At 39.8% G+C, this 72089-nt stretch overlaps 1 protein-coding gene and 1 pseudogene across 2 annotated transcripts; both read right to left on the bottom strand.

Moving 5' to 3' along the window:
• Positions 1-32365: 32365 nt before the first annotated feature.
• Positions 32366-32459, bottom strand: LOC114109747 (U6 spliceosomal RNA; annotated as a pseudogene).
• A 2402-nt stretch (positions 32460-34861) lies between these two features.
• RHAG (Rh associated glycoprotein) lies at positions 34862-59243 on the bottom strand. Of its 2 annotated transcripts, none has more exons than XM_042236958.2 (10): positions 59054-59243; positions 48117-48300; positions 47367-47508; positions 45589-45736; positions 45227-45393; positions 43292-43429; positions 42623-42744; positions 37037-37110; positions 36753-36826; positions 34862-36020 (listed from the first exon to the last, which is right to left on the bottom strand). In XM_042236958.2, exons 1-10 carry the CDS (start codon positions 59238-59240, stop codon positions 35946-35948), a joined length of 1311 nt encoding a protein of 436 aa, XP_042092892.1. In that variant the 5' UTR covers positions 59241-59243; the 3' UTR covers positions 34862-35945. The 2 variants fall into 2 exon arrangements, with proteins under 2 accessions (XP_042092892.1, XP_004018928.4); XM_004018879.6 differs by having other exon boundaries at positions 47358-47508.
• Positions 59244-72089: the final 12846 nt, after the last annotated feature.

Below are 72089 nucleotides of genomic sequence, written 5' to 3' on the forward strand. Positions count from 1 at the left end.
AAAAATCTGAAAAAATGGTGTGGACAAAGAGGGAAACCATCCGTGTGTGATTTCTTCTCCTTCAGAATGTGTGAGTCAGTCAACGCCTTGTGAGTTTTATAGGCTCTGTCTCCTAGTTGAAGCACTGGAAATAGAAAATTAATTGGGCTCCCCTGAAGGAGACAATTTTAAGGTTATAATGTGAAACATGTTGTGACAGGTAAAACCAAGTACGTGATGAGAACCCATAGGAAAGTGAGCTAATGAAATCTTTGTATCTAAGTTCTGGTACACACAGAGAGAAGTGAGCCAGGCACACAGGGAAGATGAGTCAGGTGTGGTGATGCATTGGAGGGTGGGAAGAAACAGGACTCTGACTAGAACTCCAAGCATGAGGTCACGAGTCTCAGACCTGAGACTGCATGTATGACTAGTAACCAGATCATGCTGAAGCACTTGAAGAAGAGTATTTGGCTAGTACTATTTTTAAAATATGAATTATTGGGGGAAATGTCAAGATGTTTAAAAACTGGAATAAGTTCGTAGAGCAGTATAGCACAACAAACTATACTCAAATGTTGTGATGACCTATAAGGGAAAAGTATCTGAAAAAAAATAGATATATGTATATACTTAACTGAATCATAGTTCTGTACACTTAAAACTAACACAACATTGTAAATCAACTATCCTGCAAAAAAAAAAAAAAGAAGAAGAAATTCTAAAAGAAACACTGGTATTTGCACAATTGAAGCAAGGCTTTTTATAGATGGAGCAAAGTGGATTTGCCCATAGTCACCCTGCTCAACTTTCTTTTCAAATTTCCAAGGCTCTGCCCTAGCCTTAGCCACAAGGAATCTTCCAGGATTCCTTAAGAAAATGTCATTCCAATGCCCAATGTCCTATAGCCAATTGAAAGCTGGGGGAGAACTCTTCCATATTTCTGAAGTTTAGTGCCACATGGCAAATTATAGACCCTTAGCCCTGGCCTTGAGCCAAATCTCTCCAGATTTTTTGAATCACCTTTCTAAAGTAAAGTAAGATGCCTTACCCACTGAAAAGGGAATGAAAGCTTCCTTCTTGATAAGCTTCCCAGTAGAGTCAAGGAAATGCTCAGGGTTAAAGGTGTCTGGTTTTCCCACTGTGTTTGATCTCAAAGTACAGAGGTCAACAAAAGGACGACCTCAGTGCCCTAGAGATAAAAGTGTTATTAGTGACAGAGATGAAATTCCTTCCTAAAAAGGTGGCTCTTAGAGACATACGATGACCTCGGTTGGCAATTTTAGAGAAGCAGTGTATTCTAGACGGAATAGGAAGTAGAGAAGGGGGAGATGGCACTTGAGACTGAGTGCAGGGTATTCATATACTCTTGACAAATTTTCATCTTGTACCTGCTGAAAAACACAAACCTTGGATTCAGAACTAGGAACAAATTCTGACTTGGCCATGTATCTGCGGTATGATAACAGCATGTTATTTAACTTTCGATAAATTCATGTGATGGGAGTTTAAAAGTCCTCATTTGGTGACTGTGAGCCTTCCTGGTGGGTTTGAGGGCACCAAAAGGCTTGATCTTTTATCTCCAGAGACTGGGACAGCAGACAAACTAAATTTAACAAGCCCATCAAAATAAATCCTCAAAAATAAGTCACCCCAACTTCCTCAGCTATGACATAACAATTAATAATACATTATAAAGTCACACTGAGCAAATATTATCTACTGTGTATGTAGACATTCCGTTACCTCTGGTTGAATGGCTGGGGTGAGGGGAGATCAGGAGGGAGGGAAGAAGAAGTTAGGATGGAGGGACCAGAGGGAGGGCAGAGATGGCCTGACAGTTCATCTCAGTGCTTCTGTGATTTTGAGCAGCATTCCGATGTTCTTTCCCTCTCCCCTTATCCCCCTTCTTAAACCCTTACGTTTGCAATATAGTTGTTTTTAAATATAGTATTTGTGGTGGTTGCTTGGGGTAAGCCTGCGGGCAAGATATCAGCAAATCTCTGCACTTCGTGAATGACAGCATCAGTGTACGGCATTTGAGTTCAGTATGCCATTCAAGGCTGGGTGGACCCCATGACTTTGGCGATCTCATCATGGACCTTTTCTGGATAACAGAGAGAAAGGTTAGGGTCCGTGGTGGGAGAGGTTGTTGGAACAGTCTCTCCACTTTCTTTAAATATGAAAGTCAAACCCAAGTACTCCGAGTTCTGACTCATCTTTACCCCACATTGCTTCCACCCCTAGTCCTCTATTCCTAGACTCCTTTGGGGACCCTTCAGATCATCTCAGGATGTTTAGAGAGCAAATCTGCTTTCACAAGGAGACTAACGGTACAAACTCTCCTCAAGGGTACAAATTAAAGGTATCAAGGATGGCTCTAGAATTCTGCATTGTCCAATCCAACAGATTTCTGCTTCCTCTCCTTCAGGCAACACCCTGAAACTTAGGAGACTTACTCTGGATTTCAGGATATCGTGACATGAATAGAATCCCCCAGCGCAGAGTGGAAACCGTGCTCTCTGTACCTGCTGCAAACAGATTATTAACAAGTACCACCAAAGTATCATCACTGAAATAATCAGATGTGTCTTTCTCCTGAAGGAAGAAAAGGAATAATTTATGATGAAATAATTTTACCTGGATAATCATCACAACCTCGTGAATTTAAACAATAAAACCTTGCATTCTTCCCTTGATTGAATGGAATTTTTTTTGAGACTGTTGTGCAGAATTTTAGTATAAATCACCTCCCAGATACTAATAAAAAATAAGTAATTCTAAAAACTTGGAAAGTTTGTTTCTCATTTAGGACGATTGGGAATAAGTTTTTAACTGAGTGATTAGAATATTCCTGGCACTGTTTTTAAAACAAGATTAAATGATCTCTCGAGTTTGTCAACTGAAACATATTTTTCGAGATTGCAAAGAAAAAAGAATATTAATTCCACAAGATAATATACCTGAGGTCTTCCATATATATCTTGTTTTCTTCAGAGAGTGATATGAAAAGAAGTGGAAAATATTTGAGAATGTAAAATGTAATAAGTAATGTTTTTTGTAGTGTAAAAATCTATTATTACTAACTTGAGTCCAGTTATCTTTCTTCTCTGAAAGAAATATTTTTTCCTCAAGATGCTGTTAACTAAATCAAATAATAAATAATATGCCAAAGTGACCCCTGAAGAAAATGCCATTACCTCCTGCTGTCTGACCAAAAAAGCATCAGTTAAACTTCTTGAATCCTTTCTGTCAAGTTTATGATGGTGATGGAGGAAAGCCATCCTTATAAAGGAAAATAACTCATCTTTATTCCTGAGTATATTCTTATAAGTTTTTAGGAGGAACCCCAAAACAGGAACCATACTGAAAAGCTCAGAGAGTAAAAAACAACAAAGTATATTAAATATACATATGTAATGCTTGGGATAATGGGAATGACACCATTATTTCTACAAGTGTTATCGAAATAGCATCTCTTATAGACTTCAATTTTATCTCAATTAACAGTGGCAGATTGGACTAGACAACAGGATTTCATTAATCAGAATTCGGTTAACATATAATAAATATTGATATGACTTACAATAAATTCTGTGTACCCAAAATATTTTGCATGTTATACTTCTGGTCATAGATGTATGTACTTAGAGTTTAGATAAGACATAAAAATAATATTGACTTTATGGTCAGAGTTATAAATCTAAGTGTTTTGCTTGCAAAATCCCAGGTGATTCCAAGTCAAACTATTCTGGTTCAATGTAGTATACTAAGGTCTGTCTAGTCAAAGCTATGCCTTTTCCAGTAGTCATGTACAGATGTGAGAATTGGACCATAAAAAAGGCTGAGTACTAAAGAATTGATGCTTTCAAATTGTGGTGCTGGAGAAGACTCTTGAGAGTCTCTTGGACTGCAAGGAGATCAAACCAGTCAATCCTAAAGGAAACCAGTCCTGAATATTCATTGGAAAGACTGATGCTGAAGCAGAAACTCTGATACTTTGGCCACCAGATGTTCTAACAGTTGACTCATTGGAAAAGAGCCTGTTGCTGGGAAGGATTGAGGGCAGGAGAAGAAAGGGACAACAGAGGATAAGATAGATCGCATCACCGACTCAACGGATATGAGTTTGAGCAAACTCTGGGATAGAGAATAACAAGGAAGCCAGGCACGCTGCAGCCCATGGGGTCAAAAAGAGTCGGACACGTCTTAGTAATTGAACAACAACAACACATTTATGACTATCGTTCCCTTGAAGGATCAGAATAATTCTTTTTAAAATTTGCACCAGGATGACTGTCCCCAGGTCTCAGAGAAGTATCACTTAAGTCCAATATTCCCTGACCCTTAAAAAGTTCACTGTTTGTTAAATTTAGTGTTTATCAGTGTATTCATTTTCTGAGAGACACACTTTATATATTTGGTCAGTCCTCATTGTGGTCCAACCCAGTGTTCTCTAGCACTTGTGTTCAGAGCAAATCTGCATTTTTATGTTGAGTATAAATTTCAAAGTGAAATAATATGGTCGATTGTCCGTGGCTCAGACGGTAAAGCGTCTGTCTACAATGCGGGAGACCCGGGTTCGATCCCTGAGTCAGGAAGATCCGCTGCAGAAGGAAATGGCAATCCACTCCAGTACTATTGCCTGGAAAATCCCATGGACAGAGGAGCCTGGTAGGCTACAGTCCATGGGGCCGCAAAGAGTCGGACACGACTGAGCGGTGTTCCTGTTCCTGTTCCTGTCCGTGGTATTATTGAAAAGGAGAATGAATGGAGAAGGCTCTTTTTTCATATTTTCTACAAGACATAAATGTAAATGTAAAAACTGGGATTGCAGAATTATTGTGCATTGACATGGCTCAGAATAAATGTTAAGGTTTTATTTAGTGCTTTATAATTTTTGTGATAACTGACAGTCCTCTCCTGTTAAAATTCACTTTCCTGAGTGGATTCCACTGAGTGCTCCTTGCTCATTAATGGCTTATCCACATTCCATGCATAACTAGTAGGACAGATTGAAGATGGTCAAGATGGTAAGAATCTACTAAAGCCATATAATAAACTGTTTATTAGTATAATTCACAATCCCTACATCATAGGATACTTGATGCAGTAATCTGTGATGGGAAACTGATCAGATCTCTTAACCATGCGGGTTAATACTCAATGTTTCAGAAAGGGTATATTTTTGAAATGGTGATTCTCTAATAAGTACTTTTTCATGGTCTCTTGAACAGTCAGGGGCACCTTAGAGGAAGTAAAAGTGAATAAGAAGGATACAGGTACTGCAGTTGGACGACTGACAATGAGTCTCAAACTTTGATCTATCAAGGTTAAGAGTCTTAGGAATGGGGTGTTTTGGTAGTCAAACCCTTTTCCAAGCAACACAGACACGTTGATGTTAGCCACAGAAGCGTTCGTTAGTGTTTTGACCTCAAGGGGCTTTCCTGCAAGAGAATTCATTAATCAGATTGGGAATACAGGTGGCCGATTCTGAAAAGTTTGCTTTACGCCACTTCACTTTCACAAAAGATCCACATTAGTATTTGTTTTGTAAACCAAAAGGAATCTGAAGATGATTTTTGCTTTTACAAAAAAGCGCAAAAATCCTTAAGTGGGGTTTCTGTTGTTTTGCTGATTTTGTTTTTTTGCAGCAAACCCTTGAAAAGGCAGCAGGAACATGCATTGAGTGGCGCCACCAAGCGTCTTCCTGAGGAACTACACTCAGCATCAAGCCGCCATAGCTTTGAACTGTGTGAGCATCTGTGCTTTATCTCGGTATGTTCTGTGCATCCCTTATCAAGATGAATCTCAAGGTATTTGCTTCTTCATTTTATGCCATTCTAGCTTATGAAAGACTTAGTAGGAACGGTCTACTTTTGGGTGGTAGGAGAAAACTGTATTCACACACAGAGTATTAAACCAATTCCAGACTGATTGGGATAGACTGTCTAATGAAGGATTTCATAAAGAACAGGGATTATTGGTGACCATGCCCTACAAGGAGAGATGAGACTACACTGGACCTTGAAAAATACCCAGAATTTGGTTAAAAGACTGCCTCAAGGAAAACAAAATGTATGTCAAAGGAAAGCTGCTTTGACTCAAAGAAGTTAGAATGGGCCAGGTGAGGGGCATTTGAGTGTGGGTGTGCACGTGTGTGTAGGAATTTTAATGCATAATATCTGGGGGAATATTTCAACCTTCTAGGCTGCATTCAATTTTAAAAGTTTAAAATAGGGTATTGAGATGGTTGAAATGATCATATTTTAAAGAACTTCATCCAGAGCAATTCCTTGTTTTAGCCTCTTCTGCAACTGGGTTCTATTTTTGTCAGTATCACTGAAAACTGTTCAGAATATTAAACATGTACCAGCAGATGTGTATTTATTTTCAAGTGAAGCGCATTCTAGTGGCTAAGATTCAGTTTTAACATCAGCACCTACCTTAAATGTAAAGCTGAAGGGGAAATTCTTATAGAGAATATGTTTTTTTCTTCATATACAAACAGAAGGGCTTATGGGCTGCTGTGTATACATAGCGCTGAGAAATTAATGTCTGTTAGGAACCTAGCACTAGAGAAGGAATAGTGGTTTTTCTGAATGTACTTTCTCCAAACTCCCAAGAGCTTCTGTTAAATGCACAGGGACTGCTAATTTAGCATGTGGGTCCCCAAGCCTTCTGATTCTCCTCTGCATTCATCTCAGGGTCATCTACCTTTGATAACTTCTCTCCATATTCATGTTGGCAATAGTGATGATAATATTCAAATGGACTCATTTTTAATAAGGAATGAGCTCAGTTTACTAAGGAAATGACCAAACGCTTGACATGAAGATGAGCTTTTGGATTATTTATCCCCTCATATTGATAAAAGTAACCTGGAATTACCTTTACATTGTTTAAAGGGATCAGAAACATACCTGTAACTGAGAGACTGTTCCAGATTAAAGAAGGCAGAAGACATAATGACTGAATGCCATGTGTGAGCCAGGATTTGTTTAGAACATGAGTGATGAAATCTGAAAAAATTCTTCAGATTAATTAATGATTCCATGTTAATGTTAATTTTATGATTTTGAAAAACGAGACTTTGGAAATAGATGGGAATGTCTGCTTATTTTGAGAAAATACATGAATATATTTAAGAATAAAGGGACAGCATTTCTGCAGAATATCTCAAACAATTCAAAAAAGAAGGAGAGAAAAAAATAACTAATGTAACAGGATGGCATTAAGGAATTTTGGAGAAGACTAGAAGGATATTGTTAATTATTTGTATATTCTTGGAATTTTTTTTTACAAGTCTGAAATTGTGTCAAAATAAATAATTAAAAGTATACCTTTTGTTGACTTCTTTCTCATAAAAAAGAAGATTTTTTTTTTTTTTTTTATCCTACACAACTTTGTGAGACTCAAAGTTCCTTATGAGATGCTGGCTTTCCTCTATAATTTTGTCTTCTAGGGCCTTCTTGCCCATTCCAAAGTTCCGTAAAGAGGTCAAGGTGAATCTTACAATTTTCAAAGTGTCACCATGAGAGAAGAAAATTCCTTGTAATAAGGAAAATGTTCTTGAGTTATTTCCTCAAAGAGTTTAAAATCTAATTTCCAAGGATAAATAAAAACTAAAAAGAATTAAATTCTCTCTATTGAAAGTAAGGGCAGAAGTTTCTCTTTCTTTTGGAGTATTTACTTTAGGAAACTTTGTAAGTACTTTCTCCTCTCTTTGAATTGTATATTCAGCATTTTGAAAACTACATAGGTCTTTTAGTCAGCTTTATGACCTAGGAATGTCTTCTCAGTGACCTGGGAGCCATTTCTTTGGAACATAAACATCAGTATCTCTGAAAGAAGAGGAAACTCACTTTGGCGACTGGCTAGACTCTAAGCTGCAAAACTACTTCCTGTGAAAAAGATATGAGAAATTTATTTTTCCTGTGTCTAAAGCCAGCTAATACAGATGGTCACCCCAATTACCCAGTGAATCTAAGATGAACTCTGCATGTTGCTAAAAGCAAGACAACAGGCCAAAAATGGAGTCGGTTATGCTAAGCCTCAAGTCACCAAATGCTGAGTTAATTATAGTTCACTTGCTCTGTAAGTGGAACAGTAAAACCAGTTAATCAGGAATTACCTGATCACGCTAGTTAGGTTATCTGCCTGATAGACCCCTACCATCCCCTAAAGGAAAATAACTTTAAAATAACAACCCTATTTTTTTGCCCAGTATAATTTCCTTGTTCCTTCTCCCTTCTGACTATAAAAGTCTTTCACTTTGTACAGCTTCTTGTTGTTCCTTCCTTGTTGCTAGAATGGATGCTGGAAGATTCAAGTTGATTTTTGCTTCAATAAACTCAAAAGGTTTAGTATGCTTCAGTTTATCCTTTAATAGTGACAAATGGTAATATGCCTCAGTTTATCTTTTAACAGTGGCCGTCAAATCCTCTTACTTGAGGACTAATCCTTTTAACAGTGCTGTCAAATCCTCTTACTTGAGGACTAATTCTCTTTTATCTTAATAACAATTTTGTAATGGGTTGTATCTGCTTGGTTATATAAAATGGTGAGTTTTCTTTCTGTTTTTGCAATTTCTTAGCAGATTATGTGATGCACACCATGTTCTGGTTTCATTCAGTTCAGTAATAAATTTGTTTTCTTTCTCTATTACCTGTATGGAGAGAAGGATTTCTGGATTTGGAGATTTTTAAAAAATTCTATTTCTCCAACAAATAATTCTATAAGCAATTATCGAGTATGTACACTATGCTTGCATCATGCTAGATGTGATTAAGAGATTGTTGCTACTGCTAAGTCACTTCAGTCGTGTCCGACTCTGTGCGACTCCATAGACGGCAGCCCACTGAGCTCCCCCGTCCCTGGGATTCTCCAGGCAAGAACACTGGAGTGGATTGCCATTTCCTTCTCCAATGCATGAAAGTGAAAAGTGAAAGTGAAGTCGCTCAGTCATGTCCGACTCTTAGCGACCCCATGGACTGCAGCCCACCAGGCTCCTCTGTCCATGGGATTTTCCAGGCAAGAGTACTGGAGTGGGGTGTCATTGCCTTCTCCGTTAAGTCACCCTAAGTGTTAGCAACGGGGTAGAACCAACTTTGCTATTCTCAATACAAAGTCTAAAAGAAAAAGATAAATATTTGCAGAGTTGCTTTGCTATCTCATGACAGGGTATGCCTTCCTTTGAAAGACCTTGGGTGAAGGTTCGATTCTGTTCACATTCAGTTCTTACATTAATAAAATGTTAATCTGTCTATGGATATTTTACTACATAAAACTCAACAAATATGACTCTTTAAACTATCTCACCTGTATATTTAAGTGTTCACATTTTAGAATACAGTATGGCTATGAAGTTACTTTGGCCACCTCATACGAAGAGTTGACTCATTGGAAAAGACTGATAACTGGGAGGGATTGGGGGCAGGAGGAGAAGGGGACGACCGAGGATGAGATGGCTGGATGGCATCACTGACTTGATGGATGTGAGTCTGAGTGAACTCCGGGAGTTGGTGAGGGACAGGGAGGCCTGGCCTGCTTCGATTCATGGGGTCGCAAAGAGCCGGACATGACTGAGCGACTGAACTGAACTGAACTGATGAGGTTACTGCTATTCGCTAAAAGATAGAGGGACTTCTGTGGTCCTTTAATACTCTAATGCTGGAAGGTATCTGGATTTAATAAGACATTTAGCAAAGAGCCACATGAGCAAGGTATAGCTTTATCGGGGTGAAAATATGAAGAACATAAATTTAGCACCATGAGTAATTGACCTTCTTTTAAATACTAGTCCCAAAGTCCTAAATATATTTAAGATGAAGAAATAAACACTCTAAAATGGTTCAATGGTAACAAAAATATTAAAGTTTTCTTTTGCTTAGTCAAAATTGGTATAAGATTGCATAGACCCATTTCAATAGTCTTGGATTACTAGACTGGTGGAAAGTAGTCATTTTCCTCTTTGAATAATGTTTTCTATGACCAGTTAGGTCACTTAAAAAAAACAAAAACTCTGCTTGATTCTGAGAATAAATGATTTGTTTGAGAAAAAAGAATACTAGCTCTTTTTTGACTTAAAACAACAGCAATATGTTCTCTCACAGTTGTAGAAGCCAGAAGCCCAAAACAAAGTGTTGGCAGGGCCAGGCTCCCTCTGTGATTTGTCAGGAACCCTATTTTAACTCTCCTGAGTGCTCGTGTGGCTTTACTAGCTTTAATATTGATAAAAATTAAAACAATTTTATATATAACCATGAAGTCAGCCAACACTATTGTAGAAAAGAGCAGAGATCCCAGAAGCAAGAGACAGGAAGCTGTTCTAAATTTCCAGAAGGAAAATGAGAAGGTGAATCCTGGAATCTACAGACTAAGAATCTTGAATGCTTCCCAATGCTGATTTTATGAGACATTCATGAGAATTCCAAGAATAAGAAATGCCACAAGGGCTTATAAGTGAGGGAAAATGTCATTAAATAAAATTAAACAGGCTTTGGTGTTTTTCTCAGAAGCTTTAATTTGCTAATAAATAGACAAACCCATGCGTCCCGAAGAGGATTCAATCTCTAACATGTAGGATTTTTCAAATTCCATGATGCTGCCTTTTCACATAGAATATCTACTAACATCCCATGAAATCAGTGTTTTGAGGACAAGAATGTGGAAATACTTTTTAAAAAGATCATTGCATTAAAATGGCTCAGTGGTATTTACTCGGAGCCAATATTAGTTTATTAAAAACAGTGGTCAAAGTAACATCATTTCCACTTTTAAAAAGTTATTAAGTTGGTGTTAATGAGTTAAAGTGTTAAACAGCTCATCTAATAATTGAGTTATTCTTGTTTAGTTGATAAATCGTGTCTGACTCTTGTGACCCTATGGACTGTAGCCCGCCAGGCCTGTCTGTCCATGAGATTTTCCAGGCAAGAATACTGGAGTGGGTTGCCATTTTCTTCTCCAAGGGAATTTCCTGACCCAAGGATCGAATCTGCGTCTCCTGCATTGGCAGGCAGATTCCTTACCACGGAGCCACCAGGGAAGCAAGAGGGTCATTAGATTAATGAAATTCCATAAAAGTGGAATATCTGGATTTTATCAAGGCATTTAAGAAAGATTCACATGAGTAAGACGCAACCACTTTATCCAGGTAAAAATATGTTTCAGTATATTTACAACACTAAGTGTATTGTTTAATGGTTCTATGCAGTCATTAGATTGTGACCTCTTTAAATGGGTGGTCTCTGTTCTCTATCATTGCATTTCCCTGGTATTGTATTTTTCAGCAAGTAGCTAGCTACTAATTAGCTCATCTACTAAAATTAGTTATTATATTAAATAAGAATAAAACCATAAATCATAAATTTTCTCTAAAGTAAATTCTATTTGTGTAATGTATATATGCTGATGAAGGAAAAATTACATCATGAAAGAAATTATGCAAGAGAATACAGGGCAGCTCATTTGATAGTTTTAACCACAAGGATATATTTTAAGTTTAGAGTTTATTACCTTTTCCTTCACAAAGTCTTTCAAATATAGGCATATGAAACTGTTCCCCAAACTGATTAGTGTGATTAACCAGGGCATCTTTCACTGTTTCGTATCCAGAGTACCACCACCTTCCTTGGCCCCATTTGGATGCTGTAAATGGAGCCATATTTCTGGGAGAGCTTAGATGTTTAAGAAAAAGAAAAGCAACTAAAGCCTTGTGCTATAGTAACAAGTGAACTGGTTTTCAATATTCGGTAATTTAACTTCAACAAACTAACCAGTTTTATGACCTTATTAAATGAGACTACTGTACTAGTTTATAAAGATACTCCTGTGGTTACTTATCCCTGCTTAAGCCTTATTTACAGTATTATCAGTCTTCTATGGACCATCCTTATGCTCCATTTTGTTTGAGCTTTCATAATAACAGTGCCCTAATATTGTGAAATTGATGTATAGCTTCTCCCTAATATATATAAATTGGTAGTGTAAATTATTTTTAAAATTATTTTATTTTTAAAATTTATTTGGCTGCACAAGGTCTTAGATGTGACACACGAGATTTTTGATATTCATTTTGGCATGAGGAATCTTTCCTTGTAGCATTCAAACTCTTCACTGGGGCTTGTAAGATCTAGTTCCCTGACCTGAGATCCAACCTGGACCCCCTGCTTTAGGAGCATGAAGACTTACCCCTGGACCACCAGGAAAGTCCTGCTCCCTAATATATTTTGTTAGGTCTCAGAAAATGCCCATCCAGGGTTCTAGAGAGGTAAAACATTTCCTGACTACCACGATGACCTGACTACCTGACAACCATACTCATGCCCTGTCTTCTGTGGGATGCTATGACCACAGAAAAACAAATTAGTTCTTCATTTTCCATCTAACACTTCTTACTCAAAAAATTCCATTTTCTTTGATAATGAAAAATAGTAAGAACCAACATTTGTTGCCTCTTTAACTTTATTCCCAGTACCATTATTTACTTCTATGCATATTACCAACCTGAGAAGTAGATCTTATCATCATCTTTGCTGTATAGGCAAGATATTGTGGCCAAGAAGTCACACAGCTAGTAAGGAACAAAGCTCAGCAGACAATATATGTTTGTACTTGCTAGGACAGAACCTGTGGTCCTAACTGGACTAAGGTTCAAGTAGGAAATGAGATGGGGACTGCTAATGTTCTTTAAGACACTTGATTTTAGAAAACAACTTTAGGATTGCGACAGGAATTGCAGGAGGGCTCTACAATTTAGGAAGATAATGTAAATTAAGATCAATCTTATAAGGAAGTGAAAATTAAAATAAATATGAAAATTTGAGACTGTGAGGACAGAGTCCTTCAGGTAAGGACCACTGTGTATTAAGAGGATAAGAGGATATGGGGAGCCCAGCCTGGTGCTCTAATGACCTAGATGGGTGGGATGCAGGGAGAGGAGGGAGGCTCAAAAGGGAGGGAATATATACATAATGATGACTGATGAACAGAGTTGTATGGCAGAAACCAACTCAGCATTGTAAAACAATTATCCAGCAGTTAAAAGAAAAAGAAAAAAGAGGATATGGCATGTTTCCAGCAAAGAACAAAACTTAGGTAAATTTTAAGGAAGAAAAATGGTAGCCAGCATAGGGAGATGTGGGGAGAAGACATTTCATAGGTGAAATGAGCACAAAGCAGTAGTACAGCAGTGGGAATGAGAAAAAAAATGGAAGACTAAGTAGTACAGAAATTAGGCTGGTTAATATGTAAGCAAAGACAGGGATATTGAGGAAGCAAGTAAATGTGATTGGGGTATATGTGATTAGATGAAGAACTTTATTGAAAGAAATTGTTCTGAGGAATTGTTCATAACCTTTGTGTTATGTGACCTTTGAATGTAGGAGAAAAAGCCCTAAAGTAGTTTTAGAAGATTTAAAAATTCAAGTCCTCATTCTTTAGTTAGTAAATAAAGTCAATTATTTTGAGTTCAGGTCAGTTCAGTTCAGTCACTCAGTCGTGTCTGACTTTGCAACCCCATGGACTGCTGCACGCCAGGCCTCCCTGTCCGTCACCAACTCCCGGAGTTTACTCAGACTCATGTCCTTTGAGTCGGTGATGCCATCCAAATACCCCATCCTCTGTCATCCCCTTCTCCTCTCACCTCCAATCTTTCTCAGCATCAGGATCTTTTCAAATGAGACAGTTCTTTGCATCAGATGGCCAAAGTATTGGAGCTTCAACTTCAGCATCAATCCTTCCAATGAACATTCAGGACTGATTTTCTTTAGGATGGACTGGTTGGATCTCCTTGTAGTCCAAGGGACTCTCAAGAGTCTTCTCCAATACCACAGTGCAAAAGCATCAATTCTTCAGCACTCAGCTTTCTTCACAGTCCAACTCGCACATCCATACATGACTACTGGAAAAACCATAGCCTTGACTAGACAGACCTTTGTTGGCAAAGTAATGTCTGCTTTTGAATATGCTATCTAGGTTGGTCATAGTTTTCCTTCCAAGGAGTAAGCGTCTTTTAATTTCACGGCTACAATCACCAACTGCAGTAATTTTGGAGCCCAAAATAATAAAGTCTGACACTGTTTCCACTGTTTCCCCATCTATTTCCCATGGAGTGATGGGACCAGATGCCATGATCTTAGTTTTCTGAATGTTGAGCTTTAAGCCAACTTTTTCACACTCCTCTTTCACTTTCATCAAGCTGTTTTGAGTTCAGTTCATTTCAGTTGCTCAGTCATGTCTGACTCTTTGCGACCCCATGAATTGCAGCATGCCAGGCCCCCCTGTCCATCACCAACTCCCGGAGTTCACTCAGACTCAGGTCCATCAAGTTGGTGATGCCATCCAGCCATCTCATCTTCTGTCATCCCCTTCTCCTCCTGCCTCCAATCCCTCCCAGCATCAGAGTCTTTTCCAATGAGTCAGTTCTTCGCATGAGGTGGCCAAAGTACTGGAGTTTCAGCTTCAGCATCATTCCCTCCAAAGAAATCCCAGGGCTGATCTCCTTTAGGATGGACTGGTTGGATCTCCTTGTACTCCAAGGGACTCTCAAGAGTCTTCTCCAACACCACACTTCAAAAGCATCAATTCTTTGGTGCTCTGCTTTCTTCACAGTCTAACTCTCACATCCATACATGACCACTGGAAAAACCATAGCCTTGACTAGATGGACCTTTGTTGGCAAAGTAATGTCTCTGCTTTTTGAATATGCTATCTAGGTTGCTCATAACTTTTCTTCCAAGGAGTAAGTGTCTTTTAATTTCATGGCTGCAGTAAATTGAGATAAAAATAACTCCCTATTTTCCTCCTAGAGTGGTTGTACAAAGAGAGTGGAATCCTTGCAGTCATTTGTAAAATAAAAACTACAACACAAACTGGTATTATTATTAAGCTGCCCATTGAGGTAAAGCACTGTTCTTCTCTTCAATATATATTGTGTGAGGATTTTCAAGCTAGGAAGTCATAGAATATAGCAGAACTCAATTTCGATTATCTGACCTTTCAACTTTTAAGTTGAAATTGACAGACAAACGCCAAGTATAAATTTCCTCCCTCCTTCTTTCTTTCCTTCCATCTTACCCCACAGTCAAGAACTATAAAATCTGTGAAGTGAAAATTGGAGAAAATTGTCCAAGCATTTGATCTAGTCCTGTAATTTTAAAGATGAGGAAACAGAGGCCAACTTCTTACATAAATTTGCACAGCTAATTAATGCAAGCTCAAAACTAAATCCCAAGTCTCAGTTTCTGGAGCCTTGCAAGCTCTTGGTTGTATCTTTTGTGCATACTGTTTTGAGTAGTTAACTGAAAGTCTCTATGACCACAGATCAGTTCCTTCATAGTAGGGTGTATATGAAATATGTAGATTGAAATAGTTGAGATAAAAATCCTGTGTCATAAATATTTTAGGATAAAAATGTCACCTTAAGTAATAGGAATGTATTGACTAATATTTTTACATATACAAATTTAAAAGAAACTAAAAACTAAAGCAGCTCTATTAATTTTGAATCTTATCTAATTACCTTATTATACATTCTATGAAGCAGTAGATCCACAAAGGTAAAATGATTGAGGAAATTATAAACATGAAATGAAAACTTATTTTTTTCTTTCCCTCCAGCATGGTTTGATAATTCCTCTGCAGATTAAGGATGTGTAGATTTCCAATAATTGATAAAGGTCAGAAGGGGACAACAGAGGATGAGATGGCTGGATGGCATCACTGACTATATGGACATGAGTCTGAGTGAACTCCGGGAGTTGGTGATGGACAGGGAGGCCTGGTGTTCTGCGATTCATGGGGTCACAAAGAGTTGGACACGACTGAGCGACTGAACTGACTGAACTGAACTGAACTGAACTGGGTCCTGGAGGAAGATGTTGCTTGGAAGCTTCGGTCATGACGATTTTAATATTTAAGGTAAAAATAAGAATCAGGCTGAGAATTAGAAGTATGAAAGGATTCAAATCCACTCACCATCTTTAAGAAGATGGTATTATTTTAAAAAATGGAAATTTTTATGATTGCAACTAGACAGAATCAGCAGTAGTTCTCAGTGCAAGTCACAAATATAAGGTTGCTGTAAAAAAAAAAAAAAATTTTTTTTTTAAGTGTTTATGTGTCCCGGAAGAGGTCATTTTGAATCCATGCTATGACTTTAACCCTTGTTTTTCTCGTTCATTATTATAATCATACATAGGAGAACTCTGCTACCTTTGTCTGACTCAAACTAAAGTGTCTTTTTTTAGCTCACAGGGAGACAATGGGACTCTGCCCACCTGTGAATGACAATAAGGAAAAGAAACTAACACATCCTGCTGCCTGTGGCTTGCCATTTATTTGCAAGAATTAAATGGTCTTTTTACTTTGTTTCCTCACCTCTCTTCATCCTGATCCATAAAAGAACCTGACATCCAGGTCCTGACAAAATGGTTATTTTGAGACTTTAATCTGCCATCTTCTTGATCAACTGGCTCTCTGAATAAAATCATATTCCTTTCTCAACACCTTGTCTCTCAGATTCATTGGCTTATCATGCGGCAAGCAGAGTGAGCTTGACTCTGTAACAAATTTGGCTTAGCCAGCCAGGAGCCTTGCTGTTTGTGGGTAACGGGCTCCAGACCTAGGAGCTAAGCAGCTGGTGGGACCATTTTTGTGCTATGGATCTTTCCTTCAAGATTCCCTGAAGTGACACTGGCTTTCCAATGCTTGGCAGTTGAGACAAGGAACCAAAAAAACTATGAGTCAACAAACTTGATTTTGTTCACAGGGTAAGCCTACCCAATTCAATAGCTGGTTCAGATGGTTCATTTGTGCCTTTGTGTGTCCTTTTGTGTTGTGAGTTGACAGACTTAATTTTGTAGGGTAAGTTGGTCTGGTGGCACACCGGGAACATATTTTCCCCACAATTTGGGCTTTTCCTTTATGGGACAAGCCAGTTTGTTAGACAAGCCTCCTTGTTGGAGGGGGAGGAGTTGCTGAACTCTACCTGAATGGGAACCAGTTCTCTGGGGAACTAGTTCTTGTGGGGTGAGGTACCTAGTTGGAATGAGTTCATTTGTTTTGTAGGGTGAATTTATTTACCTGAGTTGGGAGCCAGTTCATTGGTGCATTGATGCAATGTGTTTGTGCCATTTTTATTGAAATTTGCCAATGTCTTTTGTGTTTTGGTGTTATCAAACTTATAAAAATGGGAAATATTTCATCTATCCTGAAGGAAAGCTTTTTGAGGCCCATATTAATTATGTTAAGATCAGAAGAGCAATGGCCCTTGAATGACTCACAGTTTTACAGTCTTGCTTTTAGAAATCCTTTGCAAAGGAGAGGAACACTCTGATAAAGAATAGGCTTTAGGGGCTCCCTTGAACTTTAGACATCCAGTCATAATTTCCTCTATAGGAGCCCTGGATAACTTTGACCATGGAGAACTTTAGCTCCAGTTTGGGGATCTCTCCCAAGGAAGGAAAACTGCAACCTTTTGGAGAAATGTCACAGGCTTAGGTGGGATTCAGAGTTCTGTTTGAGACATTCTTGCCATTTGGTTTTTGGATTTCTGGGCATCTCTTAGCCATTTACTTCTTTTTCTTGTGACTTCCTGCTAGCGTGGTTCTGTTTGGTTTGTTTACTTTTTGGTGACAGACAGACCTCTTGTACTTACTGCTCCATCTAAAATGAGAAGTACTTTCTGTAAGTTTTCTACTGGCTACTACCTTATTAGTAGGAGGCCTTCTCCCCTAGGCTAGAGAAGGAGGGGTGAAGCTTTCCAACAGGGGTGGATGGGTGTGTCAGTCCTTAGGTTTCATTGGGGTGGCCACCCAATTCTTTGAGGGAGAAAGGAGGAAAACAAAGTCATCCTAGGAAGATCTTGCTTATATCTTTGAGATACAAAAGTCCTATCTGGTCTATCTCTGCTACCTTTTGGAATGCAAATTTTAAAATGGGAAAAATAAAAATTGTCTTATCCAAAGCAAATAGACATCATGAATGCTTTTTCTACAAATATTTAGCTGTCTAGTCAAGAGAGCTTGATTTGTTCCAGTTGTGAGAAACCCAATTTTTAATCCAACCTCTTTTGTAAACTGATGGGTTTTATATTGCTATATCTGATTCAGGACTGAAATCTTGAAAGAACTGAGGCCTCACTGTGTATCTATACATGTCTTTGTCTTTTGATACCATTGCCGAAGTTAATCTGTATTTAATTGGCTTAAACAAAATTTAGTGCTTATAAATCAAACAATTCTAAACACGAGAGAAATTAAGCTAAATAAATTTCAGGTTCATGTGAAATGGGAAATATTCAATATTAAATTAGTACCTGGTATTAATGTTTAAGTTAACTGATCTGATAGGCATGTCTTGAGTTAACAACTTTAAATATAATATTAAGTGCAATACTTTCATTATGCCTAGGTTTTGTTGTTGTTCAGTCACTCAGTCGTGTCTGACTGTTTGTGACCCCATGGACTGCAGCACACCAGGCTTCCCTGTCCTTTACCATCTCCCGGAGCTTGCTCAAACTCATGTCCATTGTCTCAGTGATGCCATCCAACTGTCTCATTCTCTATTGTCCTCTTCTCCTCCTGTCTTCAATCTTTCCCAGCATTAGGGTATTTTTCAATGAGTCAACTCTTAGAACATCAGGTGGCCAAAGTATTGGAGCTTCAGCTTTACCATCAGTCCTTCCAATGAATATTAAGTGTTGATTTCCTTTAGGATTGATCAGTTTGATCTCCTTGCAGTCCAAGGGACTCTCAAGAGTTTTCTCCAGCACTACAGTTCAAAAGCATCAATTCTTTGATGCTCAGCCTTCTTTATGGTCCAGCTCTCATGTCCATGCCTTAGGTTTAATATGCCTAGGTTTAATATAAGCTAAATAAGCAAATTTGTCAGTAAGGAAAGTAACTCAATGTAAAGAAACATTTGAGAAAAGAAAGTACAAATGAGATTAGAGGAGTTTTTGAGTAAACCTTTGTTTACTATGAAATATATGTTTTAGGACCTCTCCAGATATTCTACAATTTAAAAGTTAAAACAAATTAAGTAATGAAAGGTTTATGGAAAATGGACCCCCAAATGGGTTTGGTATATGATCAGTCAGGGTTGACTAAGTTTAAAACAAGTTTAATTGAGTAAATGAAGCTTTAAGCTGGTACAAAACGTAAATTTGGCTCTTTTCTCCGGTAAAAGACAAGTTTTCTGAAGCTGCTAAACTGACTTTGATAACAGATTTTAAGTTTACTTACTTTTAAGTAATCTGTATTTACCTTTGAAATCTCTTGTCACTTTGGAGATGTTTCACAGGAATCTATGGTCCTGTTGTATTTTAAAATGTTTTTTGGTGTTCCTTTGACAAAGCTTCCCAAATCAAATTATAATACAGTTCCTTTGACTTCTAACTAATTTGGGGGTGTTTTAGAAGTCCCCTGAGTCACCCCAAAGGGAGATACTAAACTAACTAAGTTCACTTGGTATATGAAACTGTAAGGGAGGTGTTGTCAAATGAGTAACCAATTTTAAGTTATATTATGTGCTAAATGGCACAGATAATCTAGAGATTATATGGAGTCCTTAATAATCTGGTATTAAGATTATTAATATTAGAGAATTCTACTCCTGGTAGAATATCATCCCTCATAATTTCAGTTACTTTCTGAAAGCGTTGTATGTCACAGCAGTAACAGGATGGCTTTGTCAATTGAATTGTAATCATTGCCTATTTTAAGTCTTTTGAAGACAGTTACCATTTCACTCTAATATTGCAAAAATGTCTTCTCCTCAAGATCTATAAAAAGGACTTTGGGATAAATGCAAGTTTATGACTTTCAGACCACATGCAGAACTGAGTAAGAAACTGAAGAATTCTAATGAGAAATCTGATGACTTCATAAAGCTGTTAACAAAAAAATATGTAATTTTTATGGTTTCTGTATAAAAGGATTACTGGTTTAAACTTGTGTTTTCCAAGTGTAATGAAAACCTTCTTAAATTAATTATGACTTAATATAACTTGGTAAATTGTACCTTTTGTAAGCAAAATTAAAATATTTATCTTTTTCTCTCTGCCTGGTTGATCTTGCCGGTAACATATGCTTATCTCAAAGATTAAGCCATGCATGTCTAAAACGCACAACCAGTACAGTGAAACTGCAAATAGCTCATTCAAGCAGGTATGCCTCCTTTGGACTCTCAGTTATTGTGACTAGATGGCAACCATTAATAAGAATAAACATAGTTTATGTTTATTCTTTGTCTTCAAACCACACTTTGTGTCTCCTTGCTGCACTATGTCATTGTCAGTGTTATTGACTGCATTGCTTATATTCTGTCTAATTCATAGGATTGCTATCTCTTGCAGTAACCAATGTGTAAATCAAGCCTCCAACAAAACTTCTGTGGCTAAACGTTTTGAGGAAATAATTGTAATAGTGTGATTCTGGTATGGGAAGAAGCAACAAGGGAAAATGTCTCCTGGATTATATTAATAGTTAGACAGAATCCAGAGAATTTTCATTATTGATAGGGATTGGTCCAAAATTTAACACCTGGAGTGACATATCAAGAGTGTTTGTCTGGTCTGGGATGAACCTCCCAGTACCCTGGGACAAAAGTTGGTCATGAAATGTTTCCTAAACATTTTGGTCAAACATATTGGTCAAATGCATAACCACAAGGGGAGCCCTGAGAAACGAATCAGCAATTACAGCCCTTCAACATGAGCCAGTGAGCCCCAAGGAAGGGGAATCAGCCTGTAGTTGTTGCAGGCAGGGGGACCCCTTCCAGGGTCCAAAACTGGGCTCTTGTCTTACACTCAGAAATGAATTGTCTAAGGAGACACATGTGCTGACAAAGCAAAAGATTTTATTGGGAAAGGACACCTAGGGGAGAGCAGTATGGTAGGCAGTCTAGGGTTTTATGGTGATGGGATTAGTTTCTGGGTTGTCTTTAGCCAATCATCCTGACTCAGAGTCCTTCCTGGTGGTGCATGCCTTATTTGGACAAGATGGATGCCAGAGAGAAGGATTCTGGGAGGTGGTCGGACCTTGGTGTCTCCTTTTGACCTTTCCAGAGCTCTTCTGGTTGGTGTAGGCTTATTAGTTCCATGTTCCTTACCAGGACCTCCTGTTGTAAAACAACTTATGCAAATAGTTACTATGGTGCCTGGCCAGGATAGAAGGTTTCAATCAGTGTTCTTCCCCTAACACAGTCACTCCTAATAGTGAATCCTGAGGAAACGCTGAAAATACAGGATTATAGGTCTCAGACAGCTGAGGTACATACCAAAGAAGTCATTTTAATGAGCCCTGACTCCTGCATCTTCCCATAAGTAGAAAAGCACTAAATTTCTTAATTTAATATGCTGCCTCTTGGGTTTGAAGTTAAATATTTCTAAGTCTACAGGTGTAAAGTGGACACTTTTCAAAGAGGAACAAAAAGAAGACAAATCTCAACATTTGAAATACCGGCACCTATGGCAGACACTCCCAGAAAGATCCATTTGACTAGCAGAATGGTCATCACCTCCTTTCCCTGCAAGATTATGGGATGGATGTTGACAGTGGGGAATGGTAACCAGGAAGGGTTAAAGTTGATTCCCTGCTGTGACTTTAACTCTTGTTTTGCCTTTTGTTGTTACAACCATACATAATGGTCTGCCTCATATATATGGTCACGTATACATATAGTTATGTATATAACCATAGATAACCATACATATGGTTACGTATATAACCATAGATAACCCTGCTCCCTCTGCCTGACCCTGAAACTAAAGTGCCTTTGTTTAGCCCACAGGAAGGCAATGTGACCCTGCCCATCTCTGAATGTCTATAAGGAAAAGATACTAACACATCCCCCCTGCCTGACGCTTGTCATTCTAGGAGATAATTGCAAGAATTAAATTGTCTTTTTACTTTGTTTTCTCACCTCTCCCCCTCTTCTCTGATCCACAAAAAAACCCTGATATCAAGGTCCTGACAAGATAGTCATTTTGAAGTGTTTGCCATCTTCTCTGTCAGCTTGCTCTCTGAATAAAGTCATATTCCTTGCCTTAACCCTTTGTCTTTTGGATTCATTGGCTTGTCATGTGGTGAGCAGAGTGAGTTTGGACTTGGTAACACTGCTAATAATATTTGAGCTATACTATAGTCAACTGTCTAGTTTTATAATTACCCTGAATTAAGCCCTAAAGCCTGGAGGGATTTTGTTTTTGTATAAAACAGGGCTTCTTGGGAGAAGGAAATGGCAATCCACTCCAGTATTCTTGCCCAGAACATCCCATGGACAGAGGAGTCTGGCAGGCTACTGTCCATGGGGTTGAAAAGAGTTGGACACTAAGTTGGACAGCTAAGTTAAGTTCAGTCACTCAGGCATCTGATTCTTTGCAACCCCATGGACTATAGCACGCTAGGCTTCCCTGTCCATCACCAACTCCTGGAGCTTGCTCAAACTCATGTCCATTGAGTCAGTGATGCCATCCAACCATCTCATTCTCTGTCGTCTCCTTCTCCTCCTGCCTTCAATCATGCCCACCATCAGGGTCTTTTCCAATGAGTCAGTTCTTCCCATCAGGTGGCCAAAGGATTGGAACTTCAGCTTCAGCATCAGTCCTTCCAATGAATATTCAGGACTGATTTCCTTTAGGATTGACTGGTTTGATTTCCTTGCAGTCCAAGGGACTCGCAAGAGTTTTCTTCAACACCACAGTTCAAAAGCACCAATTCTTCAGTGTTCAGCTTTCTTTATAGTCCAACTCTCACATCCATACATGACTACTGGAAAAATATCTTTGACTAGACAGAACTTTGTTGGCAAAATAATGTCTTTGTTTTTTAATATGCTGTCTAGGTTGGTCATAGTTTTTCTTCCAAGGAGCAAGCATCTTTTAATTTCATGGCTGCAGTCACAATCTGTGGTGATTTTGGAGCGAGAGAAAATAAAGTATCTCACTATTTCTGTCACGTGAGTGTATATTTTTCGGTTCTTTGTCTCATCACAACAAAGATTTGGAGTGACGGACATTAAAGCCCCCTCGGCGTGTCACAGCTCTCAGGTCTTGGATAGATGGTGTTATAGCTCTCAGGTCTCGAATGGACCGTGTTATAGCTCTCAGGTCTCGAATGGACCATGTTATAGCTCTTAGACAAATCAGTGTTACAGCTCTATTTTATTTAGAAGATAGCAGGAAAATCCATCTTTGAGGCGTGGGGGCACGTCGATCCAAAGACACGAGGAGAAGAGTGCCCCAGCGCATGGGAGAGAGATAGAGAGCTAGTTTTGGCTCTTCTATATATATGTTTATCTCTCCCTGGGCCTGTCCTATGTAAATTGGGCCAGCCAAGAGTGTTGTTTGTTTTGCCTGAGGTCCTCACTTTGGTCTTCGGATCTTCTTTTGTTTTATTTTCGAGGGGTTTTTCCCTTCCTTGTCTTTTAGCCACCGCCATTTTGGACTCCTTTTCCCTATTTTACCTACCTAACATTTCCATTGTTTGCCCATCTATTTGCCATGAAATCATGGGACTGGATGCCATGATCTTTCTTTTTTGAATGTTGAGTTTTAAGCCAGCTTTTTCACTCTCCTCTTTCACTTTCATCAAGAGACTCTTTAGTTCTTCTTTGCTTTCTGCCATAATGGTGGTGTCATCTGCATAGCTGAGGTTATTGATATTTCTCCTGGCCATCTTGATTCCAGCTTATTCTTCACCCAGCCTGGCATTTCGCATGATGTACTCTGCATATAAGTTAAATAAGCAGAGTGACAATATACAGCTTTGACATACTCCTTTCCCAATTTGGAACCAGTCCGTTGTTCCATGTCCGGTTCTAACTGTTGCTTCTTGACCTACATACAGATTTCTCTGGAGGAGGTGAGGAGGTCTGGTATTCCCATCACTTTAAGAATTTTCCACAGTTTGTTGTGATCCACACAGTCAAAGGCTTTGGCATAGTCAACAAAGCTGAAGTAGATGTTTTTCTGGTATTCTCTTGCTTTTTTGATGACCCAGCGGATGTTGGCAATTTGATCTCTGGTTCCTCTGCCTTTTCTAAATCCAACTTGAACATCTGGAAGTTCACGGTTCATGTAATGTTGAAGCCTGGCTTGGAGAATTTTGAGCATTTCTTTGCTAGCATGTGAGATGAGTGCAATTGTGTGGTAGTTTGAGTGTTCTTTGGCATTGCCTTTTTTTGAGATTGGAATGAAAACTGACCTTTTCCAGTCCTGTGGCCACTGCCGAGTTTTCCAAGTTTGCTGGCATATTGAATGCAGCACTTTAACAGCATCATTTTTTAGGATTTGAAATAGTTCAACTGGAATTCCATCACCTCCACTTGTTTTGTTGAAAGTGATGCTTCCTAAGGCCCACTTGACTTCACGTTCCAGGATGTCTGGCTTTGGGTAAGTGACGACTAAATATGCATACAAAACAGGGATTAGTCTTAAATTTTCAGAGAAGTACAGCTTGTTTAATCCTCAGTGTGAGTTCTACACTTTATAATACAACTACTGGTATTGCTTAGTAATATACACCATGATTTGTTTCTGGTTGGTCAGATAACAATGTCACATCAAGAATTTCAAGGTTGATGGCTCAGTGGTAAAGTACCACCTGCCAGCGCAAGAGACATGGGTTCGATCCCTGGGTTGGGAAGATACCCTAGAGCAGGAAATGGCAACCCACTCCAGTATTTGCCTGAACAATCTCATGGACAGTGGAGCCTGATGGGTTATATAGTACACAGGGTTGCAAAGAGTCAGGCATAGCTAAGCAACCGAGTATGCAATGAGAAGCTCATACCTTTTCACTCTCCTAAAAGCGTTTCATGAAAAGAACACTGATTTTTAACTTAATGAGTACTGCATGCAAATCCTAACACATACCTTGAACAAGTTACTCAACCTCTTAGAGCCTTGAAGTGAAAGTGTTAGTTGCTTGGTCATGTCCAGCTCTTTGCGACCCCTCCAGGCTCCTCTGTCCATGGAATTCTTCAGGCAACAATACTGGAGTGGGAAGCCATTCCCTTCTCCAGGGGCTCTTCCCAACCCAGGGATTGAACCCAGGTCTCCCACATTGCAGGTAGATTCTTTATGTCTGAGCCATGACTGGGGCTTCTTTGTTTTAAACTGAGGAAGATTAGTAATAATACACACATGGTTGAATAGTTGTGACTGGTTAAGAAGTAACAGACACACAACTCCCGACATAACTTAAAGTTTTAAATCTGGCATTTCTCATTTCCCCCTCTTTTGTTCTCTGACAAGCATTCTCACTTGTTTATGTCTGTATCCCCTTCTGTAAGAGTTGAGGTTTTCATTTTGCTGCCACCTTTGCCAACTTTTTATGCTACTGACTTTTAACCATGCGCCTGGGATATAGCTCATTCTAACTACCTTGATCAAGAAAGAAATATCCTTCCTTTTTGTGTTAAAATGACTATATTCTTCATAGTAGACTGGATTGAACAATCTTTTAAATATTACTTTAAAAAACTTTTTTTAATTGAAGGATAATTGCTTTACAGAATTTTGCGGTTTTCTGTCATACATCAACAAGAATCAGTCACAGGTACACCCATGTTGCCTCCCTCTAAATATTTCCTTCTTGATATTAGTATTTCCTTAAATTTTTACTAGTTACCTTTAAATGATACATTTACTTTTAAGTTTATTATTCTTTTTCTCCAAGGAATTAAAAATTCTTGAAAGCGAGGACTCTTCCACATACCATTTCCTCCACCCACTAACCCCTACTATGTCTAGAACAGTTCTTGGTAACTTACTGAAATTAAATTGGTCAGTAAATGTAGGAGTAAATGAATGATTGAAGTCTTCTGAACATTTTGTTTCTAGAGTCATTTCTAGTAACATAGAATTTGGGGAAACTGAGTGACTATGTGTATCAAATTCTGTCACTGTATAGGTAATGCAATGAAGACCCAGAAAGTCAGTTTGGTTAGGGTTATGTACTTCTTCCTGATAGAGTTACAATTAGAATTTAGGTCTACTCCTGTTTCAATGATTTACACCATACAACTTCATGCGATGATACTAAAATGTTTTGTACACAACTGCTTAACTCCTTTGCTTAACATGACTTTGGCTTGCTAGAACACAATCCTAGATAATTCTGTCCAGTGGGCATTACAAAAACCTTGAGGCAAGTCTTAAACATGTGAGTTGTCTAAAAGAGAGAGCTGCAAGTACAGAACAAAGGGCAATATTTCTTTGCATAAAAAGTGACAGTTGGTTTTAGAGAATCTTTTGCATGATCTCCACACTCAACAGTGTTCCCATCTACTAAGCTCTTTCTCTAAAACAGGATAGAAGGACAGACAAAAAAAGAGTTCTGATCAGACCAAATGGGAGTTGATTCTTTCAAATTGTTGTATAATGATAGGTAATGTACTATGTAACAGCTCCTAATGATGCTATTTTTACCCAATGATTTCAAATGAGAAAACCGAGACTCTAAGAAGTTAACCCATTTGCCCAAGGTTGCATTGTTGGTATGTGAGAGAATTCAAGTTTCTCTGACTCCAGAGCTATTAATCTCTCCAGAATATTGCTGCTTCACAATGCTGATTCACGTATCTGGCTCTGATTAATATAGCACCTGGAAATGATGATAAGCTGTGTGAGTGTGTGCTAGGTACCTTCAGTTTTGTCTGACTCTTTGCAACTCTGGACTGTAGCCTGCCAGGTTCCTCTGTCCAAGGGATTCTCCAGGCAAGAATACTGGAGTTGCCATGCCCTCCTCCAGGGATCTTCCTGACCCAGGGATCAAACTCATGTCTCCTGCATCTCCTGCATTGCAGGCAGATTGTTTACCACTGAGCCACCGAGGAAGCCCCAATGATAAGTTGACCAGCAATCAAATGTTTTTTTTTATAGGCTCTACTTCTGAGTGTGTAAAGAAAATTGCTGGAAATATTCAACCTTATGTTCTGAGATTTGAATGAGAAAACTAGGGATTTTCTGTCTGTGTCTATTAACTATTCAGAGAGGGATAATTTTATTTTTTAATTATAATTGTGAATTTACCTATAATTCTTTGCAGTTGTATCCATTTTTGCTTCATGTATTTTAAAGTTTTGTTATGAGGGGCAAGCATTTAGAATGGTTATATCCTCTTGATTGTTTTCTTATTATGAAATTACCTTTTTAAATACCTGGCTGTATTTTTTTTTTAATTGAATCTACTTTGTCCAATATTAATACAACTCCCCCAGCTTTCTTATGACCAGTGTTAGTATGGAATATCTTTTTCTCATTCTTTTACTTTTAAGCCCATTCTTGTCCTTATATTTAAAGTGTGTTTCTTAAAGACAGCATATATTTGGGTTTTGTATTGTTTATTTAATCTGACAATCTCAGTCTTTTGAGTCCTTAGACCATTTATATTTGATGTGAACTATTTTTATCTTACATGTTGCTCTTTTTTCCCCGTTTTTCTCCATTCTTTTGGATTATCTCTTTTAAAAATATAAATTGATTTTATCACCTATGTTATCTTACTAACTATAATCTTATGCCTGTTGATAAAAAATTACGGTATATGTATTGCAATGGAATATTGTTGAGGCATAAAAAAGAAAGACATCTTGTAATTTGTGACAACATAGATAGAACTCAAGGGTATCATGCTAAGTGATAACAGTCAGAGAAAGATAAATAACACATAATCTCTCCTTGTGTGGAATCTAATGTATATATATATTTTAAAACTATGCTTGTAGGTATAGAGAACAGACTGATGGTTGCCAGAAGCAGGGAGTAGGGAGTAGGAGAAATAAGTGAACTATTTGGGGGGTATTTTTTGTTGTTAGTATTTTTGGTTTAGATCAACTGAAAAGAAAAAAAAGATATAAGAGTTCATCACCAGAAGTACTGCACTACAAGAAATGTTAAAGAAAATCTTTCAAGCAAAAAGAAAGTTATATCAGATGGAAATAAAATACACAGAGGAATGAAGAGCAATGGAAATGGTGACTGTTCGGGTAAATATATAAAAATTTTCTTACTATTTAAGTGCCTTAAAAGATAATTAAATTTTTAAACAAAAATAATGACCATGTACTCTGAGGTTTCTAATGTGTAAAGTAAAATGTATAAGAGCAGTAACATAAATACCAGGAGAGAAGGAATGGACATACACTGTTGTAAGTTATAGTTTTTATACTATAAAGAGTGGTGTAATGTCACTAGACAATATAGACTGATAAATTAAAGGCTCATGCTGGGGATGGGGGTGGGCTAAAGTTCAGGGCTCTGGAAGGAGAGAAACTTAACCAGTCTTTCTAACAAGTATTTTGTCCTGATTGATCAGTGAAACCAGTTTAGGAAATAATTCAGGCAGAACATAGAAATTTGTGCCTGCCCTTGTTATAGGTAAACAAAGGACTTTGTGAGTCTTATCTAAATATATGTGAAAGGCTTTTTTTTTTTTTTTTTCTTTTTCTTCTGTAAACTGTTTTGTTTTCTGGAACACAAAATGATAAGATTCCTTTAAAATTCCCTATTTCCAGCATCACAGGGTTTAGGTAAAATTCAACATGGTCAAATCTCTGTTATCTAATGTCTGGCATATTATTGAAAAACTTGCTTAAAACTCGAAAAAGAATTAGCGAATAAAGACCCATGCACATGCATTTATTCACCAACCTTTTGTTGTAAGGTCAAGGGCTTGCCTTTGTCTGCTGATCGAAATTTCCTATCTTCTTCCTGGCATAAATTACACAAAAAGTACATTGTCTAAGATGTTCAACTTCACATGCTTTAAGTAATGTAAAGTAGCTAGACAAGAGCTCTGAATGAAGAATCTTTCTAGATTTTTGTGCTGTTTACTTTCCAGTCTTTATCGTTGTCTTTATTTTATGTGTTGCTCTTGTCTGACACAAGTGCAGTTTGTTTCTTTTTTTTATTGTTGTTTTAGTGACTTGTCTTTACAGTCTTTCTAATACATCCAACCTAGAAATCACCACTTTCATTTACTGCATTTCTAAAACAAGTGAACATTGAATCAGATGCTTTTGAAAGGTGCTATATAGGCAACTTATTAAAAACACATCATTCAAGCAAGCGTTAAGTAAACTGATAACATATAATTGCTTGAGGTCTGTTATTTGCTCTGAGCTTCTGGGAGGTAAGCCCTACAGCTTGAAATGTCCTGCTTGATAAGGGTGTATTTGTTTACCTGGAAACCTTGGGCCACCTGGACAGTCTCTGGTAATAATGTGGTTTATGATGTGTTCTTGGGCGGTGTGGTAACAGCTCAGTCTCTGGAGGGTGAAGACCACGTGGGTGGTCAGTCATGTGTATGTGACCAAGCCTGAATAAAAACTCTGGAAATCAAGGCTGGGTGATCTTGTTGCCAGTACTTCATACATGTTGCCACTAGTAAGTCCAGTTCACTTGACTGCACTGGAAACAGACAACTGGAAGACTGTCTGGAACTTTCCTAGACGTCTTATGTGCTGCTTCTTTCGCCTGATTTTAATCTGTATCCTTTTGCTGTAATAAATGAGAGCCACAGGAATAATGGTTTTTCTGAATTGTGTAACTCTTTCTAACAAATTATTGAAACTGAGTGTGGTCTTAGGGACTCCCAAACTTTTCACTTTCTAATAAATTCAAAATAGAAATTTACCATAAAAATTACTGGCCACATTAAATGTATTTATGAAACATGAATAAGTTTTGAATTGGGTGTTTTAGAAAGACTCCTTATTGACAAGTTGCTAAAACTGCATTGTTCAATTACTAAGTAAACTGGTAACACTTATTTGTTCGAATAATACGATTACAGTAATAGAACAGAGAGTTTGCTCAATTCGATCAGTTGAGTAAAATGGATGTCAGTAAATAGAACTTCTATTGTAAGTTAGTTAAGAAAATGATGGGAAGACCTCTGACCTTTTTATTTTGTTCTACAAAATAACTAGCCTGTAATTTTCCAAAGTATCAAGGCCATAAAAATCAAAGGCAGAATGATGAACTGTTAGAGATTAGAAAGTGAAGTCGCTCAGTCATGTCCAACTCTTTGTGATCCCATGGACTACCAGGCTTCTCTGTCCATGGGATTTTCCAAGCAAGAGTACTGGAGTGGGTTGCCATTTCCTTCTCCAGGGGATCTTCCTGACCCAGAGATCAAACCCAGGTCTCCTGCATTGCAGGCAGACGCTTTACCCTCTGAGCCACCAGGGAAGAGATTAGAGAGAAATGACAACTAAAGGCAAAAATGTGATTTAGAACTGGATCCTTCTGCTGTATAGGGCATCCCTGGGACATTTAGTGAAACTTGAATGGTGTTTCAGAGCTTGACAGTTTCTATAGACTGAATTGTGTTTCTCAAATTCATGAAACCCTAGCCACTCCCCCAACCCTCTTCCCAATATGACTGTATTTGGAGATAGAATTTTTAGGAGACAAGGTTAAAGTGGATCATAAGGGTGGGGTCTTTATCTGACAAGATTGGTTGTTTTATACGAAGACAAAGAGTTTTCTGTTTCTTTCTGTGTGTTCATACACTTCAAAAAAGCCATGTGAACACACGAAAGCAGGTATCTACAAGCCAGGAAGAAGGTTCTCACCGGAAACCAAATTGACCAACACCTTGATCTTGGACTTCCAGCTTCCAGAGCAGTGAGAAAATAACTTTCTGCTGTTTAAGCTTCCCAGTCTCTGGTATTTTGTCATGGCAGCCTGAACTAACAATGGTCATAATTTAACCATTTTAATTTCTAGGTTTTGATGGTTTTATTCTGGTTGAGAGATTATTTGTTAATAAGAAACACATTCTAATGTATTCATGGTTTATGCAACCTAGAAACATAAAAGCTTCAGGAAAAAAACAGCTCTTTGTACTCTACTTATAACTTTTTCTGAAAGCTTGAGGTTATTTTAAAATAAAAATTTGTGTGAAGTCTAGTTATTTCAAAAAGGTATTGAGCAAAATTGCCAAAAATTCTGAAGGAGATGGGGATACCAGACCACCTGACCTGCATCTTGAGAAGTCTGTATGCAGATCAGGAAGCAACAGTTAGAACTGGACATGGAACAACAGACTGGTTCCAAATAGGAAAAGGAGTACGTCAAGGCTGTATACTATCACCCTGCTTATTTAACTTCTATGCAGAGTACATCATGAGAAACGCTGGGCTGGAGGAAGCACAAGCTGGAACCAAGATTGCCGGGAGAAATATCAATCACCTCAGATATGCAGATGACACCACCCTTATGGCAGAAAGTGAAGAACTAAAGAGCCTCTTGATGAAAGTGAAAGAGGAGAATGAAAAAGTTGGCTTAAAGCTCAACATTCAGAAAACAAAGATCATGACATCTGGTCCCATCACTTCATGGGAAATAGATGGGGAAACAGTGGAAACAGTGGCTGACTTTATTCTTTTGGGCTCCAAAATCACTGCAGATGGTGATTGCAGCCATGAAATTAAAAGACGCTTACTCCTTGGAAGGAAAGTTATGAGCAACCTAGATAGCATATTGAAAACAGAGACATTACTTTGCTGACTAAGGTCCGTCTAGTCAAGGCTATGGTTTTTCCTGTGGTCATGTATGGATGTGAGAGTTGGACTGTGAAGAAAGCTGAGCACCGAAGAATTGATGCTTTTGCACTGTGGTGTTGGAGAAGACTCTTGAGAGTCCCTTGGACTGCAAGGAGATCCAACCAGTCCATCCTGAAAGGAGATCAGTCCTGGGTATTCACTGGAAGGACTGAAGTTGAAGCTGGAACTCCACTACTTTGGCCACCTGATGTGAAGAGCTGGCTCATTTGAAAAGACTCTGATGCTGGGAAAGATTGAGGGCAGGAGGAGAAGGGAACGACAGAGGATGAGATGGTTGGATGGCATCATCGACTCAATGGACATGGGTTTGGGTGAACTCTGGGGGTTGGTGATTGATAGGTAGGTCTGGTGTGTTGTGGTTCATGGGGTCGTGAAGAGTAGGATATGACTGAGCGACTGAACTGAACTGAACTGATTGAGCAAAATATCCATTTTCTGAAAATATTTGGCCATCCTTTAATGTTGAGCAAAATATCCATTTTCTGAAAATATTTGGCCATCCTTTAATAGATTTCATCCCAGGAGAATAACAATAAAATATACAGAAAGGTGACATTTGGATTTATGCTGATTTAAAAAACCTATAAAAACATCAAGGAACAACTTTACTGAAGTATAGCTGATGCAGAGTATTACATAAGTCTATAAGTTGATGTAGAATATTATATAATCACAATATAGTGATTCATAATTGTTAAAGGTTATATTCCACTTATAGTTATTATAAAATATTGGCCACATTCTTTGTGTTATACAATATATCCTTTTAGTTTATTTTATACAGAATCATTTGTATCTTTTTTTAAAAAATATTGACTACTTCATGAAGTACATTTCATTCTTGTGCAGGGGCCATGCTAATCTCTGTATCATTTCAATTTTACTATATGTGCTGCCACTTTATTTATTTATGGCCACACCATAGGGCATGTGAGATCTTAGTTCCCCAATCAGGGCGTGAACCCTTTCCCCTGCATTGGAAGTACAGAGTCTTAACCACTGAACTTCCAGGGAAGTCCCTCAAATAGCCACTTTTGAATAAATGTTTGCGGGTTTGTTTTTTTTTTTCTTTTTTGAAACATATTGACTTGCATATCCAAATGAACTCTCTGGAAACCCTCTGGATGTTGCCTTATGATCAGCAGGAACAAGGAGGTCTTGGGACATCCTGGTGATGAAGATGATTCTTTGTGATGATCAGCAGGAGAGGGGACAGTGGGCTTTTATAAGTAAGCACATTTCAAAAAGCCCATTTGAAAGAGAAATTGAAGTAGGTTTGAAAAAAAGTCACCTATTTGTCTATAAAATATTTTAAATACAGCTTTTCCAGAGGGATAATACATTAAATAATTCACTGTTATTGTAGCTTTTCAGTTCTGAAGTCCTATTAACTATGAAAAGGCCTCCTTGATGCTTAAGCACATCCTGGCAAGAGTTCAGGACTCCTGAAACAGAAGAAAAATCTTCAGAGTTAACAGAGAGAAAAAAATTTTCATGTTATTTCTCTAGAAATAATTTTACATGACTATGTTGGTTACCTTTACCAAACTCAGTTTTTAAAAACTTATGCTATAACATGAGACATTAACTTGATTTTTTTAAAAATAGTGACTATGTAATAAGTAAACCACAGTTGTCAAGACGGTGGAGTAGAAGAACGTGCACTCAACTTCCGCAAGAACACCAAAATCGCAACCAGCTGGTGAACAGCCATCAACAGGAGAACACTGGATCCCACCAAGAAAAGATACCCCACGTCCAAGGGCAAAGGAGAAGCCCGAACAAGACTGTAGGATGGGAGAAATTGCATTTAGAATTAAACCTCATACCTGCCAGAGATGCTGGGAGGGTGCAAACAAAGCCCTTATGTGCATCAGAATCCAGGGAAAGGAACAGTGACCTCCACAAGAGACTGAGCCAGACCTGCCTTTGAGTGTTTGAGGGTCTCCTGTGGAGGCAGGGGTCAGCAGTGGCCTGCCGCAGGGACAGGGGCTCTGGCTGCAAAAGACCTGGGAGGTGTGGCGTGCAGCATAAGTCCTCTTGGAGGAGGTCACCATTAACACCACCACAGAGCCATTGAGCAGATGACCCATAAACTGCAGAACAATTATACCAAAGAAGTTCTTGCACTGTTGCAAAAGTTGTAGGGCCTACAACAGGTTTCCCAGCCTGCGGATCCAGCAAAGGGACTGAGAACTCCCAGGGAATTTAACTTTGGAGGCCAGTGGGATTTGATTACAGAACTTACGCAGGACTGGGGAAGCAGACTCTTAGATGGCACAAACCAAACCTTTTGCACATCAGGACCCAGGAGAAACAAGCAGTGACCCCACAAAAGACTGATCCAGACTTGTCTGTGAATGTCCAAGAGTCTCTTTTGAGGCATGGGATGACAGGGGCCCTGAATACTACAGTCCTGGGACCTGCGGCATGCTGGTGAAAGTACTTTTGAAGGAGGTTGCTATTAATGCCATTACCCCTATCATAGTTTGGCCTCAGGCCAAACTACAGGCAGGTAACACAGCCCCACCCATTAGGAGAACCAGAGCAAGACCCAGTTTCCCCACAGCCAGCCCCTTCTGTCCGGAAGCTTCCAAAAGCCTTCAATCCTCATCCATCAGAGGAAGACAGAATGAAAACCACAGTCACACAAAATGAACCAAACTGATCACATGGCTCACAGCCTCATCTAATTCAAAGAAACTGTGAGCCATGCCATGTAGGGCCACCTAAGACGGATGGATCATGGTGGAGAGTTCTGACAAAATGTGGTCCACTGGAGAAGGGAATGCCAAACCACTTCAGCATTCTTGCCTTGAGAACCCCATGAACAGTATGAAAAGATAAAAAGATGTGACACCAAAAGATGAACTTCCCAGGTTAGTAGGTGTCCAAAATCCTACTGGAGAAGAGTGGAGAAATAGCTTCAGAAGGAATGAAGAAGCTAGGCCAAACTGGAAACAACGCCCAGATGCAGATGTGTCTAGTGGTGAAAATAAAGTCCAATGCTGTAAAGAACAGTACTGCTTAGGAACCTGGAATGTTAGGTCCATGAATCAAGGTAAATTGGAAGTGGTCAAACAGGAGATGGCAAGACTGAACATCAACATTTTAGGAATCAGTGAAATAAAATGGACTGGAATGGGCAAATTTCATTAAGTTGTTACATAGTAACAATTTCTCTGAATTGAGTATGGACTAAATATGAAGAATGTGGGGTGTGTGTGTGTGTGTGTGTGGGCAGGTGCTTGTTACTAAAGTGAATTCTAACCACAGAAGAAAAAAGAGCCAAAAACAAACATTTTATTTTATAATGACATTTAATCCACTGGCATTTTATACAAAATAGACTTATAGATAGCATTTGAGCTCTTGTTTCAAATAGTAAACATGCAAAAGAAATGAAGTATAAGAATATTCAAACTGTAAATGAAAAATATTGCCTGCCGTATCAGAATACGAAAGCTGTTGCAGCCACTAGCCATTAACTCTGTTCCCAAGGGTGAGCCTTGAAGGCACTCAGGATAAAAACGCAGAATGCCCACCATCAAGCCCCCAGTCACTGCAGGCACCTTCAACAGTGCACCTTGAGGGGACTCAGGAAGGAAAACAACAATAATTGACCCTAGAGAGCTAAGGTGCAAATCAAATGAATGATTTCAGTGAGCTCAGACTTTTGCATCTTCCCATACTTAGAAAAGAGTTACATTCATTAACTTGAAATACCTGGTTTTCTTTAATCAGTAATTTTTTGATGTTCTGATCACCTGGTCTTTGTTGCAAAACTCCTATGTATCCTGTCTCCGCCCCCCACCTCCCCTCCTCCCACTCTTTGGAACAGTCCTCAAAGCTATTTCAGAGAATGCCTCCTGAATTTAAATCCTCAGCAAGTCTGCCAAATAAAACACAATTCTTCTAAAATAGACCATTTTTAAAATCCAGAAAGCACTGTCAAAAAAAAAAATCATATTACTGTTTACATACATACATTTCCTTCTTATTTCTTACATAAATTATTTCCATTGGCTCCAGTTATAATCTTTGGGATTGAAGATGTAGTATGTACATTAAGGAACTGACATGATTAGAAAGTGCTGGTTTCATTGTAAATCCTCCTCCATGTGGAAAAAAATACAAGAAAATACATAGAATATTCACCCTGTAACTACCCACTGGCAAGAATCCATTTGACCATCTGTTGTATGAGTCACATTTCTTCAATTAAACAATCACTGATGTGAAGAGACAGCTCCAGATTTTGTTAAAATGTTTTCACACTGGATATGTGGGGCTCAGGATCTATCCATTCCATTCCATATACTCATCGGATGCTGCCATTTTGTTTCAAGTCTAGATAATGGGAAAAGAAGCTGAGGCACAGGCTTTTAGGCTTCACGTTCTGATGGGAGGTAGTCGAGAAGTTCATGGAAACGGTTGTCATATTCTATCCTCATAGGAACCTTAAGGGAAAAAAAAAGATTAAGGCACGTTTTATAGTTTCTTTCACTGGGCTTATCAAAGGTTAGTTTCGAAACAAAGATATTTTCTGTAATTCTTATTCAAGTATAGAAAGAACTGGGAATAAAAATTGTTTGAGTTGGGAAGAAACAAAAGAACAAAAATATTTATCCCACCCATCCTGACTACATTCTCTTTCGCAAACCTGTTCTCTCTTTGAAAATCCCATTTGAATGCATCCAAGTATCTATCACTCTTAGGCTTTGCAGGAAATAATTTGGAAGAAAATGTCAATGAAATAAAGAGGTAGAAACTGGAGGATGGAAAGAAGCTAATGTTTCGTGAGTCACAGAACTTCTTGTATCCTCACCAAGATTCTTCAACCCTGCATGTCCCACCTGCTTGGTCTACTTATGTGTGATGTAAAATCTCACATGGCTGCCCAGGATTCCTATATTTTTATGAGGAGCTTTTCTTTATTTTTTTTATTGCTCTTGGAGGAGCGAAAGGGTACTTGTCAACTAAAGTCTGTTTTTCCTTCATCTAGTTTCTGCTTTGCAAGATATTATAGCTTCTGATTTTATCTTTCTGGGCACATTGTTTCAATTTCTCTCTATAAGTGGGGAGTTCAACCAATTTTGTCCTAAGGATGCCACACAGACATCTAGACATGTGGTGGGCAGAACTTTGCCTAGTATGGTCATCATATACATCCTTAGAGCACTACACAGTACCTCCCAATAAACATAATCATCGTAGCAGTCCTCATCAGGTGGTTGTGCCCAGAAAGGTATCTTTAAAATTGCACCTGTGAAAGCGGGGAGAAAATAAGTCATGTTATGAGGCTGAAAAGGAAAATCAACTTGCTTAGTAATTAAAATACTGTTATAAAGTCATTCCCTGGAGCTTACATGATTACTGTCAGAAATGTAGAAGAATTTTAAGTTTATCAATGTTTAATAAGATCTATTATGCTGAGAGCATGAGGTAGAGGGAAATGCTTATTTTTTATGCTCACCTGTGATTAGCCCTCCAACAAGTGCTGTTGCAATGGAAGAACCTAGCGCAGCTAGTTGACTGACCGCTGCAGTCCTAGGAGGCCAAAAATACAGAATTGTTTGTCCAAGATGCCAAAAAAATCCCGTGTCTCCCGAGGGTGTGCATGCTTGCCACCTTCAGGCCAGAGTGTGGCATGATATACCAGCAAACAGTTATTACAATTTTTCTTTAATCTCATATATTTTCTTTGAAACTCTTAATCAATGTTCACAAATTCTTATAAGCACATATACAAGAACCACCCTTCTCTTCAAAAATGATGAAAATATCTTCCTCAGAAAGGGTTTAGTATTTCTAAAAATGTAATTGGAGATCAGATTCAACAAATATTTATTGGGTGCTTGCTCTGTGCCAGCTTCCCTTCTAGGCAATGAGAAAGGAGCAATGAGCAAAACAAATGGAAACTGACATCTCTCCTTACCCCATCCCCCTAAAAACAATTGTGATGAAATGAAAAATCAGAAAAGCTGATTTTAGCATATAGTGTAGGGACGAGATATTAAAGTGTGTCTCTGTATCTCAGAAGGGCTTCCCAGGTGGCTCAGATGATAAAGTATCTGCCTGCAATGCGGGAGACCCGGGTTCGATCCCTGGGTTGGGAAGTTCCCCTGGAGAAGGAAATGGCAACCCACTCTAGTACCCTTGCCTGGAAAATTCTATGGACGGAGGAGCCTGGTAGGCTACAGTCCACGGGGTCGCAAAGAGTCGGACACGACTGAGCAACTTCATTTTTTCTTTCTTTCTGTATCTTAGAAGTAGTTACCTTGAAATGAAGTGAATGAAAAATTCCTTATAATTTGGGGAATAGAAGAATATGATAAAAAGCTATAGAAATGCATAAAGCTGTCAAAAGAACTAGGAGTGTGGGACTCTCCTTAGCAAATGCCTCTTAAAAGGCAGTTAACAAATAGTTGAAAGATCAAATAAGTGATTGCAGGACAGCAAACTGCTGGAAGAGGAAAGTGTGTTGCTCTTTATGCCTCATCCTTCAAGGGAAAGAATGTACTGACTCAGATTTCTTTCTCTCTCTCTCTCTCTCTCTCAATTTAAAGGGTTTAATCTCTTTCTACTGAAGGAAAAGTTGTCCAAGAAATGTATGATTATTGTAAAAATATACAAAACCCTTAAGAAAAAGAAGGGGAACAGTTTAATTTCCCTCCAATCCTATCAGTATAAACATGTAAAATATAACCAACTATTTTTATAAAAATGTAATCATATCATGATACTGGGTTTTCACATTAAATCTTAATGTTCTTTTCTGTCAGTGAATGTAGATCTGGATCATAGCTTTTATTGCTACAGAGTATGACACTATATAAATATACTGTAATTACAGTTCTATAGATTGAATATTTAGATTACAATTTATGTTTCATATTTTAAAATATGCTGTGAGAATAAATCCTCTTATGAACATGCTTATGGACTTGTCCAATAATTTCCCTAAAATAAAACTTAACTAGAAATGGGATTATTTGTAAAAGTTTATAGACTTAATTAGGCCTTTTCCAAATAGGAGCTTGTACAATTTATATCTCCATTTTGTTACTTTGTGTTAGTCGCTCAGTCATGTCCCACTCTTTGCAACCCCACTAACTGTAGCCCACCAGGCTTTTCTATCCAAGAAATTCTCCAGGCAGGAATACTGGAGTGAATTGCCATTCCCTTCTCCAAAGGAACTTCCCAACCCAGGTATCGAACCCTGGTCTCCTGCCTCGCAGGCAGATTCATTACCATTTGAGCTACAGGGAAGTCAGATGCTGTGAAAGTGCTGCACTCAATATGCCAGCAAATTTGGAAAACTCAGCAGTGGCCACAGGACTGGAAAAGGTCACTTTTCATTCCAATCCCAAAGAAAGGCAATGCCAAAGAATGCTCAAACTACCGCACAATTGCACTCATCTCACATGCTAGTAAAGTAATGCTCAAAATTCTCCAAGCCAGGCTTCAGCAATACGTGAACCGTGAACTCCCTGATGTTCAGCTGGTTTTAGAAAAGGCAGAGGAATCAGAGATCAAATTGCCAACATCTGCTGGATCATGGAAAAGCAAGAGAGTTCCAGAAAAACATCTATTTCTGCTTTATTGACTATGCCAAAGACTTTGACTGTGTGGATCACAACAAACTGTGGAAAATTCTGAAAGAGATGGGAATACCAGACCACCTGACCTGCCTCTTGAGAAATCTGTATGCAGGTCAGGAAGCGACAGTTAGAACTGGACATGGAACAACAGACTGGTTCCAAATAGGAAAAGGTGTATGTCAAGGCTGTATACTGTCACCCTGCTTATTTAACTTCTATGCAGAGTACATCATGAGAAACGCTGGGCTGGATGAAACACAGGCTGGAATCAAGATTGCCGGGAGAAATCTCAATAACCTCAGAATGCAGATGACACCACCCTTACGGCAGAAAGTGAAGAGGAGCTAAAAAGCCTCTTGATAAAAGTGAAAGAGGAGAGCGAAAAAGTTGACTTAAAGCTCAACATTCAGAAAACGAAGATCATGGCATCTGGTCCCATCACTTCATGGGAAATAGATGGGAAACAGTGGAAACAGAGGCAGACTTTATTTTTTGGGGCTCCAAAATCACTGGAGATGGTGATTTCAGCCATGAAATTAAAAGACGCTTACTCCTTGGAAGAAAAGTTATGACCAACCTAGATAGTATATTCAAAAGCAGAGACATTACTTTGCCGACTAAGGTCCGTCTAGTCAAGGCTATGGTTTTTCCATTGGTCATGTATGGATGTGAGAGTTGGACTATGAAGAAGGCTGAGCGCCGAAGACTTGATGCTTTTGAACTGTGGTGCTGGAGAAGACTCTTGAGAGTCCCTTGGACTGCAAGGAGATCCAACCAGTCCATTCTGAAGGAGATCAGCCCTTGGATTTCTTTGGAAGGAATGATACTAAAGCTGAAACTCCAGTACTTTGGACACCTCACGCGAGGAGTTGACTCATTGGAAAAGACTCTGATGCTGGGAGGGATTGGGGGCAAGAGGAGAAGGAGACAACTGAGGATGAGATGGCTGCATGTCATCACTGACTCGATGGACGTGAGTCTGAGTGAACTCAGGGAGATGGTGATGGACAGGGAGGCCTGGCGTGCTGCGATTCATGGGGTCACAAAGAGTCGGACACGACTGAGCGACTGAACTGAATTGAACTTTGTTACTTTAGCCACCATTCAGTATTATAATTTATAATATCTTTACCAATATTATATACTGAAAAATGGATAACTTGTTTTAAATTGCATTTCTTTGATTACTAGTGAGGTTGAATATTTAATATATATTTCAGTTCAGTTCAGTTCAGTTCATTTCAGTCGCTCAGTTGTGTCCAACTCTTTGCAACCCCATGAATGGCAGCATGCCAGGCCTCCCTGTCCATCACTATCTCCGGAGTTCACTCAGACTCACGTCCATCGAGTCGGTGATGACATGCAGCCATCTCATCCTCTGTCATCCCCTTCTTCTCCTGCTCCCAATCCCTCCCAGCATCAGAGTCTTTTCCAATGAATCAACTCTTCGCATGAGGTGGCCAAAGTACTGGAGTTTCAGCTTCAGCATCATTCCTTCCAAAGAACACCCAGGACTGATCTCCTTTAGAATGAACTTGTTGGATCTCCTTGCAGTCCAAGGGACTCTCAAGAGTCTTCTCCAACACCACAGTGCAAAAGCATCAATACTTTGGCACTCAGCCTTCTTCACAGTCCAACTCTCACATCCATATATGACCACTGGAAAAACTATAGCCTTGACTAGATGGACCTTTGTTGGCAAAGTAATATCTCTGCTTTTTAATATGCTGTCCAGGTTGGTCATAACTTTCCTTCCAAGGAGTAAGCGTCTTTTAACTTCACGGCTGCAATCACCATCTCCAGTGATTTTGGAGCCCAAAAAAATAAAGTCTGACACTGTTTCCACTGTTTCCCCATCTACTTGCCATGAAGTGATGGCACCAGATGTATGATCTTCGTTTTCTGAATGTTGAGCTTTAAGCCAACCTTTCACTCTCCTCTTTCGTTTTCATCAAGAGGCTTTTTAGCTCCTCTTCACTTTCTGCCATAAGGGTGGTGTCATCTGCATATCTGAGGTTATTGATATTTCTTCCGGTTATCTTGATTCCAGCTTGTGCTTCTCCCAGCCCAGCGTTTCTCATGATGTACTCTGCATTGAATTTAAATAAGCAGGGTGACAATATACAGCCTTTTCCTATTTGGAAACAGTCTGTTGTTCCATGTCCAGTTCTAACTGTTTTTTCCTGACCTGCATATAGGTTTCTCATGAGACAGGTCAGGTGGTCTGGTATTCCCATCTCTTTCAGAATTTTCCACAGTTTATTGTGATCCACACAGTCAAAGGCTTTGGCATAGTCAATAAAGCAGAAATAGATGTTTTCTGGAACTCTCTTGCTTTTTTACGATCCAACAGATGTTGGTGATTTGATCTCTAGCTCCTCTGCCTTTTGTAAAACCAGCTTGAACATCAGGGAGTTCACGGTTCACATATTGCTGAAGCCTGGCATGGAGAAGTTTGAGCATTACGTTACTAGCTTGTGAGATGAGTGCAATTATGCGGTAGTTTGAGCATTCTTTGGCATTGCCTTTCTTTGGAATTGGAATGAAAAGTGACCTTTTCCAGTCCTGTGGCCACTGCTGAGTTTTCCAAATTTGCTGGCATATTGAGTGCCGCACTTTCACAGCATCATCTTCCAGGATTTGAAACAGCTCAACTGGAATTCTACCACCTCCACTAGCTTTGTTCATAGTGATGCTTTCTAAGGCCCACTTGGCTTCACATTCCAAGATGTCTGGCTCTAGGTGAGTGATCACACTATCATGATACTCATTTGATTTTCTTCTTTTGTAAGCTGTCAGTTAATTTTATCAGAATTTACCAATATCTTTCACAAGGTATTAAAAGATGTTTCTGATGAAAAGTATTTCATGATAAAATAGACTTGGAAAATGCTGGATTAGACAAAATTAACAGCATTATTAAAGTTAGGCTGCCATGATTTGAAAAATTGTCCCCTAAGTATGTTAACTTCTCCTTGTTCTATGTTTACCAATAAACCCAATTTAGATTTTCATAATCTGAATAGACACATGTGAGTAAGTAGGCTTGACTCTAGGACAAAATATTGTATCTACTGTGTGAGATATGTGTGAATTTTGTCCACATATGTGAATGGACTTTCCAAGGTTTGCGCCCTCAACTCCTCTTGAGTAAATTAAGTTGTTGCTAAGTCTGTATACCCAAGGACTAGACTCTTAACCATGAAATCTACCCCAAATCTGGCCACTGAGCAAGAATTAAGCTTATTTACTCTCATGTGTCTATTCAGATTATTAAAATGCAAATTGGGAAATGTTTCCTTGGCCCTCAGTTATGTCTCTTTGGCTTCAGTAAGAAAAGTACTTACAAACTGTGGTCTGGATTGCTAAAGAAAAAACTCTTATCACTGGGTTTCTCCAAGAGTGAGAGGAAACAGCACTTGACCTTGGGGAACAGGAAAACATATTCTTTCACTCACGAGTCAGATTTCTCCAAGGCTACGGTGATGATGCCAGCAAGGCCTCCTATCACACCAGGTAAGCCATGTAGGTTATGGACCCCACATGTGTCATGGATCCTCAGTTTAGTAGTGAAAAATGGCTGAAATGGTAAAAAGAGGAAGCCTTATTATTTTGTTAGCTATAGAGAGCCCTGTGACTAAAGTAAATGAACATGCAGGAAAATTTTTATGTCCAGGCCAGTTTCCCATCTACATCTGAAACCCACTTACATCAAAGAATATGAATACACTGGTGGCAAAACTTCTCATTTCAGTCTTAGGAAGATGGATGTGACAGTAAGTGATTTTAAGTCCTGCTCATTCTTACCTACTGGTGGGATCGTAAATCCTCTGGAAAGGGCTCAGAATCTTTAATTATGCAAAGCAAACATCATCAACAAATGTCAATCACAATAAAAACTGAGAAAAGTAATACAAGTACTTAACATTCAGTTCATATTTTTACAAGTAACTGATATCCACAAAAGAAGGCAAGAAAGAGTAGAAACCATTGGAACACTGACATGTTGAGTGCTCCAAGAAGAGGTGCTTAAGAAAGGACTTTTCATAGCGTTTCTCTGCTGGTGGGATATGAGAAGGTGATGGGGCAGGTCCAAAGTTTGACTGAGAGTGTCTGTTAATACTTACAGTCAGGAACTTGAACCCAAACACGGAGACCACTCCTGCAATGCTCCCAATGATCATAGCATAATAGGGGGGAATCTCCATGTCCGCACACGTGCCCACAGCCACTCCTCCAGCCAGAGTTGCATTCTGAATGTGAACCTGTGTGGAGCACAGAAATGTGAGTGAGAGGAGCAGGAGTTCAGAAGGTCTGTAGCAATCTTGGGTTTGATGGATTCCACACACATTCTTCAGTTGGAAGGGTTATGGATTCTTATTTAAGAAGTCTCTTTGTAGTTCCAGAAGGCCCTTCTTCCCAGCAGTTGACCTGTAGCATCTTTCTTATAGGGTTCCTCGGTTGTGCACAAGAGATCGAGTTAGTAAGACTAGGGTGGGAAGGGATGTGGCAGAATCAAGAGAAGTTGTGGGAGGGAGGGAATATGCAGCAGTTATTCTGGCAGTGTTCTGCCTCTCTATGCAGCTTTGGAATGTGTTTATGGTTACTGTGAACTGAAACAGGCTTATGGCTGCTGTGTGCTTTGCCGAGTCCATGATATTCCACTAATCAAGGACAGGATGTAAAGGCATTGAAATGCACGTATTATACATCCAACAGCTTTAACCAAGTGTCACTGTCCTGAGAACATTTGAGAATGCTGGAAAGAGGGACCAGTTTCCATTTACCAGAATTCATCAGAAAACATATTCTGGCTGTTCTGCCAAAGGAAAAAAGGTTGTCAGTACTTTTGAAAGAGATCCACTGAGCCATGCATGATTGCTTCTTTTAATTGTTTTCGTTTTTTTTTTTCTCATGAAACAATTTGTAGAGAACTGAAAGACATGTTCTCAGCTATGTTTAGAAATATTTTGATACAATATCTTTTTTCTCTCTCAGTTTAGAAGAGTGGCCGATTTGAGGATTATTCCTTCACTGACATTTCTTCAGCTCATAGGCAAGAAACTAAAAAAAAACCATTATGGGAGATTTAAAAAAATGTTTTATTGTGAAATAATTATAGACACGTAAAAGTTGCAAAAATATTGCAGAGGATTTCCATATATACCACATCCAGTTCCCCTCAATGTTAACATCTTACATGATCACAGAACTAAGAAATTAGCATTGGTATACTACTATTGAAGACCTGATTTGAATTTTACCAATATTCCCACTAATATCCCTTTTCTTTTCCAGAATCCTATTCAGGATCCCTGGAGAAAGAAATGGCAACCCACTCCAGTATTCTTGCCTGAAGAATCCCATGGACTATAGCCTACCAGGCTCCTCTGACACGACTTAGCAACTAAACCACTCTTCAGGATCCCACAGTACATTTAGTTGTTATTTCTTTGAAATATTTGCTGTTAGAAAAATAGAATCAACTTGCATTCTCCCACTCTTTTTCTACCCTTACAGAAAGTGCTGTTTCTAAGATTTTCTGAAAACCTGGGGACAGTTGGCTCTATCAATAAAGAAACATGTTTCAGATCTTTGATTTTTTGCTTGATTATATTCCTGTGCGCATGCTCAGTCGCTTCAGTCATGTCCGACTCTTCCAACTCCATGGACTGTGGCCCGCCAGGCTCCTCTGTCCATGGAATCTTCGAGGCAAGAACACTGGAGTGGGTTGCCATGCCCTCCTCCAGGGGATCTTCCCAACTGGGGGATTGGAACTTTGTCTCCTGCATCTCCTGCGTTACCCACTGAGTTACCCACTAAGCCACCTGGGAAACCTGACTATATTCCCTGTAAAACTGTAAATTCCTTGATAATATTTTTTTAATTTGTCACACTACACATCTGAAAAATAAAGGAATGTTATTTTCAGATTATCCTCTAAGGTCTGCAGGGTTGTGATTTGTTCGGACAGCTCAGCAGTGATGTAGAAATGAGTTACTCATCAGAGCAGCCATCAGGGTTGCTTAGCAAACTTCCATGGGGGTTAACATGGCACTCACCATATTGAGCTTGCCTTGGCTCTCGAGAAGGCTGGAACATGCATAGGCTATGACCACGGAGGCAGCGAGAGAGAAGTATGTGTTCACGATGGCCCTGTACTGTTTCTTTGCATCACTAGCAGTGGCAGAATTAAAGCTAGGCCAAAATATCCATAAGAAAAGAGACCCTGCAGTAAATCACAGAAACAGATATTACTAATCGTTCTGAATATGAAAGACAGTCCAGAGGAAGTCGTTTACCTTGGGCACAAACATGCTGTCTTTACTTTTAGGCTTTGTTATCTAAGAGTTAGGGGGCAAGAGAGGCATTCCCTTGTGTCTGAGCAAATAGACAAGAATCAGGCAACTTCATCCCAACTTACCAATCATCGCAAACAAGTCCGAGTGGTATACCGACTCTTCATTGGGATGTCCTTCTTTCAATCCTGATCGATACAAGATGCCTGCTACAGCCAAACCAAAGTAAGCCCCAAAGGCATGGATGGTCATCGATTCTCCAATATCAGAGGCCTGAGGGGTGGAAGCATTCATGTAAATAGAGGTGGCACTCAATACAGGAGGGAGGTCATTAAGGACTGCTTCATGCATTAAACAAAAAAGATCAAGAGAGAGAGTGAATGAGTCAGAGAAAGGGGAATAAAACAGGATCATGTAAAAAAAAAGGCACAGGCATTGGAGCAAAACAGAACTGACTTTCAGTCCTAGGTCAGGTACTTCTCTGATGTGACTTTAGGCAAATTATTCTGCTTCTTTGAATCTCCAGTTGTGTGAAATGGAGAAATGTTACCCAGCCAGTACAGTTTGTGGTGGGATTTAGATGGGACCGTGTTTTTCAAGGGCTAGGTCTTTAGTGGGCACTCAATACATTTCAGGTTACTTTTTCAGGTTAGACAGATTCTCAGTGTGATATTATGCATTGCACCTGATACAAAACAAGTATGACTTTTGCATTCATTGACTCTGCTATGATGCCATGAAAACCAGTTGAGGTCCAAGAGTCATTTGAAGAAATATATTTTAGTCCCTCTTTAGAACACTGAGTGGATATGATGCATTTTCCTACAGTTCTTGTCTCTAGAGGGAAAGTTCAGAGTGCCAAACCCAAGGCATTGCTGTGTACTTATTAAAGTAGAAAAATGATACAAATTTATTAATTTATTTAAATTTTCATGCTTGATAAACTCTTACATACCTTTCAGGTCCAGTTTAGCTGTCACTTTCCTCAAAGAAACCTTCCTTGATTCCACAATATAAATTAGGTCTTCTAGGTATATTTCCTCAGAGCCCTTCTATTTATTTTTCATAGTATGTGTTGCAATTTATAGTAATAATTGTGTGTGTGTTTGTGATTCTATGGGTAGTTGGTTGAATGCACGAAAATTTGTTGGATGTCTGTCTCCCTCACTAGACTGTAAACTCTATGAAGAGACGTTTGCAGCTGAATCACCAACACATGATACCCAGAAATTTGCCAAAGTATTTGTTATCAAGTTACATGTTCAACAGAAGTGTAAATGGACACGAATTTGAGCAAACTGTGGAAGACAGTAGAGGATGGAGGAGCCTGGTGTGCTGTAGTCCATGAGGTCCCCAAATGATGGACACAACTTAGCGACTGAACAACAACGAGAATAAATGGAATACTGGAGAGTGCCCGACATATTCGATTTCCCTTGGGGGAATCAATCAGATTTTCATGGAGGGGAAGACATTTGATCTAAGCTTTAATAAAAGACTTTGAAAGGGCAATTCACTTAGTAGTTGAAATATAAATAGGAATTGGTCATTGATAGAAAGTGTATTTACATAAAAAGAGTTGTAGAGCTAGGAAATTCTGGATTTAAATTCAAATTCAGGCAAGTTGGTCATTTAGTATCTGTGACCATCAGTTTCATTGTATATAAATGAACCATAATAATGCATCATAATACCTGTCTAACACTGTTGTGGTGTCAATGCAATTAGGTAAGGTTTATAGAATTTCTAGTTTACAATAGTTACTCAAATGATGACTATGATTATTACTTGCTATGGTGTCGTGGCCACCAAGGTTTGTCTCTGCTTATTTATGGTGGGCATCTAACGTGTGTTGTGCTGTTCAAAGCTAGGTAAGTGTCAACTGAACTCTTACCGAAAATACCTCAAAAACCAGAAATTCATTGGCAGCAAACACAGTAATTTCTAAAATTGTCATGATCAGCATCTGGATTGGACTTGTTTTTCCCAGGACAGCTCCAAAAGAAATCAGAACTGGGACTGTACTGAAGTCTGCTTGTATCATGCTGAGGGAAGAGGAAAGAAGACGTTGAAAAACAATGCACACCTCAAATATGTGAGTTGTGATGAATATAGCATCCCCTTGTCCAGAGTTCAAACCCCCTCTCCCCATCTGTTCCCTCCCGTCAGGTGCTTCTTCCAGACCTACTTTTATCCTCTCCCACTTCCTTGCCCACCCCCACCTCCATTCACCATGCAATTTTTAGTTACTCTTGCATTTCCTTTGGCCTACCTGTTCTTTACTTCTTTTAGGGTTTTACCTTATTTCTATTGATCTGATAAATGAATTACTTTCTGGAGCCTTTACATGTCAAAAACAGTCTCAGAAAAATTACTAAAGAAGGATTTTTGCTCTCTCTAGCTGAAATGAAAGGAATAATAATTTTATGAAAGGGGATTTCTCATACCCTTAAAGTCAAATCAGAGAGGATATAGACATGAATATATGGCTCATCTCAGTCGAGCAAGGCATTGATTTAGATCCTTGGATCCCAATGATATTTGTTTCATGGAAAGGAGACAATCTGCAAACTAGTTCAGAGTCTGACTTTCAGGGGACTAAGAGGAGAAACAACTGCTCTGAAAACACGATTGGAAAGTAATGGGTGCTCACTTTTTGATTTCTATTTGGAATCTCTGTCCGTGGCTACGAAAGAGCCCCTGTATAATAGTGCCCCATTGGAGTCCCAGAGCAGCTATGAGTAGGTTGATGCCCACACCACTGAAGCCATATTTCCGCAAGAAGGTCATGAGGAAGCCGAACCCAGCGAATACCATAAAGTGCACATCTTGGAAGTCTGCAAAGGGGAGAAAGAAAAAGAAATCTGCATAAGGGGAGCACTGAGAAAGTGTGACATCATAGTATATTCCATTTACTAAGTGCTGCATCTTTTTCAGAAAACACTACAAAAGGAAAGTTAACTGCACAGCCAAAGGCTGGGCTGCAGTGCCAGCGTGGCTACTTACCCGCGAGGCGACCTTGGGCAAGTGATTCAGTGCTCGAGCCTTGTCTTGGAAGACTATGCACTATCATACCAATATGTCTTCCATCCTCTCCCTGAAGAGTTTTCCGTTACTTTCCACGTGAGGACACCTTTGCTAAATACAGTACCAGAATCACCTGTTCTTGCAGACTTTCCCAGTACTCCCAGGGAAAATTAATATTTCTTCCAGTCTTCCCCAAACCTCAGCATTAGCAGTTGTTACATTGCATTACCATTTATTTACCACGTATCATACTAGTGATGGTTATTTGATGAGGGGTCCATTACCTGCACTACATTGTGAGTTTCCTGATTGAAGGGTTTAGGGCTTTCTCATCTTTTGACCCCTGAATCTGTCACAAAAGCCTGCATATAGAGAATGAGGCACTATTGGCTAAATGATTGAGATGGTATCTTTATGCCTCAAATGGAAATCTTAACAGATCATTATTTAAGTCATATGGGTTGATGTCTTTGTTTGCACTTTCTAAGCCAGTGGAAGGAAGGCTGTATCCTCTTGAGGAACAAATTCTTGACTTGGAGATGGAGATGGAGGCTGAGGTTCCCCCAACAGTGTCACATGACTGTGTGACCTTGGGCAAGTTACTTCTCCTCAGGGCACTTTGGCGTTCTCATTTGCAATACTGAAAAGGCTCTATTTCACATTTTCCAGGGCTGTATGGAGTACTGTGAGTGACAGCTCTCACTTCTCTCTGAGGAACACTCTTGTCCAGTCACAGCCTTTTCCTTGGGTCACCTGAACCCAATGATTGGTTCACAACAGCATCCCCTCACTTTGGGAAAAGAGCCACTTGAAGCTAGACAATCCCAGTTTCAGAGTTTCCTATGAGGCCACCTGAGGCTTTCTCTCTCTGCCTAAACCCTTCTGCTGTAGGTATTGATCATAAAACATGCCCCAGTAAACTTCCTTCAGGCTAATGCTGCTCTTAGAGTCTATAGCACCTTCCTGGGGGCTCCCCTTCTCTCTGTAGACCTTTCCTGACTTTCTTTCTGACATAACTTGCATATCACATTTTTTTCAAACTTTGCAAGTTAAATCCGATGCACTAATCTGTGGCAGTGATCACACACCTGGAAGTGGATGAAGATGCTGTGTTTCCAAGGGTTCCCAGTATTTGAAAAGGGCTGGCTGAAAGTGTGGGAACCCACACTATAGTCTTATTCTATGATAGATACCAGGACAGGCAGAGGTTGGCATCATGTATTGAATCCCAAGGGTCTTTTGGTGGTTTAGAAGCTGGTCTCATTTGTGCATGAGTCCAGCAAATGTTAGGAACAAAGACAATGAGAAAACCAGACCCAAACTTCCTAATTCAGGCACACACAGCATCAGCCTTTTTTCGACCCCATCCAGGCAGTGAGTCTTTTGATTATTTTATTGTTCATTGGCTCCACCTCCCAAGAGAGTCAGTATGAGGAGGGTGAGAAGGGAAAAAATAAATTTCAGAAGATTCTCTTTCCTTAGCAGCTGTGAAGGAGGTCTCAGAGAAGAGAATGCTGTAGTCTTTTTTTCCTAGTGAGATAATGCATATTGGCAACAGTTTGACTTATACCCTCATTCTGAATGCCCACCCTCATCTCATCGCATATCCACCCAGAAAACTTCTGAATTGGGATTTTACCTGACTTATCAACAGGCAACTGTCAAATTGTTTGGTTTTGGAAATACAGGTGACTATATATATATATATATATATATATATATATATACACATTTTTTTCTTTACAAATTGTTTTTACCACTTTTTAATGTAAACATTTGATTTAGGTCATAGGCTAAGTTGGAATGGAGCTCAGAGAATATGCCTGACTTACTGACTTGCTATGATTTTACTAGACCTTTCTGAAACTCAGTTTTCTCCTCTTTTAAAGAACAGTTTGGATTCGATGAAGTCTAACGTCTCTCCTAGCTCTACAACTTCCTTTGCTGATATTTATTTTATTGATGCATAGTTGATTTATAATATTGTTAATTTCAAATGTACATATGACAAAGTAATTCATACCTATCTATCTATATTCCTTCTCAGATGTGTTCCCATTATAGGTTATTATAAGGGTTCCTTGCGCTGTACAATAAGTCTTTGTTGTTTGTTTTACTTTGCTTTTAGATCAGACTCTAAGATCCAGAGAAATTAGATAATTTACTTATACTCACAAAGCTAAAATAAAAGTAAGAACCCAGTCTACTGACTTCACTGGGTTTTTTCATTCCTTCAAGCTACTTTTCTAAAATGTGTTTCTTCTTTTCCCCTAGAGTGTCTTGTTCCTTCTAGAGTCTGCTGATTTAAAAATATGGAGTAGCCAACTAATTTAAAAATTGGCTTAGCCAATTTTTAATGTCTCACACTAGGAGTAATAATTCTTCAGATTCCATCCTCCTCCTCCTTTCGTGGTAAATCAGACATTTTCCCCTTTTGTTTTTAATTTTTCTTATAAAATTTTTCATATCTACAGAAAAGTAGAAGAATAGTATAATGGACACACATATATTTATCACCTGGATTTAACAGTTGTTGGCATTTTGCTATGTACATGCTTCATCTCCTATTTTTTATGAAATATTTTGAAGTAAATAACAGACATGACGTTTCACTCCTAAATACTTATGTATCCCCAAAAATTTAAGGACATTTTTCTACACAATCACAACACCATCATCATTCCTGGCAGAATAATCACAATTTGCAATTATAATCTAACACGTCATATTCAGATTTCCCTAGTCGTCCCCACAGTAGCTCTTCCAGCTAATGGAAAACCGGACATGCTGTAGGAGGGAGGGATGTCTTGTACTGACAGTGCCCCGATTTTTTTTCTCCTGTAATCTCATGCTTGTTACTGCTTTTCGCCACAAGGGGGCCTAAGAACCTCAAGAAAGTGAAGTCGCTCAATCGTGTCTGACTCTGCGACCCGGTGGACTGTAGCCCACCAGGCTCCTCCGTCCATGGGATTCTCCAGGCAAGAATACTGGAGTGGGTTGCCATTTCCTTCTCCAGGGGTCTTCCGGACCCAGGGATGGAACCCAGGTCTTCCGCATTGCAAGTAGAGGCTTTAACCTCTGAGCCGCCAGGGGAGACCCCTAGAACCTCATCTATTATTTAAATTGCTAAAGAGAGCTTACAAAGTTGACTCAACAGATAATGATTCTGTATAAAAGTTATGGATAAAAAGGTTTATAAACAGTTAGGATTATGCATTATCTTTCATCCTGCTCTAGGAATTTATTTGTGGGTAAGCACTAGGGAGAGGGTCATGAAGTCAGTTTTATGCTGCAATTAAATTATGCTGCATTAAAGGAATTCTTTACGGAAGGAAAAAAGTATTTCTTTACTGGTTGGAACTTCTGTGAAGTACTCCGACAGTACTCTGATATCTCATCTAAATCAGATATTCTCAATAGCTGGCAATTTTTAAAAATTGAATTATAATTGATTTAAAATATTGTGTTGGTTTTAGGTTTAAGGCACTGTGATTCACTTTTTCTTTTCAGATTATATTCCATTATAGGTTTTTACAAGATATTGAGTCAGATTCCCTGTGCTATATAGTAAATCCTTGTTGCTTATTTATTTTAGGTAGAGTAGTTTATTAATTCCATACTCTTAATTTGTCCATTCCGCTCCCCTTTGGTAGCCATAAGTTTGTTTTCTGTGTCTGTGAGTCTGTATCTGTTTTGTATACAGGTTCATTTGTATTATTTTTTAGATTCCACACATAAGTGATGTCATATAGCATTTGTCTGTTTCTGTCCATAGCAGGCAATTTTAGCCTCTAAAGTAAATTTGGCAATGTCTGGTAATTTTATTCTGTATTTTACTACCACATTTAGCTTGGACCAGGATATCTTTTAAAGCCCCGATAACTTTGAAATGTAATTGATTATTTCAACTCTCCCCTTCCACCCCCAACCACAAACAAAATGAAACAGAGCCTTCTTTCCCCTCTACCTCCCATATATGCCTGCTGCCTAGAATGTCCTCTCCTCCCCACACTCAACTTTTTTGGGGGGGGGCACTCTGTGTGGCTTGTAGGATCTTAGTTCCCTGACCAGGGATTGAACCTGGGGCCCCAGCAGTGAGAGCAATGGGTTCTAACCACTGGCCCTCTAGGGAATTCCTCCACATCCAACACTTCTTTACCTGGCCTACTTCTAGATGACTTTCAGGAACCAGGCGCTCTGCACAGTGCTGCTGGGCATAGCTGTAACACCGTGCATGCCCCTCTGGTTTTATCTTATTTGTTTATGTGCTTGTCTGTGCCTGTTTATCATCTATTCAGATAGACTATTGAATGAGTACTGCCGGTACGGCATTCTTTCAGAGGAAAGTGAGTGCAAGTGTTAATGTAGGAATCTCTAAATGGCTTGTTCCTTGGAGACCCAGCAGAAAGTCTGGCAACTGCAGCTTTTCAGGAGATGCCTAGTTTATGCAGGAATAAATGACTCACAGGTGAGGGTCGCTGAGAATTTGCCTCTTTGGGATTCTAGGGCTCTTATTCAGAGAAATGATTCTTCTGGATCAGGTAGTTAAAACTGTTCAACTCACTCTCCAATTAGAAGCGGGTTGGCTGGTTTTGTTTTGTTTGTTTTTTTAATGACTGAGGGCTGGCAAGCTGTTTGCATGCAGATAGCGATTGGTTCTTAGTGAGTTCCAATCTTTGGAACCATTCGGGGGTTCATTCTGAACTTATCTTTTCTGAAAAGTAGTATCCTAGCAGTGGTATCTTTCCTCCCCTACTTTCACATATTTTGTTATTATATATTTCAAATATTTGGAAAAAATAGTACATTGAAGAGCTATGTACTATTTCGCTAGATTTATCAGTTGCTAATATTTTCTGTATTTGTTCTCTCTTTCCAGATATATCTCTCAAACCATTGAAAAGTATGACATTTTGTCCTAAACCGCTTCAGCGTGAATCTCCTAAGCAAAAGAGCATTGTTTTAAATAACCACAGTATTATCCTCAGATCTAAAACTGGATAAAAATGGATACAGTAACATCCGATTTAGAATCTATATTTGAATTTATTTAACTGTTTCCAAATTGTCCTTTTATAGGATTTTTTTTACCCCCTTCATCTACTCAAATTTCATACGTTTTGTTTGTTATGTGTCTGTGTGTGCATGTTCAGTTGCTCAACTCTTGTGACCCCATGGACTGTAGCCCTCCAGGCTCCTCTGTCCAGGGGATTATCCCAGCAATACTGGAGTGGGTTGCCATTTTCTCTTCCAGGGGATCTTCCCAATCTAGGGATCGAACCTGTGTCTTTTGCATCTCCTGCCCTGGCAGGTGGATTCTTTACCACTGAGTCACCTGAGAAGCCCTTATTACATGTCTTTAGACTCTTTTAATTTAGAGTCTCTCACCATGCTTTTTTGGGTTTCCCCTGTGGCTCAGCTGGTAAAGAATTCACCTGCAATGAGGGAGACCTGGTTTCAATCCCTGGGTTGGGAAGATCCCCTGGAGAAGCGAAAGGCTACCCAATCCAGTATTCTGGCCTGGAGAATTCCATGGACTATATAGTCCATGGGGTTGCAAGCAGTCAGACACGACTGAGCGACTTTCACTTCACTTCACACCATGCTTTTTGCTGATGGTATCGATTTGCCTTTAATGTGGAATGTACCACAGTTTACATTTGTTTATTTCACCAAAATTGGAATCAGACTATATATTTTGGCAAGACTGTTAATACAGATGGTGTTGTGCAATTGCCATTTCATCATACCAGCTAGCACATAATTTGTTTGTCTTACTACTGCTGATGATACATCAGACCACTTGCTTAAGACTGTTCTGCCAGATGGCTCCCTATGGATATACATTTCATCCTGTGTTGCCCAATCGCTTTTTACCTAATAATTTTAGCAGTCGTTGGTGAACCTTTCTAGAGTCAATTGTTACATTTTTTAATTTCAAAATTATAATTTTTATATCTATTACTTATTTTGTATTAATTAGTTGGCATTTGTATATAAAGAACTCCAAACTGATCCCCTTACCCTGCTTTAGGGTATATTTCTGTGGACTCATTGAAGCCTTTTTCCTTTGTTTCAGTGTGTTATATTCTATCATCATCACACTGTTCTTATTCTTAATTCTCTGCTGCTGCTAAGTCACTTCAATCGTGTCCGACTCTGTGCGACCCCATAAGCGGCAGCCCACCAAGCTCCGCCGTCCTTGGGATTCTCCAGGAAAGAACCCTGGAATGGGTTGCTATTTCCTTTTCCAATGCATGAAAGTGAAAAGTGAAAGTGAAGTTACTCAGTCGTGTCCGACTCTTAGCGACCCCATGGACTGCAGCCTACCAGGCTCCTCCGCCCATGGGATTTTCCAGGCAAGAGAACTGGAGTGGGTGCCATTGCCCCTCAATCCAGCTAATTGGTGTTCTTTCAAGTAGGATCCTGTGTTCTCCTGACACATCCCAGTTAGTGTATGCCTACTTGGTTTTCCTTGTGCTTTCTTTGCCCCGACCTGGAATGAGCCCCTCAGTGGAGAAGGTAGTTAGAAGCCAAGATTTCAGTTCTATTTGAACTCACTGCTTCCAGTTCTTTCACGTAAACAAAACTGTTCAACTCAAAGACAGCATACCAGAGGCCAGTATCTTATTGTTAGATTATAAAACACAGCATGTTAACTCAGTTATTGTAACAATTTCAGGTATCATTTAGAATACAAGCAAATAATTTCCTAGGAATTGTTTTCCTGCACTTGTAGTAACCCTATGCCTGTAACATACATCTAGACTGCTGAATCTTTTGTAATAAATGAATTGAAGGAGGAATTCTCTGGCAGTCTAGTGGTTAGAACTTGACACTTTCACTGCTGTGACCTGGATTCAGTCCCTGGTTGGGAACTAAGGTCCTGCAAGCCTTGTCATGGCCAAACATAAGTAAATAAATAAATAAAATCTGAATAAATATAGGGACCTTCTTAAATGGAGATTTTAAAAATAAATCATTGTACTAATCTGTTGCTGTATCTTCCGTAATTCTTCAAGTGTGATCAGTGTACAATGTAACAAGATCACACATGGACAGATGATCCCCTCAAAGTGACAAGACAGGCTAATGGATTCTAATGTTTAACAGAGGATGAAGAATTCATTGATGTGGTTTAATGTCCCATAAGCATTAAACACCTTGTGTTTGTAGAATTTCTAATAGTCTTTAAAGAGCCTTCTTCTTAAACCCTACTTTTCTCTAGTCTTTCTGCGTGTTAGCAAGGATTGGGTCATAGTGTGTGCATGCGCTCTCAGTCGCGTCCAGCTCTTTGAGATTCCGTGGACTCTAGCCCACCAGACTCCTCTGTCCATGGCTTTTTCCAGACAAGAACACTGGAGTAGGTTGTCATTCCCTCCTCCAGGGCACTTGCCGGGGTTGAACCTGTGTCTCCTGCGTCTCCTGCTTTGGCAGGCGGATTCTTTACCACTGAGCCTCAGCCACAGTCAGGCCTCATTTCTTGTCAAATTATTTGCCTCAACAAAGCAGTCAACTTTTTGCTGGGTGCCATGAAAGCCAAAAATATGGGGTAGAGCTAGTTTCTCAAATTAGTTTCTCTGGGGTCTGTCATTACGTGCCATGTGACATCGGGTGTGCCACTCACTTCTGTGGTTGTGCCCTGGGATGGGTTCAGAGGCCAGGTCTGTGTGACCTCATCCCTTTCTTTGCATTGCACAGCTGAATGCAGTAAGTGAGAGGGATGAATAAACTTATATTCAATTGAATTTGTTTCAAATATAAATTAATATCCCACTTAATTAATTTTTAGATCTTCCCTGGTGGCTCAGATGGCAAAGAATCTGCCTGCAATGCTGGAGACATGGGTTCGAACCCTGGGTTAGGAAGATCCTTTGGAGAAAGACATGGCAATCCTCTCTAGTATTCTTGCCTGGAGAATCCCATGGACAGAGGAGCCTGCTGGGCTACGGTCAGAAAAGAGTCAGACACAACATAGTGACTAACACACTGATTTATCTGTGAAAAACATGACTTTCAGCATACTGCAATTGAGAACTCTTGTAATGCACTGTGAGCTTCTTAGATGGGAACTGAGCCTTTCCTGTCTTGAATCCCTGTGCTTGGCACAATGCAGGGTGCTAGGCTGGCACCCTCAAATATTTGTTGACTTGAACTTTGCTTCTTAATTAGTGAATGTTTCATAAACTTCTCTCCAATGACTTATGCTGTTACATAAGTTTGGTGTACATAGGTTGTTTTGAAATGTGGGGAAAAATATATACATATAATCAGTAAAATCATGTCGTTTCTAGGGCTGTTCTACAAAGTATTTTAACCAGTGATAAGGTAGCTGAACTGGAAGATTAGTACTAGGTGGAATTTTACATCTTGAGAGCCACCTTACTAAAGAGACAACTCTCCCCTTTGGCTTTATGGTTTATTACAGGTTATTGAACATACTTCCCTGTGCTAGATGACTAGGACTTTGTCCATTCTCTATATAATAGTTTGCACCTGCTAATCCCAAACTCCCAGGCTATCCCTCCCTGACCCCTCTTCCTGCTCGGCAACCACAAGCCTGTTCTCTGTATCTGTGGACCTGTTAGAAAGGAAAACTTTGGATTGTCTATAGACTGGGCTGTGGAGAGCATTTTGAATGCAAGAAGACTGTTTTCCCTGTAAAATATCGCTTTGTGTTCTGCTTACTGCCTTTCTTCTGGGCCCTCAGGGGCCTCTATTGCTTGAATCCTCCCTCCATTATCCTGACCCCTGCCTGTGTCTCAGCCTCACTGCCCTTATGGTGAGGGAGAGATTGTGGTGGTGGTGGGGTGTGTGTGTGTGTGTGTGTGTGTGTGTGTGTGTGTTGGCTGTTTCAAAGTATATTGATTGTTAATTATTATTATTATTGACAACTGTGACTTGATGTTTCCTCTGCAAAAGGAAAAAGCATCCTGCCCTTGACATCGTTTTTTTTGTTTGATTCCTCTTTTGTTTCTTGTATGATATAGCTGATATAACAGAAAATCCTGTTAGCAATACTTTCAAGTTACAGCCAGAAGGATAGAAGATGAAATGAAGTGAAATGCACAAAAGTGCACAGAGTTGAACAGAATTCTTGTCTGTTTTGGTGTTCTTGAACTTGCAAATTGTAAAATTCTTGCAATCAGAATCCTTTTGGACATCTGTGTAAAGAGAACTAGATGTGGGCCCGGAGCCTCTGACTTACAGCCCTAACTGTGTCCTTTACTTGAGATGGTGCATTTTGGCTCAGCAACTCTAGGTCATAATTTCTACTCAGGAATACTCCCCATTATATTTATTCCCTCAAAAAATGTAGAAATAAAAGAACAAATGTCACATTGTTTTTGAAAAGCTTAGAGATAGGCTCTAGAACTATAATAAATATTGCTATTAGAATAATTTAACACAATTTAACATTTAATAAATAATAAATTATTTGTACCTCATTAAAAAACCAGTCTATATAATAGGATTATGTTACTACCTCTCCCCTTGGTTAACAAGGTGAGGAGTATGCCTGGCTCATCATAGTCAGTCAGTAAATGGTGATTATTATTGATATACTAACTATTTCATAACCTGTTCTTCCAAACTTGAAACTAAATCCCTTCTTTCTTTCAGTCGCCATTCCCAGGGAAGGGTTCTGCTTTTAAACTACGCTGGGTGCTCACAATTCTATTCTCATCTCAGAGGAACAAACAGTCTTCCTTTCGGAATATTATAAAACCCTCAGTACAGCATCTCCGGGGCTTCCCTGGTGGCTTAGTGGTAAAGAATCTGCCTGCCAATGCTGGAGACATGGGTTCCTTCCCTCTGGTGGGAAATTACCCTGGAGAAGGAAATGGCAACCCACTCCAGTATTCTTGTCTAGGAAATCCCATGGACAGAGGAGCCTGGCGAGTTGTGGTCCATGGGGTCACAGAAGAGTCGGACATGACTTAGCGACTAAACAACAACAGTATCATTTATATCCTGTATCATCCTTAATACCCCTTCTTATACCTTAGGCTCTCACATGAAATCCCGGTTCCCTTTCCCCATTACATTTTGTTTCTAGTTTCCCCTCCAAAGTTAACTCTAAGTCTTTTTTTTTCTCTTTTTTCGGTGGGGGAGGGATATTTTTATACCTTGCAGAACTAGTAATCAAGGAAAAAGCAGAGTCATTTACCTAAATAGGAAGGAAATCTAGAAAAGAGGGGATATATGTATACATATCACTGATTCACTTTGCCTCACAACAGAAACTAGCACAGTATTGTAAAGCAACTATCCTCCAGTAAAACATTTTTAATTAAAAAAAAGAAAAAGAAGGTAAAAAACTGATCAATTAATTCAATTCTCAGCTTCTTGTTCTGATAGTTTCATACATACAGATTCTATCCAAACACATGAACTACAGAGATCAAATGTCCCAGCATAAACTTATATACCCTTAGCACTCAGAACTGTCACATAATTCTACAAGGGGCTCCAATGTAGAGTGCTACAGGTTACAATAGCCACAGACCTCACATTCTGAGAACCCAAAAATGTACAACAAGAAGCAGACGGCTCACTCACGAGGATACGATTCCATGGTTTTGTCCGTGTCCATGGCAGGTAACTCGGTGCTGTTGGGACTCGTGGAAGTGTTCTTATTCGTTTCATACTGAACAAAAAATGCAAATAAAACAATCATGACAACTTCCAGGCCAATGGCCATGAGAGGGAACCTGACCCTCATGTTTGTGGCAAAGGACAGAGGCATACTGAGGGCTTCACAGGCTGTGGGAGGCTGATAAGGACAGAGGGGCTGCTCTGCATGTGGAATTAGGCTACAGGCTCAAGGCACTCCAGTGACGCTGCAAGAAAAAAAAGGGGCAAGACGGGTGAAAACGCCCATCCACTGGAGAAAATTATGCTCTGTAATCAGATTGCTGCAAATGCTGGTTTGAAGAAAATACAGTATAGATCGACAGTAGCCAGCTGACAGAAATGATCCTTTGCACACAAGTGTCTAAACTCTTTTCTTTCCATTATATTTTAAAATTAAAAATGCTGTACACCAAAATGATTAAGTTATATATATATATTTATTTATTTATATACGTCAAAGTATATATAAGTCCCTTGGAGAAGGAGATCAAACCAGTCAATCCTAAAGGAAATCAACCCTGAATATTCATTAGAAGATCAGTTCAGTTCAGTTCAGTCACTCAGTTGTGTCTGACTCTTTGTGACCCCGTGGACTGTAGCACTCCAGGCCTCCTTGTCCATCACCAACTCCCAGAGTTTACTCAAACTCATGTACAGTGATACCATCCAACCACCTCATCCCCTGTCACCCATTTCTCTTGCCTTCAATCTTGTCCAGCAGCAGGGTCCTTTCCAGTGAATCAGCTCTCCGCATCAGGTGGCCAAGTATTGGAGTTTCAGCTTCAGCATCAGTCCTTCCAGTGAATATTCAGGACTGATTTCCTTTAGGATGGACTGGTTGGATCTCCTTGCAGTCCAAGGGACTCTCAAGAGTCTTCTCCAACACCACAGTGCAAAAGCATCAATTCTTTGGCGCTCAGCTTTTTTTATAGTCCAACTCTCACATCCATACATGACTACTAGAAAAACCATAGCCTTGACTAGATAGACGTCTTTGGCAAAGTAATGTCTCTGCTTTTTAATATGATGTCTAGGTTGGTCATAACGTTCCTTCCAAGAAGTAAGCATCTTTTAATGTCATGGCTGCAGTCACCATCAGCAGTGATTTTGGAGCCCCCTCAAAATAAAGTCTGCCTGTTTCCACTGTTTCCCCATCTATATCCCATGAAGTGATGGGACCAGATGCCATGATCTTAGTTTTCTGAATGTTGAGCTTTAAGCCAACTTTTTCACTCTCCTCTTTCATTTTCATCAAGAGGCTCTTTTGTTCTTCTTCATTTTCTGCCACAAGGGTGGTGTCATCTGCATAATCTGAGGTTATTGATACTTCTGTCAATCTCTATTCCAACTTGTGCTTCTTCCAGCCCAGCGTTTCTCATGATGTACTCTGCATAGAAGTTAAATAAGGAGGGTGATGATACTAAATGACCTAAATCAAATCCCTTATGATTATACAGTGGAAGTGAGAAATAGATTTAAGGGTCTAGATCTGATAGAGTGCCTGATGAACTGTGGAATGACAGGAGACAGGGATCAAGACCATCCTCATGGAAAAAGAAATGCAAAAAAGCAAAATGGCTCTCTGGGGAGGCCTTACAAAGAGCTGTGAAAAGAAGAGAGGCAAAAGCAAAGGAGAAAAGGAAAGATATAAGCATCTGAATGCAGAGTTCCAAGGAATAGCGAGAAGAGATAAGAAAGCCTTCTTCAGTGATCAATGCAAATAAATAGAGGAAAAGAACAGAATGGGAGAGACTAGAGATCTCTTCAAGAAAATTAGCGATACCAAGGGAACATTTCATGCAAAGATGGGCTCAATAAAAGACAGAAATGGTCTGGACCTAACAGAAGCAGAAGATATTAAGAAGAGGTGGCAAGAACACACGGAAGAACTGTACAAAAAAAGATCTTCATGACCCAGATAATCATGATGATGTGATCACTAATCTAGAGCCAGACATCTTGGAATGTGAAGTCATGTGGGCCTTAGAAAGCATCACTATGAACAAAGCTAGTGGAGGTGATGGAATTCCAGTTGAGCTATTTCAAATCCTGGAAGATGATGCTGTGAAAGTGCTGCCCTCAATATGCCAGCAAATTTGGAAAACTCAGCAGTGGCCACAGGACTGGAAAAGGTCACTTTTCATTCCAATTCCAAGGAAAGGCAATGCAAAAGAATGCTCAAACTCATCTCACATGCTAGTAAAGTAATGCTCAAAATTGTCCAAGCCAGGCTTCAGCAATACGTGAACCGTGAAATCCCTGATGTTCAAGTTGGTTTTAGAAAAGGCAGAGGAACCAGAGATCAAACTGCCAACATCCACTGGATCATGGAAAAGCAAGAGAGTTCCAGAAAAACATCTATTTCTGCTTTATTGACTATGCCAAAGCCTTTGACTGTGTGGATCACAATAAACTGTGGAAAATTCTGAAAGAGATGGGAATACCAGACCACCTGACCTGCCTCTTGAGAAATCTGTATGCAGGTCAAGAAGCAACAGTTAGAACTGGACATGGAACAACAGACTGGTTCCAAATAGGAAAAGGAGTACGTCAAGGCTGTATATTGTCACCCTGCTTATTTAACTTCTATGCAGAGTACATCATGAGAAACACTGGGCTGGAGGAAACACAAGCTGGAATCAAGATTGCTGGAAGAAATAACAGTAACCTCAGATATGCAGATGATACCACCCTTATGGCAGAAAGTGAAGAGGAGCTAAAAGGCCTCTTGATGAAAGTGAAAGAGGAGAGTGAAAAAGTTGGCTTAAAGCTCAACATTCAGAAAACTAAGATCATGGCATCTGGGCCCATCACTTCATGGGAAATAGATGGGGAAACAGTGGAAACAGTGTCAGACTTTTTTTTTTTTGGGCTCCAAAATCACTGCAGATGGTGACTGCAGCCATGAAATTAAAAGACACTTACTCCTTGGAAGAAAAGTTATGAGCAACCTAGATAGCATATTCAAAAGTAGAGACATTACTTTGCTGACTAAGGTCCATCTAGTCAAGGCTATGGTTTTTCCTGTGGTCATGTATGGATGTGAGAGTTGGACTGTGAAGAGGCTGAGCGCCGAAGAATTGATGCTTTTGAACTGTGGTGTTGGAGAAGACTCTTGAGAGTCCCTTGGACTGCAAGGAGATCCAACCAGTCCATCCTGAAGGAGATCAGCCCTGGGATTTCTTTGGAAGGAATGATGCTAAAGCTGAAACTCCAGTACTTTGTCCACCTGATGCGAAGAGTTGACTCATTGGAAAATACTTTGATGCTGGGAGGTATTGGGGGCAGGAGAAGAAGGGGACGGCAGAGGAAGAGATGGCTGGATGGCATCACTGACTCGATGGACGTGAGTCTGAGTGAACTCCGGGAGATGGTGATGGACAGGGAGGCCTGGCGTGCTACGATTCATGGGGTCACAAAGAGTCGGACATGACTCAGCGACTGAACTGAACTGAACTGCATATACAGCCTTGACATATTCCTTGTCCTATTTGGAGCCAGTCTGTTGTTTCATGTCCAGTTCTAACTGTTGCTTCGTGACCTATATACAGATTTCTCAAGAGGCAGGTCAGGTGTTCTGGATTCATTGGAAGGACTGATGCTAAAGCTGAAGCTCCAAAACTTTGGCTACCTGCTGTGAAGAACTGACTCATTGGAAAAAAACTCTGATGTTGGGAAAGATTGAGGGCAGGAGGAGTAGTGGGTGACAGGGATGAGGTGGTTGGATGGCATCACTGATCAATGGACATGAGTTTGAGCAGACTCCAGGAGATAGTGAAGGACAGGGAAGCCTGATGTGCTACGGTCCATGGGGTCACAAAGAGCTGGACATGACTGAGCGATTAAACAACAGAATCAAAGTGATTGTTTTATACACACACACACACACACACATGCATTCTTTTTTCAGATTCATTTCCCATATAGATTGTTACAGAGTACTCGTTAGAGTTCCCCTTGCTGTACAGCAGGTTTATATTATTCGTCCATTTTATAATAGTAGTGTGTATATGTCAACCCCAATCTCCCAATTTATTCCTCTCCTCTACTTTCTCCCTCTGGTCCCATCACTTCATGGGAAATAGATGGGGAAACAGTGGAAACAGTGTCAGACTTTATTTTTTGGGGCTCTAAAATCACTGCAGATGGTGACTGCAGCCATGAAATTAAAAGACGCTTACTCCTTGGAAGAAAAGTTATGAGCAACCTAGATAGTATATTCAAAAGCAGAGACATTACTTTGCTGACTAAGGTCCGTCTAGTCAAGGCTATGGTTTTTCCTGTGGTCATGTATGGATGTGAGAGTTGGACTGTGAAGAAGGCTGAGCGCCGAAGAATTGATGCTTTTGAACTGTGGTGTTGGAGAAGACTCTTGAGAGTCCCTTGGACTGCAAGGAGATCCAACCAGTCCATTCTAAAGTAGATCAGCCCTGGGATTTCTTTGGAAGGAATGATGCTAAAGCTGAAGCTCCAGTACTTTGGCCACCTCATGCGAAGAGTTGACTCATTGGAAAAGACTCTGATGCTGGGAGGGATTGGGGGCAGGAGAAGAAGGGGGCGACCGAGGATGAGATGGCTGGATGGCATCACTGACTTGATGGACGCAAGTCTGAATGAACTCCGGGAGTTGGTGATGGACAGGGAGGCCTGGCGTGCTGCAATTCATGGGTTCGCAAAGAGTTGGACACGACTGAGCAACTGAACTGAACTGAAGTGAATCATAAGTTTATTTTCTACATTTTTGAAAATGGCTATTTCCACTGTTCCTTCCCAGGAGGCTCTATAGGAGTAGGTTCACAGGTTTAACTTTGGGAACACATAGGTATATTCCCCACTTTGATTTCTGGTTTTGCAGTGGCCCAAAGGGTGCTCAAGATGATTCCAAGAGACAATAAATGCAAAGTACTCATGTTGATAAACTCTACATGAGGATGAAAAAACACCAAGTAACAGAGAATTCCCTGATAGTTCAGTGGTGAGGACTCCATGCTTCTACTGCAGGGGGAATCCCTGATTGGGTTTCCCCAGGTTCAGTCCCTGGTTGGGGAACTAGGACCCCCAAAACCACACAGAATTGAAAAACAAAACAAAACAAAAATTAAAAGAAAATTATCGTCCCTCATAAAAAAAAATCCATCAACTAACAAATTATACATTGCATGGAGATCTAAACAATATCAGAAATCCATGTGGTTTTAAACTATTCCAAAAAATTAGAAATATTGGAATATTTATTAGACACTGAGAAGTTCAGATTCGTTGCCCTTCTGATTATTTCAATGCCTTTTGCACTGAAATAAGCTCAGCCATCTGTGATCTGGGGGAAGTACTTCGGCTTTTCACTCAAGCTGTTCTCTCTAGGCATCTGGAGCATTCTCTCCACACACTCTTTCCCCATACCTCACGCACATCATTCGTAGTTCTTAAAATGTTTCTTCCTTCACTCCCATTTTTACGCAACTTCTCACAATCATCTCTTATCGAATCATGATCTCTTCTTTCACAGCACTTCTTACAATTAGTTGGTTGTGTGTGCTGTGTTATGTGATGTGTGTTATTTAGATGGCATTTTAAAAAATGGCTGTCCCCCTGGCTGGCTTGTTGCACTGTGAGGACCAGGGCTGTATCTTTGCTGCACATCACTTGTTATCTGGAGTCAGTGCCATGCCCAGCATACAGTGGACAATTGATAAACACCATTTAGATGAATTAAGTCCAAGAGAGACTTGAAGGGGGCAAAAAGCTCAGAAGGCAGTCCAAATGGTATGCAGAAGGGCAACAGAGACAACCTCATTTCACAAACTGCGTTTAAATTACGGTGTGTAGAACCACAGCTGTGACCTTAATACTGCAGTTTGCTCTCTCATTATTCTGATCAGCGAGGGCTTCTTATCAGGATCTCTGTGGCTCAAAGAAAAGTGAAGTCAAGCCCAATGTATGAAGCTTAGAAGGACCAAAGATTGCATAAAAGGTGCATGGCACGCAATGGGTGTGCACACCCTTCAAGAGTTGAAACGTAGTTGACATGCCCTTTTTAAGGCGGTCACTTCTTGCTACTTTCAGAATTTTCAGACCAACGTTTGACTAATACAAGAAATGCTGCTATGGACATTCATGTACAAGTTTTTGTTGCAGATATATTAATATGTTTTTATTTCTTTGGGGTATATAGAGGGGGTGGAATTTCTAAGTCACATGATAACTATGACTAATCATTTGAGGAACTACTAGGCTGTATTCCAAAGTGGCTGCACCATGGGAACCCACTCCGGTATTCTTGTCTGGCAAATTTCACTGACAGAGGAGCCTGGAGGGCTACAGTCCATGGAGTCACAAAGAGTTGGACGTGACTAAGCACAACCAAGTGGCTGCACCATTTTATGCTCCCACCGGAAGCGTATGGAGATTCTGTTTCTCCACGCCCTCGTCAACACTTGCTGTTGTCTGAATTTTTGACCCAGCCATTCATTCCAGTGGGTATGAGGTGCTATGTCCTTGTGGTTTTGATTTGCATTTCCCTGATAACTAATGATGTTGAGCATCTTTTCATGTGCTTTGACCATTTGCATATCTTAAATGTCTGCTCAGATCCTTTGCTCATAATTTTTTTAAAGTGTTGCACCAATTCAGGTTCTTGACAGAACTCTGTCACTAACTCAGATACCATATAAAGTGAGTCTCAAACTGCCTTTGTCATAATTTTTCTCATCTTCAATGTGGCTGAGGACTCTTCCGTCTCAAGAAGTTGTGAAGACTAGGTAAGAGAGCATATATGCAGGTACTTTATAAATCAAAAAGAGATGAGATATCTAGGTTATTAAAAAACTAACAAAGTGGAAAATGTATAGGGCAATTTGGGGGGAAATTTTGAACCTTGGTATAAGTACAAGTACACCAAGGAGAAGCTGGAAAAATAAAAACACACTATTTAAATGATAAAACTACCAAAGTGTTTATGTCTTATCAACATTAGGAATCAGAAGAGATTTTAAAAGTTTCTATTTTGAATAATTTTGGGTTTAGAATAAAAATTTTAGGTTTATCTCTATTGTAAGACAAAAGAGTTCCTTATTATCTTTCATGCAGTTTCTTCTAAAGTTGTCATCTAACATAATCATAAAATCAGGCAGTTAACACTGGGACAATACTGATGCTCCCCGTCCATGGGGATTCTCCAGGCAAGAATACTGGACTGGGTTGCCATGCCCTCCTCCAGGGGATCTTCCCAACCCAGGGATCAAACCCAGGTCTCCTGCATTGAGGTGGATTCTTTACCATCTGAGCCACCAAAGAAGCCCAAGAATACTGGAGTGGGTAGCCTACCCCTTCTCCAGGGGATCTTCCCAACTCAGGAATCAAACTGGGGTCTCCTGCCCTGCAAGTAGATTCTTTACCAGCTGAGCTGCCGGGGAAGCCCACAGTTCTGACGTCACAACACTGTCAGCCCCAGACTTTTCTTTGCTAGTGTCTTTTCTGTTCCAAAGTTCAATCCATGGTCCCATGTTGCCTGTAGTCATCGTGTCTTTTTAAACTCTTTTCATCTACAAGAGTTTCTCAGTTTCTCCCTGTTTCTGATGATCCTGATGTTTTCGAAGAATCCTGGTCAGGTGTTTTGCAAAATGGGATTTGCCAGATGCTTTCTTGTGATTAGATGGGGTTATGGATTTTAGGGCTAATTACTCCAGAGGTGAAATGTGCTTCTTCTTCTGTTGTATCAGAGAGTGAGTGATACGGATATGTTTTATCACTGGGGATATTAGGCTTGGCTACATGGTTAATGTGAAGAAGAAGTTGGATGTTGAGAAATTTTCACCCCTCCATGGTCTTGCCAAGAAAAGATTAGGTCCCAAATATGTTTCCCTAAATTCACTCTTAATAAAATGCAGCAGCTGCTATTCCACTGTGCAAAATTAAAAAACAAAACGAATACAAGAGAAGGAGGTGGGTGGGAGAGAAATTTGCATCTGCGTTCCAGGGAGATCCCGCCTGATCAGGGCCTTGGCAGTTGGGCACAAGGGAGGGGACAGCCAAAATGAAAGGCAGGTCGAGTAACCAGGCCTGGTGCTGAGCAAGCTGCTTCCCAAAGATAAGGTGAGAACTGAAGAGCCTCCCCGAAAGCATGACTACCTTTTTTTTTTTTTTTTCTTCCAAAACTTGGTCCTTTCCTGACTGTGTTTTATCAAGGTGTTCACTGGGCTTCAGGCCCTAATGTATTTTTCCAGTAAGAAAGATGGCCTTTAGTGGCCTTTTGAAAAACCACTGGTATCTGATAGCTGCCAGGCTCTTTACACAGGCTACTTAGAATCCTTCACCCTGTCCAACAAGGTAGGTTTGTTTATTACTGCTATTGTAAAATGGGAAAATGGAGAAAATATTAATAAATGACCCCCAAAGTCTAATAGCATTTAGAAAAATCCCAGGGCTCAGATTAGAATGCAGTCTATCTGACTGTTGCTCTTTTTCTTTGGCTAATAGATGTTGATGCTGTCTTACTAAGTCTTTCAGGTATTACTGACCTTAATGACTAGGATTTCAGAGACGTAGCGGTAGTAACAGAAAGAATGGAGTGGGTTAGGGAGAAAATGGGAAAGCAAAAGGAAAGGGATTAATAAATACAATTGGAGGGACCTCCCTGGTGGTCTAGCGGTGAGACCTCATGCTTCCAATGCAGGGGGCATGGGTCTGATGCCTGGCTGAGTATTTAAGATCCCGTATCCCCTGCGGTATGGCAACGAAGCAAAACAAAACAATTTGAGATTTCCTTGCAAAGGAAAAAAATGAAAAAGAAAAAGTTTATCAAGTGACCAAAATGAATTGGGAACCAGAGAACAGATGCCGTGGTTGGCCTTGGATGGAGTAAGACAGTTTTCCCATTTGAACAAGAAGGAAGAAATGAATATATGTGTATATATGGCTGATGGATAACATCTTTTTCCACTATAAAGAGGAACAAGGTTTTTAGATAGAGAAAAGATGTTCTTTTTAGTTTCACCAAACCACATTTCACATGACTTTCCATCTTTGCAAGTGAACGATTTTTATTAGCTATAGCATCCCATTTGATGATAAGAGGTCTATGCCCACAGTGTATTTTTTAAAAATGAAGAATATGAGGCAGAGGTGCTATGTAGCCCACTAACCCTATATATTTTATGCCCTCCACAGTTACAAAAAGTTCCTCAAATAGAGAACAGTCTTCTGGGGGGGGGAAGGGGCATGGGACAGGGAAGGATTGGCAGTTTGGGGTTCAGTTCAGTTCATTTCAGTCCCTGAGTCATGTCCGACTCTTTGCGACCCCATGAATTGCAGCACGCCAGGCCTCCCTGTCCATCACCAACTCCCGGAGTTCACTCAGACTCACAGCCATCAAGTCAGTGATGCCATCCAGCCATCTCATCCTCTGTCGTCCCCTTCTCCTCCTGCCCCCAATTCCTCCCAGCATCAAAGTCTTTTACAATGAGTCAACTCTTCGCACGAGGTGGCCAAAGTACTGGAGCTTCAGCTTTCACATCATTCCTTCCAAAGAAATCCCAGGGCTGATCTCCTTCAGAATGGACTGGTTGGATCTCCTTGCAGTCCAAGGGACTCTCAAGAGTCTTCTCCAACACCACAGTTCAAAAGCATCAATTCTTCAGTGCTCAGCCTTCTTCACAGTCCAACTCTCACATCCATACATGACTACTGGAAAAACCATAGCCTCGACTAGATGGACCTTAGTCGGCAAAGTAATGTCTCTGCTTTTGAATATGCTATCTAGGTTGCTCATAACTTTTCTTCCAAGGAGTAAGAGTCTTTTAATTTCATGGCTGCAGTCACCATCTGCAGTGATTTTGGAGCCCCCCAAAATAAAGTCCGACACTGTTTCCACTGTTTCCCCATCTATTTCCCATGAAGTGATGGGACTGGATGCCATGATCTTCCTTTTCTGAATGTTGAGCTTTAAGCCAACTTTTTCACTCTCCTCTTTCACTTTCATCAAGAGGCTTTTTAGTTCCTCTTCACTTTTGCCATAAGGGTGGGGTCATCTGCATATCTGAGGTTATTGGTATTTCTCCTGGCAATCTTGATTCCAGCTTGTGTTTCTTCCAGTCCAGCGTTTTTAGCAAATGCAAACTAGTGTACATAGGATGGACAAAAAGCAAGGTCTTCCTAAATAACAAGCCAGACTCTACTCAACACTCTGTAACAACAAAAATGAGAAAATAATCTGAAGCATAAAATTATGTACATGTGTCACTGAATCAGGTTGTTGTACACTGAAAACAAACTCAACATTAAAAACCCATTCTGTTTTAATATAAAATAAATATTAAATTTAAAAAGAACAGAAAAGAAATGCCAAGGGAATTGCCCTCAGCCTCGTGACTTGGTGTCACATCCCTGGGCCCTGAAGAGCTTTGGAGCCTAAGGCTGGGGTGTGGTGGAGCTGAGGGGACTGGGGGAGGCACCAGCAAATGAGCCCTGTTTGGACCTGGGGTGCCTGGTCCCCTGTGCATGGCACCCTGACCTCCAGGTGGGCCCTCCAGGTGAGCCCCTGCAGCTCAGCCACGCCTGGCGCCCGGAGAGGGTGATGGGCCTTGGAAAGTGGCCTGGCCTCCGTGAACCCCAGCACTGCAGTTCCCACGGGCAGCCGTCTTCCTCAGGTCCCCACCTAAGTAGGACAGAATCCCACACCTCGAGGTTTGGGCAGGGCTTTGGATTTGTTTGGGCAGGGAGTGAAGTCTAAGGAGGCAAAAGCAATGAGCTCCTAGATGAGGCACATTCCAAAAATATCTACAACCCTTGAACAGGACTCTGTCTAGGGCTCATGTTGACCTGGGAATCTCAGTGGGAAATGAAAATGTGCTGCCGCCTTGTGGACATTTTTTGTAACTACAACTATAAAGATGGGGCCTTAGGGACACGTCATGTTCAAGAAGGCACATGCCGGGCTGTAAAGACCACCCGCCCCGGAAAACGTCCTGTGGTAGGTAATCGGAAAAGAATTCAAAGAGGCTGTCCTTAAAACAGCCAGTGTCAGAAGGTCATTTTAACTCACAAGGTTTTTCTTTCTGTGTTTGTTTTTTAAAGCATGTGAAAAGATGATCAATATGGCTCATGATTCAGTTCAGTCGCTCAGTCGTGTCCTATTCTTTGTGACCACATGGACTGCAGCATGTCAGGCCTCCCTGTCCATCACCAACTCCCGGAGCTTGCTCAAACTCATGTCCATTGAGTCGGTGATGCCATCCAAGCATCTCATCCTCTGTCGTCCCCTTCTTCTGCCTTCAATCTTTCTCAGAATCAGGATCTTTTCCAATCAGTCAGTTCCTCGCATCAGGTGGCCAAAGTATTGGGGCTTCAGCTTCAGCATCAGTCCTTTCAATGAATATTCAGGACTTTAGGATTGACCCATGATTAAACAAAAGCAAATCAAGTAGGGTAGCACCTCCCACCAGTAAGAATGCCCATCGTCCAAAAGCCTAGAAAAAATAAATGCCAGAGAAGGCGTGAAGAAAGGGAACCCTCTTACAGTGTTTCAGGGGATGTAAATGACAACAGGCAGGATGGAGAAAAGTATGTGTTAGTCACTCCGTCGTGTCCAACTTTTTGGGACCCTATGGGCTGTAGCCTGCCAGGCTCCTCTGTCCGTGGAGTTCTCCAGGCAACAGGTTGCCATTCTCTTCTCCAGGGGATTTTCCCAATCCAGGGATTAAATCCAGGTCTCTTGCATTGCAGACATATTTTTAACCCTCTGAGCCGCTAGGGAAGCCCCATAAAACAGCATGGAGGTTCCTTAATCAACTAGAAAGAGACCTTCTGCAGGAACTGAGATGCCACTCCTGGGCCTGTATGTGGAGAAAAACCATAATTAGAAAAGAGACTTGCACCACAACCTTCACTGAAGCACATTTTACAATAGCCTAGATGTGGGAGCAATCATAATCTCCATCTTCAGATGAACAGATTAAAAAGAAGTTATACACATATATACATATATAAGGCAATATAGTCAGCCATTAAGAAAAATGAATAATGCCACTCTCAGCAACATGAATGGACCTGGAGATGGTCATAATGGGTGAAGGAAGTCAGAGAAAGAGAGAGATTTGAATACAGTTTTTAAGTAGAATCTAAAAATCGATGCAAATGAACTCATTTTGAAAACAGAAAGACACTCAAAGACTCAAAAAACAAAATTATGGTTGCCTAAAAGAAGTGATGGAGTAGGGAGAAATGAGGAAACTGAAATTAACATATGCCCAGTAATACATACAAAAAGTGAATCATACTGTCTAGCACATGGAAGTCTACTCGGCACTCTGTAATACCTACATGGGAAAAGAATCACACAAGAGTAGATATACATTAATGGGTAACTGAATCAAATTGCTGTACACCAAAACAAATGTGGTAAATCCACTCTATTTTAATATCAAATAAAACTTAAATTTTAGTTAAGAGAGTGAAAAAATTGGCTTAAAACTCAACATTCAGAAAACTAAGATCATGGCATCTGGTCCTATCACTTCATGGCAAATAGATGGGGAAGCAATGGAAACAGGCAGACTTTATTTTGGGAGGCTCCAAAATCACTGCAGATGGTGACTGCAGCCATGAAATTAAAAGACGCTTACTCCTTGGAAGAAAAGTTATGACCAACCTAAACAGCATATTAAAAAGCAGAGACATTACTTTGCCAACAAAAGTCCATCTAGTCAAAGCTATGGTTTTTCCAGTAGTCATGTATGGATGTGAGAGTTGGACTATAAAGAAAGCTGAGCACCGAAGAACTGATGCTTTTGCACTGTGGTGTTGGAGAAGACTCTTGAGAGTCCCTTGGACTGCAAGGAGATACAACCAGTCCATTCTAAAGGAAATCAGTCCTGAATATTCATTAGAAGGATTGATGTCGAAGCTGAAACTCCAATACTTTGGCCACCTAATGCAAAGGACTGATTCATTTGAAAAGACCCTGATG

This window comes from Ovis aries, chromosome 20 (genome assembly GCF_016772045.2).
Source record: "Ovis aries strain OAR_USU_Benz2616 breed Rambouillet chromosome 20, ARS-UI_Ramb_v3.0, whole genome shotgun sequence".
NCBI classification, from domain to species: domain Eukaryota; kingdom Metazoa; phylum Chordata; class Mammalia; order Artiodactyla; family Bovidae; genus Ovis; species Ovis aries.

Bases quoted from the DNA above. Each gene is read 5' to 3' on its own strand.
- RHAG (XM_004018879.6), bottom strand. From the start codon at position 59,240: ATGCCTCTGTCCTTTGCCACAAACATGAGGGTCAGGTTCCCTCTCATG. The intron at 47,509-48,116 runs GTGAGCACCCAT...CTCTTCCCTCAG, and splicing joins TTCCAAATAGAAATCAAAAA to CATGATACAAGCAGACTTCA. The intron at 45,737-47,357 runs GTAAGAGTTCAG...TCCACCCCTCAG, and splicing joins TGGTTTTTGAGGTATTTTCG to GCCTCTGATATTGGAGAATC.